The sequence below is a fragment of the Sciurus vulgaris genome (genome assembly GCF_902686455.1).
Source record: "Sciurus vulgaris genome assembly, chromosome: 1".
In the NCBI taxonomy this organism is placed as follows: Eukaryota; Metazoa; Chordata; class Mammalia; order Rodentia; family Sciuridae; genus Sciurus; species Sciurus vulgaris.
In genome coordinates, this window is record NC_136461.1 from 88,768,097 (window position 1) to 88,840,185 (window position 72,089).

General features: G+C 35.2%; 1 pseudogene across 1 annotated transcript; it reads right to left on the minus strand.

Annotated features, from left to right (window-relative positions):
* Positions 1-10,946: 10,946 nt before the first annotated feature.
* On the minus strand, positions 10,947-40,333 carry LOC306654135 (stomatin-like protein 1; annotated as a pseudogene). Its single transcript has 4 exons — positions 40,318-40,333; positions 32,252-32,838; positions 11,603-11,703; positions 10,947-11,241 (listed from the first exon to the last, which is right to left on the minus strand). The product of its transcript is annotated as a stomatin-like protein 1 (transcript).
* Between the last annotated feature and the right edge of the window lie 31,756 nt (positions 40,334-72,089).

Genomic DNA, 72,089 nt, shown 5'->3' on the forward strand with positions numbered 1-72,089 from the left:
ATGAGATAATCCTCCATTTCTAATGGTGAGAGAAGAGAAGGAGAAGGTGGAAAAGAAGGGGGAAGAGGAAAAAGGAGGAGGAGGGAGAAGAGGAAAGGAGGAGGAGACAAAATAGACAAGGAATAAAGGAAGATAGCACCTTGCCCTTGGAAATCTGCCAGGTGCTCCATTCCCTTCCAGACTCCTCCATGATTCTCATTAATGTAGTCATGTCCCCACTCAATACAATGGCAGCCCTTCCAGAATGAAGTTCAACTACCCAAGCTGTCTGCCTGAAGTTACAATTCTGCATTTTTCTCATCCCCTGCCTCCTTCATGAGCAAGTCTTCTAATCTAGTTCTGAACTTAAAAAGAAAAAAAACCCACGCTTTATACTGTTTTAAATAATTAATTTGGAGGTTATTAGGTTGAGACAGCTCTGGTACCATGGGTTCCTATGGAAGAAAAACAAATCACAACTCTGTGAAAACAGAAAAAGAAAGAAGATTATTTATTAGACACCAACAACTACCTTGCAACTAGGGACTTTCCACTTTAACCCAATATTTTGTTGTTTTTCATTAATGCCTTAAAAGCTATTTCCCTGGTGCCCATTCAGTGGAGTCCTGAATCTCTTGCCAACTGGGCTATTAACTGATGAATCGATGCTTCTGCAAATAACTATTTAAAATTTTAATGTCACCAACTTTATCCTTGATTCAAACAGCAAAAACCTCATCTTCCTATTCCTTATGTTAGCCAGCATCTTCATTTCCTCAATCTTCATTTCATACATTCCATGCAGTAAGGAAAAGAAACAAATGACCAAGAAATACTACCAGAATGGACAAGGAAGGATATGCCAGAAAGCCCACCATCTGGTGCTGTGAGAAATAGCCCTGAATATGCATAGACACATGCATGTGGTAAAACTGGCACGCACTGTTCTATAAACTTTGTCTTTGAAAGTTTCAGATTGTTAGAATGCTTGAACCTAGATTTTCTCTCCTTGGTGTATAATCAGGGAGAAAGGTTAAGAATGTAACCAAACATGCAGGAAAGATTCTTCATCTTTGCTTTTTTAAGTCATCAGATAATATTTTATACTTATTCATAGGACATGTAACAATAATTTAGTACATCTATACACATGCAATGATCAAAATCAGGGCTATTACCATTTCCATCCCCTAATAAATTCAACTTTTCAAAATACTAATTATGTCTCTTGACAACAAGATTGTGATATAATTAATAACAGATATCTATGAAATCCCCATATATTAGAAAGTTAAATAATATTCTCTTAAATAATACAAATCAAAGAAAAAAATGACAAAGAAATTGAAAAATACTTCAAATTTAATGACAATGAAAGGAATAAATACTAAAATTTGCAGCTAAAGTGGTACTTAGAGGAAAATATATAATCTCATGTCTGTATCAGAGAAGACAGTTTAAAACCAATGATCCTAATTTCTATCTAAAGAATCTAGAAAAATTCAAGCAAATTAAATCCAAAGTAAATAGGACTAAGAAATCATAAAGAATAGGAATCAATGAAATAGAGAACAGATAAACTACAAAAAAGGTCAATTTTTGGAAAAGATTAATAAAACTGATAAATACCAAGCAAGACTAATTGAGAAAAATGACAGAAAATACAAATCATCTTTTGATGATATCCATAAATTCTACAGACATTAAAAGTAAGATAATAAAGACTATAATGAACAACATTATGTCCAGAAATACAACTTAAGTGAAGTTGATAAATTTCATGAAAAATATAATTTTCCAAAACTCACAAGAAGAAACATAGAAAGACTATCCCTCTATGAAAAAAGTTACATTCATAATTTGAAAATTTGACACAAAGAAAATTCTAAATCTCAATGATTCCAGATTGAATCATTATATTTATTTAAGGAAAAAGTGATATAAGCATTCACGAATTATTTCAGAAAATAAAAGGAGAAAAAATTTCCCAACTTATTTTTTAGTTAGGTATAATCCTGATACCAAAACCAAATGGAACATGCCCAATACCAAAAGATCTGATAACAGCAAAAAAAGTGCACAATTATTTCTCATAAACGTATGCTCAAAAAATCCTCGACAGGGGCTGGGGAGATAGCTCAGTCGGTAGAGTGCATGCCTCACATGCACAAGACCCTGGGTTCGATCCCCAGCACCGCAAAAAAAAAAAAAAAAAAAAAAAAATCCTCGACAATAGCAAGTCAAATATGAGCAAGTCAAATCCAGACATATGTAACATGAAAATAATTTATCCCAACCAAGTGTTAAGTTTGTTCAACATTTGAAAATTAATGAATGTAATAAACTTCAATAACAGAACAAGGAGAATATACAAGATCAATTTTTTTAAAAAAGTGTTTGACAAAATTGAAACTCATTCCTGACTTCTTTTTCTTTCTTTCTTTTTTTTTATTGCAAACTAAATAGAAGGAAATTTTTCTCACCTGACAAAATGCATCTAAGAAGAACAAACAACTAATATGGTTAGTACTGAAATACTCAATGTTTCTCATCTAACCTCTGGAACAAGGTGAGAATATCTTCTCTCAACATGTTGACTTACAAACATGCTGGATATCTTAGTCCACAAAATAAGGAAAAATAAAGACAAGCCAAGAGGAATAAAGTGTGAAAATGAAGATGTTAAACCACTTTTATTTATCAAAATTTAAAATAAAATAAAATAAAATAAAACTATGTATGTAGAAAATCCTAAGAAATCTTCTCAAAAGTGTTGGTATTAATTTGGGATTTTTACAGGGTCATGGGATTAAAAGTTAGTGAACAAAACCCAAAAGTTTTGAAAAAGGAAGAGATAAAGCATGGAAAAAAATTGGATGACTTATCAAATAAGTTATTTTTTCTTTACATCTGCTGAGTTTCCAGTGTTAGTTGAAAAACTTCCCAATGCCAATCTTATTCAAATACTTTCTTAAATTATCTTGAAATTAATATTTGTGGGTTTTTCTTTTTACATTTTAAGCTCACACCCATTTAGAAATTTGTTTTTGAGTCTGATGAGTCAGTGCTCCAGCATTATTTCCTTCCAGATGGACATCTAATTGTGCCAGAATAGATTATTTGTTAAAAGTTATTATTTCCTCCACTGATTTGATATATCATTAGCATATTTGTTTATATGCCATTATCATCATATTTTTGAAGTTCATGAGGTAGAATTGTTTTATTCAGCTTTTGTCATGGTGACCAAAGTACCTGACAAGAACACTTAGAGGAAGGAAAGTGCCTCTGCAGCTAGATATAAATGTAATAATTTGTCATAATTTTTGCTCTCTGACTCCTTTTACTCACCATAACATTTCTGAGCTTCTTTCATGTTGTTACTAGTATCAGTAGTTTATTTTTTTATTGCTGAGGAGTATTCCATGGAAAGGATTATGATAACTCCTTTTTATGCATGCACTGTTAAAGGACGTTTTGATTGCCTCAATTTGGGAACTGCTTTGAGTACAGCAGTTCTGAAGCTCATGTAATATGTCCTTTTGTAGCTTTGCTTTGTGCCTTTCTTCTGGTGATAGCATTGAGGGGTCACCTGATAAGTGTACGTTCACCTTTATAATCAGCTACCAAACTTGTTTTCAAAGTGATTGTAACATGTATCTTGTCATCAACAGTGGATGGGGCTGCAGTTGTTCTAACTCCTTGCCAAAACTTGGATTGTCATTTGAATTTTAGACATTGTAACGGATGTGAGTTAGTCTTCATTTTCATTTTCCTGTTGACTCATGCTTTGGAGCATCTTCTCAGGTGCTCATTGATGTTTAGGTTCTCTTCTTTCAATAGTATCTGTTGAAATATTTGCTCCCTCTTTAAGTTGTTTGTCTTATTATTGTCAAGTTAGAAAATTTTATATGGTCATGAGTCTTGTCAGATACCTGAATACTATTAATCTATAAAACACAATATTATTATTAATATTGTAAATATTATATGACTTGTGTTTTCCATTTTATTGATGGAATATTTCAAGTAGCAAAAGTTTAAGATTCTCATGATATTTAGTTTATCATTTTTTTACCTTAATAGTTTGTCCTTTTGGTGTCAAATATAAGAAATCATTGGCAATATAAAATTTCAAGGCCAAAAATTTTTTCTTCAGTTTTCTTCTCCAAGATTAGAGTAACTTATGTTTAATGCAAAAAATAGGTCATTTAAAAATTGGTATAATTAAGATTCTCTTAGAGATTTGAAAAGTAATTACACTAATCCAATCAGAACAGGCTCCTAAGAAAAAGAAGGAATCAGATGTCAAATAAGGTCTTCAAACAAAAAATTCAGGGCTAGGAATGTAGCTCAGTGGTAAATTACTTGCCTAGAATGCTCAAGGCCCTGGGTTTGATCCACAGTAGTGTTTAAACAAACAAAAAGTTCAACGGAAGTACAGCATAGTCATAATACTAAGAACAGAAATATCTATTGAATACTTACTATGTTCTGTTCTTACTGCTTGAAAATGTGAATTTATTTTTTGTTTCAAAGTAATCATTTTAGAAAGGTCTTATAATCTGCATTTCACAGCTGACAAAACTGAAGCATGGAAATGCTAAATAACTTCCCTGGGTCCTTCAACCAGCAGTAGTAAGAACTGAGTGGCAAGATGGACATGACCAAATGATGAATTATCACACTGAGAGATCAAGCCTGAAGTTTTCGTCTAAATAGAGTGCAAGGGGTCACAGCTTCTATAATAAGAAGACAAAGACGTATAAAAGGGAGGCTAAGGTGAATGAGTCCCAATAAGTTCTAGAAGAAAAAAAATGGAGACAATGCAGAAGCACAGATAAGAAAAAAGTTAACATAAATATAAGAAAAAGTCCTGGTATGTCTTCAGATACAAAGGACCTACAAAACCCTAAAGGAAAGTTTAAACCATACATGCATGCATGCACACACATGGACTAAGGTATATCCCAAAGGAAATTTATCATTTTAAAATGTTCCATAAAGAGAGAGAAAAGAGAAAGTGCAGATTCTACAGAAAATAACAGGATTTCATAGCAGTAGTACATAATGAATAATAAAAAGCAAAAGGTAAGAGAGTATTATGTTGTAAAATTGATTACAAATAATATAACTGTGGATTTGATTGCAATTTTTTTTTAAATTAAGAGATTCATAAAGTAGAAGTGAAGTCTCTTACAAAAGTTTCAGTTGATGCCAACAAAAATTGCAAGATATTGAGGAAATACTATTAAAGAAATTACTCTGTAGGAAAGCTGTATTAGCCAAGGCAATTTTCACTATCCCAAAAGCAGTTCAACAGCATGTGAAAGGGAAATATTGACTAAGCAAACTGAGAGTTGCAAGGCTCTAACTCTTCTTTTCAGCGTGTCGATATTTGAAAAATCACCTACTGGCACACTTCATTGTTGCTGTTTATGTATGTTACTATTTTCATGGCTGGTCTCTAAGATCTGAGTTGGCAAGGCTTTATGTATATAGACCAACATATATATCTCTCAAATATAGATGAAAAACCAAAATATTATTTCTCTTTTCTCAGTCAATGAAGAATCACCCTCCATCACAAAATTGAGTGTGGAGATTTGTTCCACTAATAGTGAATCAGTTCTGCGATAGATACCCTCTGGGTGTCCTGTAATTCACTTCTATCCTGACACTTCCTAGAGAATTGGGTTAGATTCCACAGTTTTGAGTATGCAGTCTTATGAGGCTGCTCTCCACTTTGGATGTCAACTGCAAGCACAGGCTATGAGCTGTGCTTCTGCATGTGTGTGTGTGTGTGTATTTATATATCATATAGCTGGTAAGCTATAAATTGGGGTTCCTAATCCCCTCCTTAGGTTTGATTTGTTGCAGCAGCTCACAGAACTCAGGGAAACACTTGTGTTCCGAAAATGACAGTCCAAGGCAAAAGTAAAACCAAATCTAAGGGACATAAAAATAAATAAGCTACCCCTATGTATTCAGTAACATGAGGTTTTGTACTGAATACTGTATCCTAAAGATAATTTCCTTTGCTCTTCTATTCAATCTCTTGATAATATCAGAAATTGCTCTTTATGCAAAGAATAGTATAATCTACTTAGGAAATTTAAAAAAATAGCATTCTAAATAAACCAATTGAGAGTTACTATCAAGAGTATCTATCACTCTCTATTGATCCAACTAAAAGGAATTGTCCTTGAAGTAACCTTATTTTAGGTGGCACTCCTATAAATTGGTAATCCATTAAAGGTTTTTATCATGTTGTTGTCATTCTCATTCACTTTGGTTTCTCAAATCTTTGATGATTTGCCTTTATATTTTCATTAGTAAGTAACTTTGCTTTTCCTTAGAATCTTTGTCTATCAATTTGAATGTTTTTTTTTTTTTTTGTATACCAGAGATTGAACTCAGGGGCACTCGACCACTGAGCCACATCCCCAGCCCTATTTTGTATTTTATTTGGAGTCAGGGTCTCACTGAGTTGCCCAGTGCCTCACTTTTGCTGAGGTTGGCTTTGAACTTGTGATCCTCCTAGGCTGCCACTGAGCTTTTTACTGTTTTATAGTTTTGTTTTTCCCAGTGTTATGTCACTGGATTCATAAAGAACCGCTAGGATTACAGGTATGTGCAACCACTCTGGCTATCCATTTGAATTTTTAAAATCAGCTTGTATTATTGTAAAATTGAAGAAGTCCTGTTGATCTTTCTACTGAAATTATGGTATTTTATGGATCTATTAGGTAGTACTGAGAATTTAATAATATTGAGTCTTTCTAAGAAAAATTTAGTCAAGTCTGTTTTTGTGCATAACAGTATTTTAAATTATTCTTCCAATAGAGCTTGCACGGTTTTCTTATATTTTTCTCTATGTATTTGTGTTGTTGTTGCTATTATGAATGGATTATTTCTTCTTTCACATCTTGCAGTAGTTCTTGTATGTGTACCAGTAGTAATAATAGAAAAAATGTACCAAGTATTGACCATGGTCAGGGTAATTGTTTTAGCACGGATCTAGAACTATCCCCTAAAGAACTCCAGTGTTAGAAAAGGCAGCAATGTTCAGAGATAAAACAGTTTGATTATGAGAGCTGGATTGATCCATTTGATGAATTACCAATTTGAATGGACTACTGGTTGGTAACTATAAGCAGGTGGGACATGACTGGAGGAAGTAGGTCACTGGGGACATGACCTTGGGCTATGTATGGTCCCTTCCTCTCTCTGCTTCCCAGCTGCCATGTGCTGAGCAGTTTTCCTCCATCACACACTTCCACCATAATATTTCTGCCTTGGAGCCAGCCCATGATGGTCTGAACCTCTGAAACTGTGAACCAAAATAAATTTTTCCTCCTAAAAGTTGTTCTTGTGAGGAATCTTATTTTTATCAAAGCTAACATAGTAATGTTATGTTTTAGGTCTATTAACTCAATATTCACAAATATAGGGATCAGTCAGGTCTTGTTTGCAGAGGTAGAATTCACTCTGGTTACACTAACAATAAGGAATATATTCAAGATACTCTGGTAATTTATAAAATTTTCCAGGCAGGACAGAGATCCCCGTTTTGATGCTTGAACAGCTAAAAAAAAAAAAAAAAAAAAAAAAAAAAAATGAAGCCATGAGAAACAAAGAAGCATTCCAGTGTACAGTGCCTCTGCCTTGTGCCACTTAACTCCTTGTTGCCAGGAACCGGACTCCAGAGCTCCATCAGGACACCCACTGTGTTCACAAGAAATGCAGATTCCCTCCATGCCACTCCTACTCCTCGTCATCCATATGCACATGTAGGTTTGTCTCTCTTGGATTCACCTCTTTGCAGAATCTGTGTTGATCTGGAACCTTTATTAGAGAAGAGGTTAGAAAACATCACTCATAATCTTTCCGTTTATGCAATGTTAGAAGGCATGATAAATGGAGAAAAAGACACCTGCCATAGTAGACATTAGAATTGTTATAGATTCTCCATGGGAATTTATATATTTTTAATCTATTGTATTTGAAACATATTGATAGGTCCTTTAATAGTTATACATTATTTCATTCCTAGAATCAATATAACTTGTTTGTGGTAGTTATTTTCACAACATATTATTCATTCTGGTTGGGAGAGACAGTACAATATGGGTCTTAATAATTAAATGACACTGATATTTTGAAGCTTTTTACTTATTTTTAAGGATTTTTGAAACAATATTGATACATTATTAGCAACTATAGTCCATGGTTTACATTACAGTGTGTCCTGCAGTTCTATAGGTTTTGAGAAACATATAATAACATATTCCACCACTGTAGTACCATACTGCATACTACCATACTCTTGGGTTTCATCTATTCATCCCTACCTCCACAATCTCAAACCTCAGGCAACCACTGACCTTTTTACTGTTTTTATAGTTTTGTTTTTCCAGTGTTATGTCACTGGATTCATAAAGAACATAGCTTTTCAGATTGGCTTCTTTCACTTAGCAGCATGCATTAACGGTTCCTCCATGACTTTTGGTGACTTGCTAATTCATTTCTCTTATTACTGATCAACATTCTACTGTTTGAATATACCATCCAAATATCTATCCTTTTCCAGTTTTATGAGATTTTGATTGTCTCCAAATTTTAGCAATGACAAATATGCTATAAATATCCATGAGCAGGTTTTTGTGTAGACATGTTTTCAGCTCATTTGAGTGCAATTGCCATATCATATGGTAAGAGTATTCTTAGTGTTGTGGAAAATCCACCAAGCTGTCTTCCAAAGTGGCTGAACTATTTTTCATTCCCACCGTTTGTTTACTGGGCATCTGAACTTTATCTTTTGTGATGTGTCAATGGAAATCTTTTTCTCTTTTTTCTTCTAGATTATCTGTCTTTTTATTATTGATTTATCTGCCATTAATATCATCTCTATCAATTATAGAATTTTTGATGTAATGATCCAATAATAATACAGGAGCATATATCAGATAGAAAACAGAATTGTATTCAATGGAAAATATCATAGACACACTAGAAGATATTTTAAAAGAACATACTAGGCAGACATTTTTTACAATATCTTAAGTTGAGGGAGGCTAGGAAAAATGATATGAAACTCAAAAACCAGAATGACTTAAAATTTCTGTAAGGTGAAAGATACTATAAAAGTCTGGAACAAATTATTTGCTGACAAAATTGATTTGACACAAATAGTCTCAACAAATCAATAAATGCTGAAAACATCATGCAATAAAAGAATAGCCAGGCGTAGTGGCACATACCTGTAATTTAGTGACTTGAGAGGTTAAGACAGGAGGTTTGCAAGTTTAAGGCTAGCCTCAGATTTAGCAAGCCCTCAGCAACAAAGTGAGACCCTATTTCAAAATTAAAACAATTAAAAAGGGCTAGGATGTAGATCAGTGGTAAAGCACCCCTGAGTTCAATGCCCAGTACCAAAATGATGATGATGATGATAAAAATAATAATAAAATTTAAAAAAATAGACAAAGGATATAAGTAGGCAAATTTAGGAATAATAAACATTGGTTCTCAAATGTCAAAGGCCCGATGTTGCTAATAATCAGAGAATGCAATTTAAAACGATAAGTTATCGTCTTTTCTAATGAATTTAAATTAAGATTGTAGTATTGTGTATCTTCTATAGATGAGATTATTTAAATTTAAAATTTTGAAAACTTAAAATGTAGTTGGTCAGTGCATTATTCATATTTCTGCTGCTATGACAAAATACCTTAGGAAAACAAACTTATTATGAGGACATACTTATTTTGGTTCATGGTTTCAGTCCATGGTCATTTGACCCCTTTGCTTTGGACCTGTGGCAGTATAACACATCATGATAGGAGCATGTGACAGAAGAGGCCTATTCACATCATGGTGATTGGGAAACAGAAAGAAAGGGAGTCAGGGGGTCCCAATATTCCCTTCAGGGCATGTCCCCAATGACCTAACTTCCTTCCACTCAATTCCACCTTCTAATGGTTCCACCCTCTCGCAAGAGCATTATCGTGGGTACCAAGCCTTAAAAACATGGGCCTTTGGGGGACACTCTGAATCCAAATTTTAGCACTCAATCACTCTAGGCACATTTCTGCTGTTCACTAGCCTGTGGTGACGAGTAGCTATGGTATTGGACTATATTTCCATTTCCAACACTTCAACACCATTCTATTAACTAATTTTGCTCTGTAGGTGGTAATGTACAGAAGTGCAAGAATTTTAAAGGATGAATTCAATATGAGCTAAGAATTCTTTTTTTGATCTAACAATTTCAATTTGAGAAACCTATCAGCACAGAAATACTTTCATGGAGCAAAGAAATATGTGTGTGTGTGTGTATTTATATATACATCTTTGTGAATACATGTGCAGTTACAGTTACTAACATATACTAGACCTTCCTAAAGAATGCAAATAAAATTCAAAACACAAGTGTATCATCCATTCTTAAGGGAAATAAATAATGACTTGCCTACTATAGAATTCTATGCATCTATTAAAGAAAATGATCTAAATTAATAAAAATAACTGAAAGATATTTTAAAGAACATTACTCTATGTAATAAATGTTAATGGGAGGAAAAGCAAGTGTTGGAATGATATGAAGAGTATGTGGCTATTCCTAATATACATGTCACAATTTCTGGAACTTCATGACATTCCCTGTAATGCAGTGAGATCCAAAGTCCTAAGAGAAACTGAAAATCCTGCTCTTCTATCAGAATCCCTCTAAGTCACCTTATGACCCTGTGATTTGCTCTTTCTGTGGAAGCTCTGTCCCTCTGTCCTCTGAGGTAGGGACTTCTTACTTTCATTGCCATCCCTCACCCATTACTGAGACTACTGACATAACCAGCTATTTGCCTTTCTCGGACAATTCCTGGACTTCCCTCTTCTAACAATTCTGTATCTTAGATTCTCCCATCACAGCATAGGGACACAAAACAATCAAATCTCACTGATGCCTAGCACCCTGAGGATGCACAGCAGAAGCAGCCACCAGGCAAAATGTGCACAGGAACTGCCTCTTGCCTGGTGCACAGCTGAAGCCTCTGGAGCCTCTTTGCAGCCAGGGTTGCTTCATGGGGCTGGGCTGTGATGTGGAGCCTGCACTCCAGCACTGATTCAGTCACCTTTTCAACACTTGAGGGTCCTGATGTTCCTTCTGCTGTGGGACCCCAGTGGGACAGCCATTCAGGTGAGCAGAGCAGCCTAAGAAACTTCCGATTCTTATCCGTGTCCCAGGGTGCATAGAACCGACTAAAGGGTGAGGACACAGCCGGCCTTTAATGAGTTCTCTTGTGCTGCCCTTGTTTCGCCTTCCTTCCCCATTCCTCAAACTGCTCTCTGGTGCCTCTAGCGGCGATCCGTGGAAGTCTGACTCGCCAGGCCGGAGTTGCCTGGCAACTCCTGAGGAAGGAACAGACCAAGGAAGGACAGACTATGGGGTCAGTTCCAAGGCTGCCCACTCCCCGCGCTGGTTCTGGCCCTGCTCCTCCTTTATTATCTGGATGAGGACTTACTTTTTCACCAACTTCAATTTGACTCCTACAAAATCATCATCCCCAAGAAGCTGAGCTTCTGAGGAGAGGAGCAGAGTGTGCCCAGTTCTGTGTCCTACCTTTTGCAGTTAGAAGTAAGAAGCACGTCATCCACCTGTGGCCCAAGAAACTTCTGTTGCTGCAAAATCTGCACATTTTCTCCTTCACAGAACAGGGACAACTGTTGGAAGATCACCCTTATATACCCAAGGAATACAAAGATATGGGCCCAGTGGAAGGGTTTCAGGACTCTGAGGCCACTCTAAGTACATGCATTTGGGGGTCTCTAAGGCATACTGAGCATCAATGCCAAACAATATCAAAACGAACCCTTCAAGGCCTTGTCCTCTTTTGAACATGTCGGGTATGTCCTGAAGAAAAAGTTTAGCAATCAGACCTGTGGTTTGACTGATGATGGAACAGAAAGGCAAATGGCCTAGCAGGAGGATTTGGCTAGGATAAGGGACTATTCTGGATCCTATAAACACCAAAAGTATTTGGAATTGGTCATGGTCTTTGACCAGACTAGATTTCAGTTTGTGAAGTCCAATCTTTCTCTAGTCCTGTATGATGCCATTCTTTTGACTGGGATTATGGACACCTACTTTCAAGATGTCAATATGAGGATACATCTAATAGTCTTTTGCATTACTGTTTAGGTTATATCCTCCCAAAATTCATGTGTGAGACAGTATAAGAATGTCTAGGTGTAAAATGATCAGATTATGAGAGCCATAACCTAATCAGCGGATTAATACAACAACAGATTAACTGGGTGGTAACTGTAAGCAAGTGTGGTAGGGGAAGTAGGTCCCTGAAGGTGGGCCTTTGAGGTTTATATTTTTTTTCCAGTTAGGCAGAGCTCTCTTTCTGCTTGCTGGTTGCCATGTCTGGAGCTGTTTTCCTCTGCTACATCCTTCCACCATGGTGTTCTGCCTCATCTTGGTCCCAGGGTTATGGAGTTGGTTGATCACGAACTGAACCTCTAAGTTATTCTTGTCATGTAATTTTTCACAGCAATGAAAAACTGACTAAAACACAACATCCATCATCATTTTTTAAAGTTGGTGACTTTGTTAAGTTACTGAGACATTTTTATTTATGTAACTTGTGCTAGTGACTACTCTTAACAAATACAAGCTCATAAGTTCTAACCATGATTTTAGTTTTGAAGTTTTACTAGTTTCTATTTTACCTTATGTAATTATATAATGGTATTTTTCCATTTTGGTAAAGAATTTGCAAATTTCCTAGACCTTTTTCTTGACAATTTTACTATTGTTGTTTCTATATTTTATATTTAGTCCTATTTCTAAATATTTTTTCTGAAGAACAAAGGAGAGTCTTTGCTCATCAAATAATTACATTCCCTTGTAAATAGTATATTTCAGGTTACATTTTAAAATATTTTTTATAGAATCATTGTTTTTGACCAATATTGTGACATAAGAGATATTTGGTTGAGTTTACCTCTTTCCAATATTAGTAAATATTAGCTTAATTTATTCATGATCTCTCTCTCTCTCTCTCTCTCTCTCTCTCTCTCTCTCTCTCTCTCTCTCTCTCTCTTTCTCTCTCTCTCCAGTGCTGGGAAGTAAACTCAGAATGCCATACATGCTGGGCAAAATAATCTACCACTGAGCTACACCCCCAGCCCTTTCATTTCTTCTTTTTGATTTTGTTTCACATTTTTTTCATTTATTGTTGATTTTTTTATTGCACAAATTTAAGGGATACAACATGAAGATACACAACTTATGGTATGAAAATACAGTGGAAAGATTATTATTGATAAGTAATTTAGCATGTCTGTTATTTGCACACTTCTTTTGTGTTAAGAACACTTAATATCTACTTTCAACATTTAATTATATAGTAAAATGCTATTACAATATGAGTACAGTAATTCTATTGTCTTATAGACTATAGTCTTCCTGATGTACATTAAATCTCTAGATTTATCTGTCCTCTATAACTGACTGTTTATGCTATTTGTCTTACATCTCACTACTTCTCCCCCATCACCCATGGTAACTACCATTCCACTGTTTCTTTAGATTCCACATAAAATAAAATCATGCAGTGATTTTATTTTTCACAGTGGCTTATTTTACTTAACATAGGTTCCTCCACATTCATTCATGTTGCTGCAAATGTCAGTACCTCCTTTTTAAAGACTGAATAACATCTCATTGTGGATGTATACTGCAATTTTGTATCCATTCATCTGTTAATATTGCATTTAAGTTATTTCTGTATCTTGGCTCTTGTGAATATAATGCTGCAATAAGCATGGGAATGTGGATATCTGTGGGATTGCTAGCACCATTTATTAAAGATGCCTCCCTATAGAAGGATCATGGCACTGAAGGAAACCAGAATGTCACCTCAAAATATGCCTCTTTGACATATGTGGCTATGTAAGTCAGAGTTTTAATCCCCTGCCTTGAGTTTCCTTTCATTTTCTCCCACAAGTTGTGCACTGCATGCACTAATAAATTTACTTGTGTTCTCTTGTTTATTTATCTTTCATTGCAGAGATCTGTTCCAACTGGATTTATGAGAGTTGAGGTTGGATTGTATTTCCTCCCTAAAGGTTTCTGGTGATCCAGCCAGGAATTTGCAAACACTTCACTCCTCTAGAGCCTGCAGAAGAGAGCCTGAGAGAACTGATAGAAGCTGGTAAGAATTCTTACCAAAATCAGCTCTCTCAGATCTCCGTCTGTATTGCCTGAGTGAGAGAGGAAAGTAAACAATTTTTTCTCATTCCTTCCTTTCCAAATTCAGATTGGAGAAGAAAAACATCTGTTAAAATGTGTTATTTGAATTCGATATTCTTGTGGATTTGGTTTGGGTAACTATTGGTTCTTGTCTTTATTCTTCCAGAGATGATCTTTGTGTTCATTATTCTTTTTCTTTTGTATTATTTGTCACCAAGAGGATGATGCTAGGGCAGCCCATCAACACAGGTCCTGTAAGTCTGTGGTTGAAGACAACCTTGCTGACTGTCTGTGGTTCTCATCAGACCAACATCTATTTAGACAAATTTGGCTGTGGGTCTCTGAGATAAAAGCCAAATGAAGTTTTCCTTTGGTCTTCTAATGTCCTGCAAATTGACTCTGTAACAGGTGAGAACACTATCTATAAGTTACTATTAGTCAAGACTTGCAATTTTTGTGTTGTATCAGGCAACCAATCAAAAAGTCTGGGACTCCAAGAGACAAACTGTCAAGTAACATTCCCTTTGTCTCACCATGTCAGCTTTCAGGAGAGTTTGCCTTAGAAAGACATCCAGTTCATAGGAGGCTTGTATCATCTCAACCTTCATTGCTTAGGTATTGCAGGGAAATTCCCATCCCAGTATCACCTAGCAAGTATGTGACCAGAGGCATCCCACATACTTGGGAGGCTATGGCATCATTACACAAACACTGTCCTTAACTACCTGTGGCAATCAAAGTGCTGTCTTAGGCTGACTTTGGGAGACATTTTAAATCTTGGGAAGGACAGCATCATTTGCATCATCTCTGGTGCATAATTCTCAATGGTTAAGTCATAAACACTTTATTAGCTTTAAGTTATTCTAGAGTTGCATTAAAGTGAGTATACTTTTAAAGATTTGGGTTTCATATCTAAAAATCATTTTTCTTTTCTTAGGGAGCTCTCATCCTAAACTACTGCCCTATTGGCGCTTATGGGGGACTCAACTGAAAAGAGGACAATGAGGAGTATAGCCTAGTATAACCCTAGGCTAGCCTTAGGGTTCCCTCAACAAGACAAGTCAGATTTAGAACAAAGTTAAAGTGCATACCCACTATAAATCTTCCTTCTTCACCCAATGTACTCCTCCTCTATCCCAAACTCCCTGTCCCTGACCTTCCAGAAGATCTTTTAGATCTCTGGGCCTCTGGATTAAACCCTTCCCCTCAAAATCTGGTCCCATGGTGATTCTGATGAGAATTCAGAAGAAAGGAAGGGCTGTAGGGAAAGTAGAGATTCCTTGGAGATTACTTGATTGAGAGTTGGTGATTAAAATGCAGGTGGAAATGTGGACAATAAAGGCCATTTTGATAAGATCTCAACAGAAATGAAGAACAAAATATTGGAAACTGTAGACAAAGCCATCCTTGTTACAAAATGCCAATGACTGGATAAATTGTGTTCACATTCTAGGAGTCACATTATGGAAGTCAGAGAAGTGAACTAGGATTTTTGCCTGAAGAAAATTCTAAGCTGCAAAGCACTGAGCAAACTGCATGCTTTCTTTCTTTTCTTTTTTTAATTTGGAGTCTTGCTATGTTGCCCAGGATGGTCTTAAATTCCGGAACTCAAGGGGTCCTTCTACTCTTCAGGCTCCTGAGTAACTTGGGGCTACAGGCATGTGACACAACACCCAGCAGCATGATTTCTTTAAAATGCATATAATAAAATTCAAGAGGAAAGAAATGCTTCAAAGACAATGCATAATTTAAAAGATTGGCAGAATGGAAAGATTTGACAAATTTGCAACTTAGTCATGTAAAGATGAAAAGGAATGTTTAGGAAGCCAACCAAGTACGTGGCCAAGCAACCATTTGCTAAAGGAGATTAAGAAAGCTAGAATGTAGTCAGAAGCTCCTCATTAAGACAATGGGAGAAGGACCCCCAAAGCATTTCAGAGATCTTGGAGGCAAGCTAGAACATTGAAAGCAAGTTTTCCAAGAGAGGTCCCCAGGTGACTTCAGCATTCACTGTCCTGTGCCACCTGGAGTGTCTGCTTGTACTACCTTGCCATTCAGGCACAATTGTCCTCAACTACTTCGGTTTTGGTTCAAGTGGTCTCCGGTGTGACTGGACTTGCAGTTCCAGAAAATATAAAAGCCACAAGCCTTGATGGCATCTGTTTTAGTCAGTTTCTTTGGTATTGTGACCAAAAGACCTGAGAAGAACAATTTTAGAGGAGGAAAAGTTTACTTGGCACTTACAGTTTCAGAGGTCTCAGTTCATAGACAGCTGACTCTGTTGCTCAGTGCCCCAGATGAGGCAGAAAACCATGACTGAAGGGTATATCAGAGGGTATCAGCTCACACTCCTCTCACCAGGGACAAAATATATACCCCAAAGGCATGCCCCCAAAGATTCACTCCTCCAGCCAAATATACAGTTGCAGTTACCACCCAGTTAATCCCTATCAGCAGATTAATGCACTGATTAGGTAAAGATTCTCATCAATTATTTCATCTCTAAACTTGCTTGCATTGTTTCACACATGACCTTTTGGGTTACCTGAACTGTTACATTCCACCCCTGGCCCCTGAACACTCATTCCTATTTCACAATACACGACATATTTAATCCATTTCCAAGAGTCCCCACAGTTTCAACAGTTCCAGTTTCACCCAAAAGTCCAAGTACAAAGTCTCCTCTGAGACTCAAAACAAACTGTCCATTGAAGAAAAATAAAAGAAAATCAAAAGCAAGTTACATATGTTTGATATGTAAAGGCACAGAATAAACACTTCTATTTCAAAAGGGATAAGTAGGGGCATAAAAAGAAGGGGTGAGAAAAAGCAAGACTGAAATCCAGCTGGGCAAACGTCCAGCATCTGGGGCACATGGCATTGTGATATTCTCTCCAAAGGGCTTGTGTAGGTCTGTCCCTATTGGCTTTGTTGGTTGCAACTCACATGGCCTCTCTTTGGCTTGTCTCTACTTAATTCCTGCCACTTTCCTCAGCAGACATTTCACAGTACTGGCATCTCTTAATCTCAGGGGCCTCTACTGCAGCTTTGGCTTCCTTTCCACTTCTTCACACATCACCCTCCAAGGGGAGCCCACAGGGACTCTGACCCTGTAGTACTTTGGCCTTCAAAACCTTTCTTTGAAATCTTGATGGAGGACTCCATGACCTCCTAACTCCAGCATCGTACAATCCTGCAGAAACAGTACTACATGGTTGATACCATTGAAGTGGAAAATTTGGTTCGTTAATTAGGTCCTTCGTATTTTGTTTTAAAAGGACAAGTTTGACCCCCTTTTGCTCTAGCTTTTCCCTTATCTTCACACAGCAATAATGACACAGCAAGAAGATCTTGCCAGATGTGATCCCTCAGTTATGGACTTTCCAGACTCCAGAATTGTGAGTCAATAAATTTGCATTCATTATAAATTATATGTACAGAGAGAGAGAGAGAGAGAGAGAGAGAGAGAGAGAGAGAGAGAGAGAGAGATGATTAAGGAATTGGCTTACACATTAGTCATGGAAGTTGACAAATTAAATTCGAACTTTGTCAGGTTGGCAAACTGGAGACCTGGGGAGAGCTCATACTATAGTCCAAGTCTGAAGGCCATCCTCTTGCTCAGAGAATGTTAGTCTTTTCTTCTACTCAGACCTTTAATTGATGATATGAGACCCACCCACATTATAGAAGGCATTCTTGTTACACAAAGATTAGCATATTAATTTGAATATTGATTTATAGTTTAAATATTAATTTTATTCACAAACACTCTCATAGGGACTTTGAGAATAATACTTGACAAGGTCCCTATCCAGGCACCAGATCCAGCCAAATCGACACCTAAAATTAATCATCACAGACTTCATTGGGACTCTTCCTGCAGTGGCAAGGACTGTTAAATATGCTTAAGAGTGATAGATATTTTTAATGGCCACTTCCTGGACTACCTGTCCAAAGCACCATCCCGTGTTAATGTTATAGAGGGTTTAACCAAACACTCTTACAGTCTCTGGGGTTCCGTCCTCATATTATACAATCACAGAAGGAATTCCAAAGCAGACAGAGCAATGGACCTTGCCCGCAGTACAAAGCAATATTACCTATGTCTTCCACCTATCATATCATTCTTCAGTTGTTGGATCAGAGAATATAATAATGGGTCTTTGAAATAGGGACTACTGTGGGGTGTGTGTGTGTGTGTGTGTGTGTGTGTGTGTGTATGTATATATATATATATATATATATATATACACATTTATACTACTATGTACATATACAATATAAGTACATAGTTAGTTAGTTCCCACTCATTCAACTGTTCTTCACTTGTCTCATCCCTCCTCCCTCCCCCTTAATTCCCTTAGTCTTCTCCACTGATATTTCTTCTATTTTGATGAAAATCACCCTTTATTTCCCTTTTCTCTCTTATTTTTCTTTATTTTGGACTAGTCTTTGCATAAAAGAAAAAAACATTCAAACTTTGACTTTTGGATCTGGCTTATTTTACTTAGCATGATAGTCTCCAGTTCCATCCATTTCTCAGCAAATGTCATAATTTTATTCTTCTTTATCACTAACACTTCATTGTGAATATATACCCATTTCTTTAATCATTCATCTTTTGAAGGGCACCTAGTATGGTTCAATAGCATGATTATTGTGAATTGTGCTGCTGTGAACATTGTTGTGGCTATAACACTTTAGTATGCTAATTTTAGATCTTTTGGATATATATCAAGGGAGATGAACATTTAATAAAATGCCACAGTGAATTTCACCATCATGTATATCCACAACACAAAGTAGAAAAACTATTGCAGAAATATCAGTAGAGGAGAGAGAAGGGAATGGGGGAAGGGAGGAAGAGGAAGTACAAGGAACGGAATTAGAGCAAATTATATTCCATATCTTTAAAATTATGTCAAAATGAATCCTTATGTATGACTAAAAAGAACCAATGGAAGAAAATAAAAGAAATAGGGTCTACTGAGAGAACTAGGAAGACAATGTCGCTGCCCCTACCTTGGACAAAATACTCCCAATCATATACTCATACCCCTATGGCAGAGACGCACCATTTTTAAACACATCACAAACTAGGAGACTGCATAAAGTGACTCTGGGACCCCTGCAGGTGCACATTTCCATGAGCAGCAGAATACAATTACCTGTTTTGATGGACACAGGATCCCTAATATTGCCTCCCAGAGGAAAGGAACATGCACTTTGTACTTCCATCTTTCCTTTCTCCTTTATAGAAAATTCAGAGCCTAATGGTTTCCTCTTGACTTGGACAAGAACTTCATTTGAAGCATCCTTAGCCTACATTCCTTTTCATCCAACAAAAGTCAAACAGCTCACCGTTATGTGAAGAGAAAGACACCCTTGCTGACCACTTACATTTCTTGCGAGGCGAACACTCTACCAACTGACCTATCTCCCCAGCCCCCATTTCTTGCTTTTTAAAAGGCATTGTAGAAGAAACCAGAACCAGTTCTCCAAAACCCAAATACAATTCATCATTCCCAAATGGGCAACATGGTTTACTCAGGATAGTCAGAGCTTCTGCTCTTGACCACAGATGACCTCTGACTTTAACCTCTGTTCTTTTAATCCCTCTTCTTTTCTCCCATGTCTGCAAAGGTTCTATCCTTGCCACTGTCAAATGCACAAACACTGTGTTTGGATTGGATGGGATGTTAGTTGGATTACTCTGGTCCTATAATTTATCTGTTATTTACTAGGTAAATCAGAAAACCCAGTACTGAACAGAGCTTACAGGGAGATACACCACAAGAGCTAGACTGGGACAATGGGAATTATGCTGCTGGTTATTTGGGTTGGTCAACTCTGTTAGCACTAATATGAACATTGATATTAGGGTTAGCTCTCCTCACCCTCTATCACTAATAATACCACATCCAGCTAAGATATATTGTAGGAAGATATCTTGTAAGTCCTGTGGACTAATTTTACCTCCAATCAGACAAAGCACCCTGACACCCTGCTTTGTGAATTTAGGTACAAATATTGCTAAAATAAATTGTTACTAGCACTACCATTCCTATTCACTTATTAAGTTGAGACATGAAGAATCACTAGGTAGTAACAAGAAATATAATTCAGGGTCCAACTGGAAAAACTTAAAAAGGAGCACTATGCTGGTATTTTGACAGAATTTAATTTAGGAAATTGGTTGAACATATTTTGGAACACTGAGGGGCTATAAAAGGACAATACGTCAATGGAGGTACAGGGACTGCAGGAAGCAGGCATCACCAGGCTGAGGAAACAGTTACTAAGTTGGGATTTTCAGAAGCTTTGAAAGAGGGTCTAGTGGACCCAGGTCTGAGATCTCAGGTGAGGACATGCCTGGATGGTTCTGGTACTGTAGGAACTCAGAGATACTGACTCATATTTTAGGAGGAGCATTGAGAGACTGGTGCTGAAAGCCAAAAGGTAAGAAGCTGGAAACTGCTTCCAGCTGCTGCTGTGAGAGTTCAGGGGAGCAATGGAGACAGGAGTAGCAATAAACAGAAGGCATCAAGTCTCTTCCTCACTCACCCACCTTTCCTGTGCCTAACAGCATCTGAAGAGGAACTAAGAAGTACACTAGCAGAATGTTAATGAACCTTGCCAAGCCCCAGTTGCAGTAGCACAGAAGGGTAGATTTGGAGTTGAGCTACAATTATAAAAGGCATATTAAAGGACCAAGAAGAAGGTTGTTTTAAGCAGAGAGGCCCCTATGGGGAAGGCCTGGAAGCAGGAAGGATGGAAGAATGTTAGCGTGATGAGTTGAGAGCAGAAGGGTAAGAGTGGTGAGGGATGAGTGTGGAGTGGGTAGCCTAGGGCCAAAGTGCACAGCGGCAACTCTGTGTTTCTGGAATCTAAGCCCTGAGCTGGAATTCATGATTGTCATGTGCAGTGTATTCCACATACACTTTTTTTCTATTTGCTCCACTTTCACTTTTATGGGCTGTCATATACTATATATGAACTCATTTTTATTCTAAACCCTTTGGCAAACTCACTTCAGTATTTAAGGAATCTATCTATTTGAGAACCTGCCTTAAAATAGCAAAGGGGCAAATGGTAGAAAGATCACAAAAGCCTGCCTTTGAATCATCAGTCAATGAGCAAAAACTAATGCACACATGATTTAGACTGAGTATCTAAAATAATTGAGGCTTAATTATAAGCCATGTAATTCATTAATTTTAAGTCTTATGGAACTTTCTAGTCTGTGAGGCAAGGGGTGTCTCCTGTGAGTCCAGTGGAGGGTAAGGTCCTCATCCCAACACAGAATCTTCATTTCGAAACCTTGACAGCAACAATCCTTAAACATGTAAAGCTTCCTTGATTATTTAGTTTCTTTCTAATTTTGACTTTTCTAAATGCCATTATTTTGGTCCAAATGGTTTGTTCACTTGGGTTATGTTTTCTCTGAATTCCTTAAATTACAATGATAAATATGGGTGATTCCATGGTAGTCACAGTTCTATCACCAGGAAGTTAGTTTTTATGATGATAAAATACAAAAGGAAAGAATGTAGCTCGGTACGTATAAAACTCTACTTATGGTCAAACTGAAACCTTATATAGATATGCTTGTGTTCTTTCACCCTGACCCAGAGAGTTTATCTGCAAACTGCATGCTGTTATGTTCTAAAACATAAGTTATATTATGTCATGCAGAAGGTGCTCTCACAAATTTAAGGAATTTGAACTATTTTTTAAGCCGGATACTGTTATATTGAAGGCTTAGCTCCAGTAAGAAAAAAATTACTTTTTTTGTAATTTTTTAAATTGTAAACAAATGGGATACATGTTGCTTCTCTGTTTGTACATGGCATAAAGGCATACCATTTGTGTAACCATAAATTTACATAGGGTAATGTTGTTTGATCCATTCTGTTATTTTTTCCCTTCCCCACACCACTCCCACCCCTCTTTTCCCTCTACACAGTCCTTCCTTCCTCCATTCTTACCCCCTTCCCTAACCCTAACTCTAACCCTAACACTAACTCCTCCCTCCACCTATTATGTGTCCTCATCCACTTATTAGCAATATCATTTGACCTTTGGTTTTTTGAGATTGGCTTATCTCACTTAGCATGATATTCTCCAATTTCATCCATTTGCCTGAAAATGCCATGATTTTATCATTCTTTATGGCTGAATAATATTCCATTGTATATATATACCACATTTTCTTTATCCATTCATTAATTGAAGGACATCTAGGTTGGTTCCACAATCTGGCTATTGTGAATTGAGCAGCTATGAACACTGATGTGGCTATATCTCTGTAGTATGCTGATTTTAAGTCCTTTGGGTATAGGCCAAGGAGTGGGATAGCTGGGTCAAATGGTGGGTCCATTCCAAGTTTTCTAAGGAATCTCCACACTGCTTTCCAGAGTGGCTGCACTAATTTGCAACCCCACCAGCAATGTATGAGTGTACCTTTTTCCCCACATCCTCGCCAACACCTGTTGTTGCTTGTATTCTTGATAATTGCCATTCTAATTGGGGTGAGATGGAATCTTAGGGTGGTTTTGATTTGCATTTCTCTTATTACTAGAGATGTTGAACATTTTTCCATATGTTTGTTGATTGCTTGTAGATCTTCTTCTGTGAAGTGTCTATTCATTTCCTTAGCCCATTTGTCAATTAGATTATTTGCATTCTTAGTGTAGAGTTTTTTGAGTTCTTTATAGATTCTGGAGATTAGTGCTCTATCTGAAGTATGTGTGGCAAAGACTTTCTCCCACTCTATAGGCTCTTTCTTCGCATTGCTGATAGTTTCCTTTGCTGAGAGAAAGCTTTTTAGTTTGAATCTATCCCAGTTATTGATTCTTGCTTTTATTTCTTGTCCTATGGGAGTCCTGTTGAGGAAGTCTGGTCCTAAGCTGACATGTTGAAGATCTGGACCTACTTTTTCTTCTATAATCTGCAGGGTCTCTGGTGTGATTCCAAGGTTCTTAATCCATTTTGAGTTTAGTTTCGTGCATGGTGAGAGATATGGGTTTTGTTTCATTCTGTTGCATATGGATTTCCAATTCTCCGAGCACCATTTGTTGAAGAGGCTATCTTTTCTCCATTGCATATTTTTGGCCCCTTTGTCTAGTATGAGAAAATTGTATTTATTTGGGTTTGTGTCCATGTCCTCTATTCTGTACCATTGATCTACCTGTCTATTTTGGTACCAATACCATGTTACTATTGCTTTGTAGTAGAGTTGAAGATCTGGTATTGAGATACCCCCTGTTTCACTCTTCCTGTTAAGGACTGCTTTAGCTATTCTGGGTTTCTTATTCTTCCAGATGAATTTCATAATTGCTTGCTCTATTTCTGTAAGGTACATGATTGGGATTTTAATTGGAATTGCATTGAATCTGTATAGCACTTTAGGTAGTATGGCCAGTTTGACAATATTAATTCTTCCTATCCAAGAACATGGGAGATCTTTCCATCTTCTAAGGTTTTCTTCGATTTCTTTCTTTACTATTCTTTAGTTCTCATTGTAGAGGTCTTTCACCTCTTTTGTGAGATTGATTCCCAAGTATTTTATTTTTTTCGAGGCTATTGTGAATCAAAAGAAACAATACAAAAAATTAACAAAATAAATAGTTGGTTCTTTGAAAAAATAAACAAAATTGATAAACCTTTAGCCACACTAACAAAGAGAAGATGAGAGAAAACCCAAATCACTAAAATTCGGAATGAACAAGGAAATATCACAACAGACACGATTGAAATACAAAACATAATTAGAAGCTATTTTGAAAATCTATACTCCAACAAAACAGAAAACCTCAAAGACATCAACAGGTTTCTAGAGACATATGAATTGCCTAAACTGAACGAGGAGGACATACACAATTTAAATACACCAATTTCAAGTAATGAAATAGAAGAGGTCATCAAAAGCCTACCAACAAAGAAAAGTCCGGGACCAGATGGGTTCTCAGCCGAGTTCTACAAAACCTTTAAAGAAGAGCTCATTCCAATACTTCTCAAAGTATTCCATAAAATAGGAGGGAACCCTCCCAAACTCATTCTATGAAGCCAATATCACACTGATACCTAAACCAGACAGAGACACATCAAGGAAAGAAAATTTCAGACCAATATCCTTAATGAACATTGATGCAAAAATTCTCAAGAGAATTTTAGCAAATCGCATACAAAAACATATTAAAAAGATAGTGCACCATGATCAAGTGGGTTTCATCCCAGGGATGCAAGGTTCTTTCAATATCAGGAAATCCATAAATGGAATTCACCATATCAATAGACTTAAAGTTAAGAATCACATGATTATTTCAATAGATGCAGAAAAAGCATTTGATAAAATACAGCATCCCTTCATGCTCAAAACACTAGAAAAAATAGGGATAGTGGGAACATTCCTTAACATTGTAAAGGCCATTTATGCTAAGCCCATGGCTAATATCATTCTAAATGGTGAAAAACTGAAAGCATTCCCCCTAAAAACTGGAACAAGGCAGGGATGCCCTCTTTCACCACTTCTATTCAATATCTTCCTTGAAACTCCAGCCAGAGCAGTTAGACAGACCAAAGAAATTAAAGGGATACGAATAGGAAAAGAAGAACTCAAACTATCCCTATTTGCTGAGGATATGATTATATACTTAGAGGACACAGGAAATTCCACCAGAAAAAAAATTATTTATCTAAGGAATACAAAGTTTATCATACAAAATACATGTTGTGTAATAAAATTCAGCTAAGGAAATTAGATTATTATCTCCAAATCTCAATATTCTGGTATACAAAGTGTGATTAAAACTATCATACTTTTTAAAATGATTATAATCATATGTGAATGTTATATCAGACTTTAGTCAAGAAAATAGAAATTACTTAGATATTTACAAGATGGGCTTTCATTTCAAAAACTGGTGAAACAAGTGATTTTGATTTGAAGAAATCATAAAGGAAATGATAGGAAAGCCCAGACTTTAGTAATAGAAAAAGCCACTAACAGCCTTAGCTTGGAGGGATAAGGGGAGGTGCTACTGGAGGACAGAGGTTCTCCTAAAACTGGAAGCACAATAAATCTGTCAGATGCAATCTGAAAGCAGACAGAAACCACAGTTGAAAAACCACTCAGCAAAGATGAAGGTGAAAATACATTGGTTTCTCTCTTCCCATTGCCTTCCAAAATCCCACCAATGTCTCCATTGTGCAATGTCTTGTGAAGCCAGCTGACTACAGATCAGGAGAAATGCACTGAGAATCTGTGAACTAGTCTCAAAATGAATGGAGCAAAGGAATGGAGAAAAGCTTGAGATCAAGCCCAGTACTACCATAATCTGCCACCAAAGATCTTAAAATCATCTGTCTAGTACCGAAGATATTTAAATAAGTGTTTATCCAAAGAAGCAACTTTAGATTCCCACAGCATGGGTAATACTATCTAGGAGTATAGATGACAGAAAAGATTTTGTTGCTGGATAATCTTAAGAGATGTCAAAAATTAGCTTTAACTTAATTGCTAAGGTAAATTTTTCTAGTAGATCACTGATACTGGTTTATACTTTTTATTACTTGTATACTCTATCTATCTATCTATCTATCTATCTATCTATCTATCTATCTATCTATCTATCTCCCTATCTCATTCTATGTATCTATATCTATAGATCTCTCTATAAAGATAGATTTATCTAGATATTTATCTACTTAGAGATAGGAAGATAGATCTTTATTAGATATGAGAAAGAAAATGCATAAATGTGAATCAAGAAAGTATATTAGTAAGGAAATGTTGAAAGATAATACTGTGTAGTATTAGTTGAGTTTATTGATTTATAAAGGGGAAGAATCCATCAAACTATCTGAATTATGTAAATGGAAAACATAACCAATCTAATTCCAGATGCATAAATGAAAATTAGCAAAGCCTCTCATTGAGGTGTATGTATGTCACTTTTAGTTGTAATGACTTTTATTCATGATCAATTGGGAAATTTGTCTACAGGATCTTGAATTCACTTCTTTTGTATACAATGATATATACTTTCAAATATTAATAAAAATAATCTTACAATACAAATGTGCATCTTGGAAATATATTCTTCTAGCTAGGAATCTCTTTGCACATTGATAATGTAGCATTTTCATTTAAAAAGATGAAAATTCTAGGACTATATCTGAAATGACTAAAATTTATAGTGAGGAAATAAGTTCAGTCTTGTAGTAGTATCAGGATTGAGCTTCAGATATAAACCAGGTTAAAGAGATCAGCAAAATAGCATTTTTCTTTTTGTGTTAATATGAAGCTCAAGAGTCATATACATATTCCTAGAAATTATAAAGAAATTAGTACTGCATGTAAACTGTCAGTCAGTATAAGAATACACTGTATGTATGTCTATAAAAACATTATTGCCTTGACCCATTTTCTACCAGTAATTGGACAAGATCAGGTGGATCTCAGTGGTTTTAATTTGGTTTGAGCAATTGTGTAGATATGCCCTCCTATTATAGTTAGCAGCACTTGTTTGAACTTTACAGAGAAAAATGTGAAGGTAACACTCTAGATGAAAACTTAGGTTAAGAATTTTTTTTAAATAAATGTTTAATTAATGCAGAATAACAGCTCTGGTGGTAGGATGGAGCTCTTTATTCAAAAAGACAAAGCTTTTTAAAAATCATGAAACACACTATAAGAATCATGGTCTAGGGTTGTGGATGCTATTCAGTGGCAAAGCACTTTCCTAGCATCTGCAAAGCTAGCGATTCAATCTGCAGAATCACACACAAAAGCGTGCATTTATTAATAAATGTAATAGTTGATTTTGAAACCCAAGGTTTTTTAAACAATTTGCAAGTGAACTTTAAACTGATAAAAGGAAGGTGATAAATGTATATTATTATCATTGCTCACTTATTTTAGGCAAATGCACCCACATTCGTCACCTTCCGAAAGACAGAGAAACATAGGTAAGTACTGGAACTCTTTTAACCTTTTTTTTTTCCTTCTTGAAAAATATAAAAACAGCAACTGAATTTCTCAAGACACTTAGTATTGCCCTAATGGGAAGACATCATTCTGTGTGGTGTGGGGAAACTTCTCAAACAATGATCAGTTTACAGCCTTTAGGTAAATTTTCTAATTTTTTCCTTTTAATTCCTTCTGTTCACTTTAGAACATTGTTTATTACTAACTACCACTAATTACATGCCACCCTTAATAGATTATTTTGTTATTGCATCTTTTAGACCAAAATGTTCTCTAATGTGTTTAAAGTTAACATTCAATGAAAACTTGTTAATATTTAATTGACCTGCCAAATGTGATTGTTTCTTTAGAAAATGGATGTACATCAGGTGATTACCTTGTAATAAATGAAGGAAAAATGCAAAATTCTCACTCATTTGGTCAGATGCATTTTGCACTTTTCAGGGTTCTAGAATTTTCAGTTTACAGATATGATTGATGTGAATTTGAATTAGTTTGCAATCTTCATGTTCATTTTGAATGTGTTTTTATTGTATTTTGATTATTTTTAGAGGTTTAAAATGTCAGCCTGCATTTTTTAATAATGGAAAACTTTTTCTTACAATCTTACCAATTAAATATAAAAAACTAATGAATTTTAATGTATCTGGATAATTTATTTAATTATTAATTTTTAACACTGTCTGTATCTCATTGGAATAGTCCATGACTTTTAGTGGAAAAATTATGATTTTAGCAGGAAAATACAGGAAAGGATATATGGTTTTGTGTTGAAAAGTTCAATAATTTGATTTAGACCATTTAGGAAGTCCTAGGAGAGTGTGACAACTGTAATGAGAGGAGTGTAGTTACCTGGTTCAAAGAAGTGAAAAACAGTAAATCTCACTGGACTCTGGCTTGTTTACATTCATATTCTTTCAAATCATGCTTCATGTTTTTATTGCTGAAAATAAATTGACACTCTTTTGAGAATATAAAAAACAAATTAAAATGAGAACTTTCTTAGCTGACCTAGCACAAGGGGAAAAAGCCTATGTGTCCTTTTTCTCTTTCTTTTTTTCCCCTTTTCTTCTTATCTTTCTTTGTTCTTTCTTTTTTATCCTTCCTTCCTTCCTTCTTTCTTTCAAAGTTTGAGTACTTGATGCTTCTGATTTCTGACTACTTTAGTAATAAATGCTTTACTAATTTCTCTGTTATCTATGTAAGTAAATCAAGTATCTAAACTGAAAGAAGTTTGTGAGAATATAACTAAAATAGTTAAAATAAAAAAATCAATGAAAAAGTTCTTATTTAAAAAGCCAGATGGAAAATTTACATTTATCTCATGCAGTGGGTGATGTGAGATGGAGAATTTTGCAGAAGTTGGACAATTTTTCTTGGACTGCATAAACTACTGAGAATAGAAATATTCCTGTGATGTGCTCATTGCACTAAAAATTGGAGTGAATTCAAAATAGTTCTGTGTGATGAAAGTTCTTATGGCAAAGGCATAAGCTAGAACTGGTATGAAATCCTCCTAATGTAGATATTTTGGAGATAGACGTTTGGAGTAAAGTGGCATGTTGTTACACTTATACATTGTAAGACATTTTTTAAAATTCAGTATACTGAGAGTAGAAACACTAACTTTCTTGACTCATAAACTAAAAGCAGGTGATCCTATCCTTCAGGATATTCTTATCTGTAGCAAGAAGACAAAGAGGTTGATACTACTGCTGCTGTCTTAGTCATACATATTCCTAACATTTCTTAATCATAACCTTATGGTTTATACAAATTATACACAGGAAAATGTTTCTGAGTGATTTTCTTTCCCCCTGGATGACTGTATGGTGATTGAGTTACAGCATTATGTAGTAATCTTGTCTCATTTAAATCAAGTAAATCAGAGAACTTGTCCATGATTTAAGCAAAATCAAACCTACCATAAAGGTCTAAAATAATTTCCAGTTTAGTGCCATAGATATTTCACAATATTAACTCAGAATTTTTCTAGTCTTTCAAATAGATTCCTTTGTTCCTATGGCTCTGAGTGACTAATACATTTGTTTAGGAAACTATAATTGAACTTTCAGGATTTGAAATACTTAGGGTGTGTGTAGCAAAAATGCTACCTTTTTATAGAAACTATACGTATGTTGTAGTTCAGGGATGTTAAATATTTTTAATGTTCACTTGATATCACAAACTTGGGAATACTCAATGCCAGAGTTTATAGATTTAAAACAGGGAGGTTAGGATTGTTTAGGTTCCTTTGTGTAAATATGCATTTCTCTCTCTTTCTCTCTCTCTCTCTCTCTCTCTGAAGTTCAGAGGTTTTAAATATACCCCATTATTCATATGACATTATTATAATGACTTCTCAATATTCCAAGTAAAGCAATTAATAGCATTCAGAGGCATTTGGTCATAAGCAGATGTATTTTAGCTAACTGTTTCATGTGTTGAGAATCCTCAAGGAAGGCTAACGTTTGATTTATGTCTAGAAGTTTTCTTAAACATCTGGTAGAAATTGACATAAAGATTATCATTTATATTAAACAAGCATTTACTATTTTAAACATTACAGTTGACATCCTATTAAGAGGCAAAATAGAACAAAAGCATTTCAAATCATATTAGTTTTTTATAACTATTTGGCATTAATTGAAGATTGACTTTCTAGTGGTCTGATATTCATGCATGTCTCATTTCAAAAGATATTTGATTGTTATTTATATATGCATTATTTAAGTTAAACTATTTTAATTAATTTCTAGTCACTAACATTGGACAAAGATAGTATACATTGACTTAAATATGTATTAATAAGTCATAGTGATTCTCACATTCATTTGTATCCATTATGATTTTAAATGTTTGATATGGATTCTTCTGTTATTTATTAATATGCAAAATGATGAGCACAGAAAACAAAATTTTAAAATAGCATTGATATATTTTAGATTTTTAAACTCATTTAGGAGTTTATAATATCCCTCAAATAATGCAGTATCTTTTTAACACATCAGACTACTACACTAAGGTGAACTTGCTGGTGTGTCACCAGATTACAGACAGCTTATTGCCTCATAAAATATTCCACCTCATTATTGTATAACACTGTTAGGAATATATCCTTTATGTTAAATTGAAATTACAAATATATTTTTTATACAGAAGCCATTAGAGTATAAAAATTGTTACTGTGTTTCTTCCCCTTGATATTGTTACTCAAAATGCCAGGCACCAGATCAAACAATTGCAGAACAGTTGTAAAAAATAGAGTATGGGATTTTGACAGTTCCAATTTCTTTACTTCAGAACCTCATGTTCAACTAGGCATGTGAAATTTCTAAAAGAAGAAAATGACTTGCTGCATTTGTCAGAAATTATATCAGCAAAAGTCACTGTCAATAGATCTCTTCCACAAAATAGCAGTTTGTGAAGCATTAGATTCAGTTTCTGAATCTCCTTGCCTTAGCTCACAGAATGGGAGATGTATTAAAGTCCATTTGGCTATGGTAATGGCTGTGGGGATTGTAAGCTAGCATCAGTTCCAACTGATGAATGTCCATTTTGATTGGCTATCTTCATAGGGGAGTGTTCATTTTACTGGTTCTTCAATAGCTTGAATACTTTGCATGAATATCCTTAGTTATTATTTTGTGAAGGTGCATTGGTAATTATTTAATTAATTAATTTCTTTGTTTATTTTTATTACATCAAGCCAAAATATGTTTTTTTCCTAATAAAACTCTATTTTATGTTATTTTATTTTATTTTGTCTGAGTTGTATTAGATCAAGTACTTTATTGAGGGTTGGGGACCAAGGGGTCTGGCTCAGGTCCAGTTCTGCCCTGGACCATGACTCTGTGCGTAGGTGAGGAGGGAGGTCCTGGGAATTAAGCTACATCTCAATCTACTGAGATGTAGATGGGTGCTCCACTACCGAGCAATAGCCCTTTTTATTTTTTGGAGCAGTCTTACTAAGTTGCCCAGGCTGGCCTCAAACTTGCCATCCTCCACCCTTAGCCTCCCTGGCTGCTGGGATTATAGGTGTGTGACACCATACCAGCCAGCTGTTGTTCTTAGAGCAAATTGAGACATTTCTGAGCCGGGATTTCCACCCTCCAGTAATATTGGCCCTCTTGATGCAAAAATGTGAAGCTGAGATATTCTGGGGTAAACACAGGACTCTGTGAACCATGACTGATGGCATATGTGAGGGTTATTGTACAATCAGGAGTAATAGTCTGAGGAATTTCACCCTCTGGCTGCTTGCTGACTTCCTTGATGAGGGGATTGGAGATCTCCAGGACTGGCATTTATTCCACTCCCTCCCTGTCCTCTAACTCCAGTTCCCCTGGGGTTAGATCAGAGTGGAGGGGAAAGAGGGAAAAGTTCTCTCACCTTCCCCCATGAGGACAAGCAAAAAGGGGGTAGCACGAGCAGTGTGGCTGTGAGGGACAAGCCACTGCCCCTGCACTTACGTCTACCCTATCTTTTAGTGCAAGGGATTTAAGGTGAATTCCATGTAGATCCTTTTTCACACACATGGAGAAAAGCCAGGAAAAAGATCCAAATGTCTTCATGTTTCTTTGCTGTGTTCCAAGCAAGAAAAACCAACCCACAAAAAAGCACGTGCTGCTTCATGAGCACAGAACTCCCAGCAGAGGGCTGGACCAGAAGGGACAGGCTTCTATCAACCACCACCCACCCTGAGAGTCAGGCCCTGAACCCAGCAGGGACTAGAGGAGACTGAGGCCTCATTTTGACATCAGAGCAAAGAAAGGCCGAACCTCAGCAGTCAGAGGTAGGACCCCAGGCATTCCCATTGGGGTACTTTCCCTTCTTAGGACCATGTGTGCCCAGAATGGCTATCTCTGGGCTATCTTCTGTGCCTCAACTCATTTCACTGGCTCAGCAGAGGCAGTTATACTCTTGGCACATAAGGTACACAGGTTAGAGCAATCTGGTGTTTGCTTAAAGTGACCAGGTGCCAGCCTCTGATCTCTACCTTGTGAGGAGACGCCTACCAGGAGCTGATCGCTAATCTTGAGCTTCATCTGGATCTCCCGTAGTGACCTCCTGAGCAGGGTCTTGGTCATGGCCTTCTAGGTTGTCAGGCGCTGTAGCTGTGGCCATCTTCAGATCCTTCACAGTCATCACCAACAGCACTGGGTCCCAGATACAGAACTGGACATCGGACCCCACGGACAGCACAGCCCCATCCTGAGAGGCCAGCTTGCAAGGCTCATGTCCTCAGACCCACCCTCTGAAAGAAGTCAATGAAGGGCAGGAGCAGAACCATGCCAGGTCCCTGGGGCGTTTGGATCCGGCCGGAACACGATCATCTGCTCGTAGGTAGGCACAATCTTCAGGGCAATCCAGACGGAAATGGGGAAGGTGATCATTAGCAGCAGCAAGAACCCCAGGAACCTGATGAGGCCATGGCAGAGGCAGGAGGACCACCTTTGGGGTACATCGTCCCCTGTCCCCACGCCGCCCTGCTCCAGGGACAAGCAGCCCTTCTGCGAGCCCAGAAAGCACAAGCTTGACTGCGGGAAGCGGTCAAAATCCCCCAGTGGCAGTGCCGGGTACCCCGACCTGCAGAGCACGATTCCTAACGGGGACACGTCCTGTTAGCCCCTGCAGGCCACTGCTTCCCGTAAAACTGTTTAGAAATACATGATTGGCATGTTATAAATTCCATATTTTTATTGACAGTCTATCAATCTGAATAAGTAAACTACTAATAGATTTAGATTTTATATTAATGGGTAAATTGAAAAGAAATTTCATAATTTTTCATATTAGGTACATATTCTTTACTTCTCCATTTTAAACATAAATTGATCTCTATAACTATTAATTTCATTCACTCCAAGGTTTATTTAATATATTACATTTAACTCATATGAATTTTTCTTCAAATGCAGTTTAATTAAAAAACAAAATAAAAACAAGAAACCATATTTCTAAACAGCAAGTGGCAAATTCAAATGCATTCTTCTGTTTGTTGTGCTCAGTTGAATATGCCCCCCCTCCTCCCGCCACACAATACTTACAGCATTGCAGTTTTCTGGCAACAAATGGCTGCTGGGGGTCCCCAGATGACTCTGATTTGCTACAGTGTTTAATCTTTCACAAAAGCTGTTTACTGCTTCATATATGAAGAACCCAAGAACTTTATCCTTTAAGTCATGCCTCGCTGCTAATAAATGGATATATGAATTCTAACAGCCAAGTCTCTAAACAGAGCCATGAGGGAGTACAGCAGATATTCTGCACAGAAGTAAAATAGAGTTAAAATCCGATTTTTCTACATAGCTATTGTCATGCTGTGTATCTAACCAGATTGAAGTGCAATTAGGAAATTCAAGTGAAACTGAAAATATATTAGTGGCGCAAAAAGATTCAGCAGTGCCTTATTAGGTTATAGGGCTACAATAATGTCTTTCCAGTGTTTCTCTTGGATGTCTACATTTTGGAAACAAAACAAAGACCCACATTTCTGTATTTAATACCTAGACTTGACATTAGGTCATTGCAGGACGATTGTCACTATAATTTCTTGCATTTTTCTGAAACAAGTAGAAATTACATTCAAAATATCTTTTTATGCCCCCCCACCTTTGGATGGTTAGTCATGATTTCATATAACGATCTTATAGGATTCCTAGGCAATTTTACTGGGTTATACATTTATTGAGTATTACTCTGTGTTGGCACTAAGCTAAACACTTTAACATACATCATTTCTTACAGTTATACTAACCACATTACATTCTTTTTTTTATTTTTAAATATTTTATTGGTTCTATTTAGTTATATATGACAGTAGAATGCATTCAGATTCATTGTGTACAAATTTATTTTTTTGTTTTAGCTGTTAATGGATCTTTATTTGTTCATATGGGTGCTGAGAATCAAATTCAGTGCCGTACACATGCTAGACAATCCCTCTATAACTGAGCTATAACCCCATCCTCTGAAAAAAAAAATTGTTTATAAATAATATCAAACTTATTCAATGACTCATAAGAAAAAAAACAGCGTAAAGTTAATTTTTATATTGCTACCAACTAAGATGATAAATAGCACAATAAAAAGGTATATATGACAAGTGTCAGGACAGAAGCAAATCCATCATTTGTGCTCCCAACTGAACAAGCTGAAGTAAAGGCCTCCTATTATTACCTGACTTTCTGCACCTAGATATTTATTGCCTATCATGATATGTGTCAAAACGATTCTCTATACTGTCTTTATTTTTTTATTAAAAATCATAAATTTACATAGGGCAATGTTGTTTGATTCATTCTGTTATTTTTCCCCTTCTCCCCTACCTCTCCCACCCCTCTTTTCCCTCTATACAGTCCTTTCTTCCTCCATTCTTACCACCCTCCTTATCCCTAACCCTAAACTTAACCCTAACCCTAATGCTAACCCCTCCTACCCCCCATTATATGTCCTCATCCGCTTATCAGCGAGATTATTCATCTTTTGGTTTTTTGAGATTGGCTTATCTCACTTAGCATGATATTCTCCAATTTCATCCATTTGCCTGGAAATGCCATAATTTTATCATTCTTCATGGCGGAGTAATATTCCATTGTGTGTGTGTATATATATATATATATATATATATATATATATATATATATGCCACATTTTCTTTATCCATTCATCAACTGAAGGGCATCTAGTTTGTTTCCACAATCTGGCTATGGTGAATTGAGCAGCTATGAACATCTCTGTAGTATGCTGATTTTAAGTCATTTGGGTATAAGCCAAGGAGTGGGATAGCTGGGTCAAATGGTGGTTCCATTCCAAGCTTTCTACAAGACATATAATTAATATTGTTAGTTTCTAGAAGAGTGAAAGTACATTAGGAATTTAAAAACCTGTTATGGTTTCATGACATGCTAAGAGCAGAGAGATCGGAATGGAAATCAAACCGAAAACTGGTTGACACAAATCCTCAGCCATAAAGTACTATATTACTCTCCCATTAGTCCTGATTTTAAATGATAAATTTGTATATTAGCAATTTTTATGTCACAATGAAAAAGTTGTTGAAATATAAAGAAAAAACAAATCAAGGATAGCAGATCAAGGAGCAAAACATGAATAAACAGAAAATGGAGAATGGCAGAAGAAACAAGTGAAATGGGAGGCCTCTTTTCAGCATAGTGTCAGAAATCTTGATTGCTCTTTTATTTTAGGAATTATCTGCAAATTCAGATAGCTGCAGAAAGGTAAATTAAATCTAAAAGATTTGATATATAGAGAGCTACTCTTCACTTACTGAAACAGAAAGGAAGAACAGACTTACTGATCCTTAAACATAGATTAAACTTCAACCTCAAATATTTCTTCATTATTTTTCCTAAGGATAAGTTGACTTATTCTAAAAGTCTTAGTTTCCATTTTCTTCAAACATAACTTACAAAATTATTGTGAAAATTATATTAGCATATACCTGCTGAATATATTATATGAATTAATAGATTAAATCAAATGTCCTGATTTCAAGTTTCACAATGCCTTGCTTTATTCAAGTTACTAAAGTGGGTTTCGATTTATCTTATAAACTGCAGAAATGGTTTCATAATGATCACTTTATGGATCACTCTAAGGATGCAAAGACTCGATATTTGGAAAATAGTCCATAAAATTGGAAGATCTTTAACCATGATCATTACCAGTTCTTACCCTGTCCCTTATACAGTCCTGAGCATCTTCTTGTTATCCTAAATTACCAGACATCCTTGCCAGCTGATCTTTCACAGAATACTTTATTTTAAAAAGTTATATCTCTTTCAGACTGATATAATTATCAATCCCCTAAAATAATGAATGCAACTTCATGATCCCAGGAGATTTTGTTTTTGCCTCAAATTTATTTGTATTAGGGAAAAATGTCATCTAGGGGTGCAAATTAAAATGTAAAGGAGGACTAAGGGAAGATGGCTACAACGTACACAGGCATGTTCCAAGCAGGGGGTGAACTTACAAGCACCACTAAGTCAGTGCGAGAGAAAATTCCCCAAATCTATCCCACCCATTTCCTCTCTGCATCTCCCTATGTCTGATCAACAGAGGAAATCTGACTACGAGAATGAATCTGAAGAGGACAATAGTGATGGCACCTCTGATTTTAAGTGTGTGTGTGTGTGTGTGTGTGTGTGTGTGTGTTGTGAATCTGCACTAGGCCAGAGTGTAGTATTAACTCTATTTAAGAGTTGATTTGACTGGAGGGTCATGGTTTTTACATAAACACAAAAAATTTAGTATGCCATATTTTATTTTAAATTAACAATTATTTAATGTGAACAAGAACTTTAAAAGTTTCTGAAAATGTATATAAAAAGATTCAGTAAATGAATGAACGTTCCTGAGATCACAACGTTAGGATGGAACACACCTTAAAGATACTATGCATGTTCACTCAGGTGTGGACACATTGTTTTCTGTTTCAGGTATCCCGAAAATCTTCCAGGATGGAGAATGTGTCTTTCTAAGACATTATTTCAGCACACAAGTCCAACCTAAAATCATTTATTCTGAACCAAATTTTGCAGAAAATTTGAGTTGATTTTAGTTTTTATTTCTGAAGCAACTTCACAGTGCATCTCCTTCTTTTGGATGTATTTCAAACATTAGAGGACAGATGCCAGTCACCATTTAATCTTCTCTTGTTTCTAAGCAGTCCCTACAACATCCCTACAACAACTTATCAGGTAACTATTCCCCATGTATTTTCATTGTCTATTACTGTAGACACATTTTGAGTTTGTAAATATCCCTATATAGTGATGACACAACATAACATTTAATATCTGGACTCATCTGTGCAGCTTAAAAAGAGACTACTGTGTCCTGTGATCAGGACACCTAACTTTTACAAATGCAGACCAAAATTGCTTTAGCTCCCTTTCAAGTTAAAAACACTCTTGGGTCACATTATCCTTCTCATCAGGTAAAATCTCCAGCTGTTTTTCACATAAACTTTTTAATTTTGGTTCACTTTTCACATTTAGCTTTTTGAAACTGATTTTTTAAAACAAAAATATGATGTTAAAAATTAATCCATGTAATTTATTTCAGTATCTCAGCTTGCTGAGATAGATTTGAATTCTGTTCTGTCAACTGTTGAATAAAGTAAACATCATTTTCTGTCAACTGTTGAATAAATTAAACATCATTTGCAAATCTGAGAAAATGTCTTATTTATACGTAACAAATGACATTTAGTTGGTGTGTATGCCTTTTATTTTGTTTCGTTAGTAGTCTTTTCCTTTAGAAATGATATCCACAGAGAAATAGAATAAATTCAGTTAAATATAAAAGTAGACATTAATCCTATACTTTAGAGTATAACTAAAGATTCCATAGAGTATCCTGTATGAATACAGTTGCTGAGTCACATATGTAAAACACAGAAGATTTTAAAATATTCACAAAATTCTATGGACACATAAAACAGGTAATATTTGATTGAGCTAAAATGAGAAGTGAGTGCTTACAAAGATAATCTGGAAGAATGAGTGGACACTTGCATGGCACTAAAATGAAAGAAAATAATTTCCATGCAAAGCAAAAATGTTATGACAAAATATGGTAAGCAAAAACTTCCAAATTATCATTTCTAGACTACATGTATTTTATTACCTCATTATATATATATATATAGACATTATAAATTCCTCAGTTTCTCCCCAAGACATTAAAAAAAATGTATCTCTGGATGAGGCCAGGTAAACTAAATTCACATCAAACACTCTTGGCAATCATTATGAATGTAAATATTTTAAAAGTACTATTTCATAGTAAATACTATTATTTACTATGAGTAATACTATTCATTACTGAAGCACTGGTAAATAAGCTCATAGACTGACAGAGGGGAGTCTTATGGTTTTCTGGAAGTCTGAAATTGGCACAGGAAACTCCTGAAAATGTTGTGCAAGGCAGCAACATGTATTAATGTTTAGAAAAATAAATCTGTTGGCAGTATGAAGATGTACTTGGTGTAACAGTGCACAAGATGTGTAGGTCTTCCCAAGATGTAGATAATTGACAAAAACTTAGTCTACAGCAAGAGACTGATAAAGAAGACAGATAATGGAATTGATGAAGATTGACATGCACTTCAAAGTTTTGTTTGAGGAAAGGAGATTAAAAAGATCCAAAAATGACTTAGAAGTTTCAATATATATAATGGCAATATCTAATTTTTTTGTGTGTGTATACAAATTTAGAAGCAAGTCTAGAGCTCAAACAGAGAAAAAATAGTTGAAATTTTGAATTGGGTAGTGTTAAATGTGTAGGTTGTGTTTATAGAGGGTTATCCAACCATCAATTTGAAATATGGATCCAATTTCTAAGAGATAACTTGAAAGTGGAGACAAGATTTGAAGTCCATTATCAGATATTTGTTAAATCCATTAGACTAGAATCCTGCAGGTTGTCCTGAGATGGTTAAGACAAGTGAGAAGGAAGAGAACATTGGCTGGAACATGTTTGCTGCCAGTGCTGTGACAAAACAGGGCCAAGGAGGAGCCACCTGGGCAGAAGCCAAAGAACAAGCATTCTGGAGGCAAAAGGAGAAATACAAATAACCATGACGATGAAATCCAAAGGTGGAGAGAGTTAAGGAAAGGGAAAATTGTCAAGAAAGTCTGTTACAGACAGTAGGTTAAACGTGAAAAGAAATAATTGTGTTTGGAAAGAGGAAGATCACTGAGTATCCGATAAGAACTAAGGACAATATTTTTTAAAACAAAATTTTACATTGATTTTTCTTTTAAGTAATTTTACATGAAGAAATGAATCTTATAATTTTTAAAATGATAATAAGGCATAAAAGTCACTTATTCTCTTAAAAATAGTTCTTCTGTATTTAGTTAATTCCTTACTCTGAAATAATAGTTTTCAAAAGTTAATGTGTAAGGGATTTCAAATTTTATTTCAAGAGTAAATCAATAGTGTTATTGCTTCATAAATACATTATCAGTGGTAGATAATCAGTGTGTTCAGCTTATGTGAGGTCTTAGGGTGTTTTGCTTAATATAGTAGAGCATGGAAACCTGCCGCTTCTCTGCATCTTTAGATAATATTTAAGTTGGCTTTTAGTTCTCTAAAAACATAAATAACAAAATATGATACTTACAATTATAAACTACAATAATGTTAAGACATCTTATTAATACTCCAATTCTTTATTCAGGCATCTGGTTAAGAATGCACCTTCATTCTCCTTTTGAACTTAATGCGGTCCTGTAACTGACCTTGGCTGAAAATTGTTAATGAGTGATATGTTTTACTTGGACGCAAGTCTTTTAAAGCCAATGTGCAATTCACCATATGTAATGCCTTCCCACAGCACGCAGCATTGCTTCAGATGTTGAATATAACCGGCTAGTTTAGAAAAAATGTCCAGGAAGCCATGCTGAATGTATACAGAAAAATAACCACTATTATTTTATACAACATTAGTTTTGGAATTATTCATTACCTTAGTGTAGCATAGGCTATCCTGACTAACACAGAAATCACTACATGATGCACACTTTTGTGTAAGAGTTCCTTCATGCATATTCTCAGGGTCCCTAAATGTGGTGTTTGCTTTATTCAAACATGACATGAAAGTACGCAGTTTTGTAAAGGTATTGGGGGCATCCATGTGTCAAGTAACTAAGTAGGCTATAATTTTATTTGTGGGAATCTTTCAATTTGAAGTAGGTTTTGGGGGAAGGGACTATATTCCTGCTTATATGCATATTAGATCAATCCAAACTGCTTCATGCCAAATACTAAGGAATTTGCTTTCTTTGCTTCTCAGAATTCTATGGTATCAGAATTTAGGCCCTAAGACAAGGATACAAACATATTTAGCCCTGCATTCTGTGATGAAATCACTATGGTGTGCTGGTTACAGGTTCTGACATCTGCCCTATATGCAAGTCAGACTGTATATTCTCCATTTCCTGATTGCACACCCAAGCAAATATAGGGGTGCCTATGCATTTTAGTTACATGTAAGTCACACTGTGGGTATTTTGCATTGAGTTTTTCCTGTTGTGATGATTCATACCTGTTGAATAACCCATATTGGACTGCCTAATTTCTCTTAATCGGGTGTAAAATTGCTGAAATAATAATTTTCTAAGTCAAAGAGTCATTGCACAGAAGTGACCTCTATCCCCTTAAGATTTGGTTCGTGAATACTTCTTGGGCAGAAAGAGTATTAAAATATTATCCCATTCATTAACTCTGCTTCTGTTGTAACTTTAGAACACTGACTTTTTTGACCTCTTTCTTTCTTTTTTTTTTTTGGTGGTGCTGGGGACCTCTTTCTTTTGTGTGCTCATTGACATCTGAGACTTTCCCAACACTGAAGTACTTATTTGGTGTTAACTTGTGGTTTCCCTGTGCAACCCATATTGAGAAAATCTTTTTGAATATATTTTTGGTTCTGATCTTGCCATCCACACCAACACTCAGTTTGGGAGCGTAGCTTGATTATTCACTCAAAATATATAGTGAACCTACTTTATGCTCTGGATTAGGACCTAATGTTCAGGTATAACAAAATCCACAGTGAGAGATGGACAATGCCACAAATGGTTACATTGGGATTGTGTTATGATGTTATAATATAGTGTTATAAATTTTTACCCATTGTTCTGTGGAAGAACAGATAAAAAGATCCACTATGGCATCTAACATGAAGATGTATCCTATAAACTGTGGTGAGTACTTGACTTGTTTATCTCAAGTGTTGCTCTCAAAAAAGAAAATGTATATACAGATATATACATAAGTACTATGTACATATGTATATTTATAAAAATGAAATTGTAGCCCTAGCAAATGTTTAGGTATTAAATGTTTCATAACTGCCATGAACCACTAATAAATATACCGAAATAAAAGGAAATTTGTGTTTATGAATAAGAAAAATTAATTTCGAGAAATTAAATTAATTATCCACATATCTAGTTTTTCTTCCTCTCTCTTCTCTTCATCCTTCCAGAAATATATCAGTCACCATTTAAAAAAACCTTGATTACTGAATTTTGTTAAGGCTTTGCAAATTAAATTCTGAGGGCAGAGACTGGTTTTCAGTATATTGCAATTCCCTAGAACTGAGAATAGGTTTGGGTCTTAATGTAGAGAGAGGGCATATTTTTAAAAAATAGATTTATTTTATGAAAATGCACAAAGTGAATATATATCAAAATAGCATTGTCACTAATAATACCATTTGATATACAATCTCTAACTCTGACCTTAACAGTCAAGTTAATATTCAGGGGGGGATGAGGTAAAATTTGGGGGTGTGAGATAAAATTTGTGGATATTCGTTTTTTTCACCAGATAAATGAGATCTAACTCTTTCAGTACAAAGGACTGGACTACATACTAATAAACTTGTTAGAAAAAATAAATCTTCAGACACAGATGGTTTTAATTTGCTAAACTTACTGAATTTACTAATATTTTACAGTACAAAACCTGATGAAATTCTGTCAGTTTTCCATTTTTATTGCTCTTTCTCATAGTAAAAAAAAAGTCATTAAAGTCATTTCAGATTTTATAAACTTTAATGCTTTCTCAAGCAGTGTTCTTGTTACTTGACAAATAGTAATGTGTATTTTTTATTTCTTCATGATTAATAGGATATCAGAAAACATCATCAATCATATTCTTCCTAGTAACTGTAAGATAGAGCTAAAAATCAACATTATGGACTTTGAAATCAATATGCCTTTTTGTTCTGGTTATAATTTACTTGATGCAATTAAATCAAAGAAAATTTATTATTAAAGAAAAGTCAACATGTCAGTTGATTTCTATTTGGGTTGTACTCTCTTGTATTTTTATGTAATAATAGTACTTTATTCCCTTCGTTGTTCCTTCCTATTCTTAATAATCTTAATGTCATTAAGAATTTATTTAAATCTAACCTTTTCATAATTGATATGCTCGAAATACTTCATAGCAGAATGCATTTTTATTAAAATTTAAAGTTGATTTTTTAAAGAGAAAAAATGTATGCATTGAATAGTGCTATTTATTTATCTCACAACATTATATGCCTTTAAGCAAAGTCAAACATTCTCAGAATACTTTATTCATGTTTCTCAGAAAAGATATGTCCCCCACTCCTCTTAGTAAATAGGGAGGGTGACTATGTGATTACTTGTCCTTATGTCCACTTACAGGCAAGCTTTGTGTTTATCCAATTATTTCACACTTGTCCTCCCTTTATTTCCATTTCCTTGGATGATCTATAAAGGCAGAGCCTATGTTTTTGCATCATTGGTCTTCACTCTTACTTACTATGGGCAGTTAAGATAAATGATCAATTTTAAATAGAGGTAAGAAAAAAAACAGGATTAAAAGTGCATGTGGAATGATTGCATTTATGGTAGGGAAAATGTGGGGGGGGCACAAGGTGTGGTGGTTATTGTTTTTCATTGAGTCTAAAGAGAATGTCAGGAAATGAATTTCGAGGAGTGGACAATGATATGTGTGAAAATTCATATTTGACTTGGATGTTGTTCTTCCTAAAGTAAGCGGTAAGGTCATCTACTGAGACTGCAAGATTGTAGACTGGAAGTGGATAGAAAAGTCAAGTTGGGGGTTTGGTTTGAAGGGACATCTAGTAATGAATAAAGCTATCAGGGTATCAGAAAACTGACACTAGTTAGTAGTATTTAAGTGGATATCGTACTTTGGATATAATACAGACCGAAAAACTTGTGTTTTTATAGATAATTTTGGATTAGTCAAATTGAGATTGTTTGAACATTTGGAGGTCCTAGTCCAGAGTAAATTTGGTAGACATAAAGTGGTAAAAGAGAAAATAGAAATTTATGTTCAAAGAGATGGGCACCCCCAAAAATACTAACGATAATTCTCATGGTTTTGGAGGGTCCTCTCTGTGCCAGGCACCCATGGGCCCCTTACAAGTTTATCTCTAATCTTCTTAACAACTTTGAAATGACAATTATCTCTGTTTTACAAAGGGAGAACTCAAAGAAGCTAATAACTGTGGTAGAACTGTGAAGATTATTACCATTTAGGTCTATTTGACTCTAGATTACTTTCTACTCCAACAACAGCTAGCTGGAGAATTAGAGACACCTGTCCAGGCTGAAAACAGCAGCTGCTTAAGTCTCCATTCACTGTCACAACCATCTCTCCTAGACTCACTAAAGTAATATTAGTGTATAACAGTCTTCCTGTTAGTTCCATATATATTTGTTAAATCAAGGGTCTCAATTTTAGGTTTATAATATAACATAAATCGAGTGCTACCAAATCAATCTCTTTATTACATTCAAAATCACACAGTAATTATCTGTATGAAAACAGATAATAATGACCTAGGATCCCAGAAGACTTTGAAATGCTACTTTGATTACCAGGTATGGCAGATTAAAAGTGTCCCTGATGTCCCTCTTCCCTTGGTGAAAGAATCTCAACATTTAAGGTGATATACGATCACTCAGAAAGCATTACTTTAGGGCTGGAAGGGCCATCCTCCAACAACAGTACATAATAAGTGCCACTTGTACCTTGAGCTCTTTTAAGAGAGAGACAGGCCCCTTTTTCATTTCATATTTCTCACTGGCTGGAACACAAACATAGCCATCTGGAGTCACAATCAATGTCTTAGAAATTCCAGTACAACAAGGTCAGTATCTTATACCGTGGAAAACAGAATGCAGATGAGGTAAACAGCAAATATTTCAGAAATGTATTCAGGAGGTGGGAATGAAAGTGAACTTCTGAAGAAGTGGAAATACCTGAAGCTGAATGTATAAGGAAATTGTGAAATGGAAGTGTTGAATAGATGCAACGCCACACAGAATATTTGGTGGATTTAGAACAAAGTGTGAGCCAAATTTTAAATTGTTATAAGCAATGAGTCAAAATTTTTAATGTCAGCCATTTAGAGGAGCAGAAAACTATTTGACTGAAAATGTAAGTATCTTTTACTAAAGTCTGGATATATAATTTTGAATTAGTATCAAAGAACTTAAAATTTGACCATCCCATCTCTAATATTATCAAATGTACACTGTAGAAAACACAACCTCCCCTTAATGAGGCAAGGGCTCACATTATAAGACCAAGCCCATACATATTGTTCGGGATATGTTTTAATGCAATAGCAAAAGGAGGGATGGAAAGAAGGAACATAAGTGAGAAGTAGAAGGTTTTATTAGGTTCTCTAAAGCAAAATAACCAATCTCTCTCTCTCTCTCTCTCTCTCTCACACACACACACACACACACACACACACACATATATATATTGGAGAGAGAGAATATATATATATATATATACACACACACACACACTCTAGAGAAACACAATTTTATATATATAATACATACTATATGCATATGAAAAGAGGATTTATTACATGCACTCGCACATTCAAAAGCTGGGTAATCCCACAATGGCCCTGTGCAGGTTAAAGAGCCCGAGAAACCAGTAGCTGTTTAGCCGGAGAATTTGGAGCCTCAGAACAATGATGTATCCCAAGACTGGAATGAAAGGCCTGGAAACTCCCTGGAGAGTCAATGGTCAGAGTCCACTTTGGAAGAGTGAAAGAATTGGAGTCTGAAGTCCTCAGGTGACTGCCACAGCAATGAGAACCCATTCAAGAAGAATCAAATCTGCCATTGCTTCCTTGTTCTTCCAAGTTTTTTTATTTATTTATTTTTTTCATTCAAGCCTCCAACCTATTGAACAGTGCTGCCCATTCTTAGGGTGATCTCCACTTCAGTTCACTGTCCCACATGCCAACCATTGCTAGAAACATCCTCACTGAGACCCCCAGAAGACTCTTAATCTTAGGTATCTCTAAATCCAATCAGGTTGACAGGAAGTTGCTTAGAATTAAGGACGTATGTCCTGGTGAGCTGAAAGCAGGTGTTAATGATTACTATTATTTGGATTCGGCTTGCTCCCCAGTGGCTCATGTGTTATAAGCTTGGTTTCCAGTGTGACAATGGTGTTCAGATAGCGGAAATTTTAAGAAGTGGGACCTACTAGGAAATTCTTAAATCTCAGGGGTCACTCCTTGGAAGGAACTAGGGTAGCTCCCATGGGATCCATGAGTTAGTTCTCACGAGAGGATTGCTAGGCAAAGAACAAACCAGCCCCCATCCAGCTCTCTGGTCTCCTGTCTAGATGTGCTCTCTTCCTGCCACGTTTCTCACATATGCCATTTACCCTGAGGCCTTCCTCAGGACTGCAGCGATGCCATGCCCTAGAAGCTCTACAACTGTGAGCCAAATACATTTTTTATGAAGTTACCTACCCCCAGGTATTTTATTAAATAAAAAATGAAAAAGGGACCAATTCAGACTGTTAGGAAACAGGCACCACAATGTTCAGGATAAGAATTTATGAAAAGTTTGCTCTTTGAAGATGTTTCTGTACCTAAAAGCTAAAGAAATCAATGTATCTTTTCCTGTAGTGCACAGGTCTTCTGTAGCTTTCGGCACAAACTTTGCAGCATAAAAGCAACATGTATTTTATCTGTTTCCATGGATCTGACATCTGTGTGGTTTAACTGACTCATCTGCTCAGGTGCTCACCTGGCCAGAATTAATGTGTCTGTCAGGGATATGATGTCATCTGTGTGTTGAGTTTCTTTTCTAAGATCATTCAGGTTGTCAACAGGATTGTAGTTAAAAGACTGAAGTCTCCGCTTTCTTGATGATTATCAACCTGGAGTCACTTTTAGCCGGTAGAGGATGTCCTCAGATACTGGCCATGTGGACTCTTGTAATGGAGCCACTTACTTCTTCAAATCTTGCAAGATAAACCCTCTTCAGTCAATCTCAAGGGAATCTTACATGAGTGACTGTCAGATCACCTTTGCTTTATAATACAACCTAAGCAGGAAAGTGAGTCTGCCATCACATGCACAGGTCTGAGCCCCATCCAGGAAGAGGAATCATGGAGGGAGTATACATTAGAGGGCTGGAATTTGAGGATGATCTTAGAATTCTACCTACCACACTGATTAAGTAATGTTCTGATAAATTGTGTTCCCAAGCCTGACTGCAACCATCTCCCATCTAATTTGCTCTTTCTCAATGTGTTCTTTCCCTTGCACAGGTAAGATATATTTCTTCTGCTGCTAAATCTGAGAACAGAGACCTGACAACCACCCTAGCTGAATTCTCACCCAGCAGTCAGTCAGCACCAATGCCATCCATAAGGCAAGGTCACATACACCCTTGTCTCGTCCAGCGAGTACAATGAAGACTCGGCTCTCAAATGAAGTTTTAAGGTCTTTATTTTTATGGGAGAGCTTCTGAGCCGAGTGCCTGGTTCTTCCTCCTCCCCCACCGCCGCCGTCGTCTTCTTCTTCTTCTCTTGTCGCGCAGCTCTCTCTCTCCTTCTTCTCTTGTCGAGCAGCTCTCTCTCTCCTTCTTTTCTCTCATGCAGCTGTCACTTCTCTCTTCTTCCTCTCTCGTCCCGCCGCGGCCGCCTCTCCTCTGTTCTCGTCCTGCAGCTGCTGCCTGCCCTCTTTGCCTTGCTTGCTCCGCCTTGCTTGCTCCCTCCGCTGCACAAAATACGCAGCTTTATGGGATATAACAGCCAATCACCTTAACAGGTCAGGCGTTTGGCTCGTGGAGACTTAATGGTGGGTAATGAGGACCTGTACTGATCACGAGCTAAGCACAGAGGCGGAGGAGATCAGTCAGCCAATAGAAAGCACTTCCTTAAAGTTGTTTTTCTTTGCAGTTGGGCTTCTCTGTGCCATCTTAGGGCGAGGCCAGCCACCACTGCGGGCCCTACAGGGCAGCGGTCTCCAACACACCCTCCAGAATCTAGTGCCTCAGCCAACACCTGTAAAGCAAGGAAATTGAGGGTGACCCAGGGAAATATTTTTTTTTTAAATAACAATAGTTGATATCTTAAGCCAATGGTTTTGTTTTGTGTGCTTTGTTTGTGGGAGGAGTAACATAAACATGGGTAAAAGTAAGAAAATATTGGCTTTCCAATCAAAAAGACACAAGAAAACAATCTTTGATAAGGTAAGAAAGTAAGAACAAACACACATGAATAACTAGGGTAGCTACATAGTTTTAATTTTAAGTCAGGACATTATTGAAAGTAGAAAGAATCAAAATAAACATTGTATAGAGATGATCAGTTCAAAGGTCGCTTATGGTATGTGAAGGGAAAAAGGCAAAAGTAGTGTGGTTGATTTCATTATTTTATGGAACCAGAGAAGTTAATAAACACAATACAGCAAACTGTAGTTTATGCAGACTGAAAAAGAAGCGCACTGCTAAAGAATACAAGATTATTTCAGGGAATTTGAAGGTTATCCAAATGCTGGTTAACATTTACCAGAATATCTCAATACACCAGATAATCACTAAGACACTGGCTGCCAGAAGGTTTGGTAAATCTTTTGAGTCAGTCTAAGCAAAGTTATAACTGGAAACACAGAAAAAAACGATTTCTTTTTTTCAGTGAAACAAAGTATCTCAGATGAATCCCAGAGGACCACTATGGCAAAGCCCAGTGTGTTTCCTTTCACCATTAGATAAGCGCAGAGCAGGGCTCTGTGTTCTCAAACTCAGACTGTTTTACTTTTGTTTTTAATTTATGCCTCTTTTTAACTTGTGCAGAATAAGGTTATATACTAAAGTTAAAAGTGATGCTCTTGATTTTACCACAGTGAAATCAGATCCACATATGACATACATGAATCAGTATGTACATTAAGGATTTCAGAGTGTATAGGTAGAAAGAGAACCTCAGTGTTTTTTTAAAGATTTTTGAAAAACTTGATAAGGTTATAATAGGTGTTCTTAAATAATATATTATTTTAGCCTAAATCTTATCCTTCTAAGCTAGGCTTCATAATTATCTGAAGCTTCACAATATTTTAAAAGTTCTCAGACTCTATCAAGAGAATTGCTAATTCAGTTGCCTTGTTAAGCTTGATCATATTAGTTTGGTCAAAGAAAATATGTGTAAGATCTTCAATACAAAGTCTCAAGTCCTAGAAACAGATCTTTTATTATCATTTTTAGTTTCTATAGGCCTTTTAAAACAAAAACATACAAGTCCTATTGTTAACAAACTTTTGGTTCAAATTGACAACGAAAATCCAAAATCCAGTGGTCTTGTCAAAGTTCCTTAAATTTCTTGATTGCTTGGTTTTGGTGAGAACAATCACTGCATTTCAGTAATGTTAGCCTTAACATTAATGGGGATGGAAATATTCCACTTTGAAATTTTAAATTCTATCACCCCTTGCCTTTCCAGGATTTTAAATTCCTAACACTCTCAACATTCCCCCTTGACTTTGTTAATATTTCTTCACTCACTATGTAATCTGGGCATTTTATTTATTTGTTTTCTTCTGAGCCTAGTCTTTTTCATGTGTACTCACAGAATTCTTTTTCTCTATACTCAATTGCCTTTGCCAATTCTTTAAAACTTTAACTTTGGACCAATCTTCACTGATACACGTGACTTCAATAGTAAGCTTTCTGGAGAAATAGTAGGGCATGGTCTCATTTCCACTTAGACTTGAAAGATGATCTTAAAGTCATGAAACCTAGACCACTGAACAAATCATTTACCTCTTCAATCTGGTTTCCAGTTCCCCAGTGGCTACTCCAAAATTTGGCTTTTCTTCTTAAGGTCCCTACTTTCATATAGGAGCTGGATCACTTGAGATAAACTAGATGCTTACTTCATAAGGAAAACAGAATATATCAGGAACAAAATTTTCAGTTTTAAACACACACACATACATTTTAAAAGTACTTTTTGGAGTTGATAACAAAATCTTAATAATCCCCCTTTCTTTGGAATGCTCCTTCCATCTGTAGTGGTGGAACCTAAATGAACCTAGTTTCTTGAATTTTAAGAGGATATCTTGCTTAAACTGGAACAACTCAATCTTAACTTCTGGGAATTTGGAATCAAACAGAAGTTTAGTCTGTGAAGATGTCAAAATTAAAATAACCAAATTAAAAAGCTGTAGAGAAGCTTTAATATTTTAGTGAACTAAGGACTATAGAAAGCTGGTTTTTAATCCCATATGTAGAGAAAACTTGGGGAAGTAGAAGTAAAAAGGTAATTAGGAGTATAAATTTTCAAAATAGTTTCTAATTATCTTTTGTATTTAGTCATGTCCATTATGATATTTCCTTTCTCATCACATACTTTAGTTTTCTCTCTTTTTCTCTTCATTAGTGTGGCTAGGGATTTATCAATTTTAATGATTTTTTTCAAACAACTAATTTGTCAATTTTTTCTTTTGCTTTAATTTCATTGATTTCAGTTCTAATTTTAATTATTCCCTATCTTCTACTGTTTTTGTTGTTGATTTGTTCTTCTTTTCCTGGGGCTTTGAGATGTAAGGTTAGGTCATTTATTTGTTGACTTTTAATTCTTAAAATAAATGAGCTCCATGCAATAAACTTTCCTCTTCAAACTCTCTTCACAGTAATTCTAGAAATTTTGATATGTTGTATCATTATTCTCATTTACCTCCAAGTACTTTTTAATTTCATCTTTGATTTCTTCTACTATCCATTCATCATTCAATAGTGTATTATTTCATCTCCATGTGTTAGAGTAGCTTCTATTTGTACTTTATTATTGATTTCTAATTTAATTCCATTATGATCTGATAGAATGCAGGGTATTATCTCCAATTTTCTTTTGTGTTTACTAAGAGTTGCTTTGTTGCATTACATATGGTCTGTTTTAGAGAAGGATCCATGTGCTGTTAAGGAAAAAGTGCATTCACTCGTTGATGGATAAAATATTTCATATATGTCTGTTAAGTCTAAATTATTGATTGTATTATTTAGTTCCATAGTTTCTTTATTTAGTGTTTATTTGGAAGATCTGTCCAGTAGTGAGAGAAGTAGGTTAAAGTCACCCAGTATTATTATATTGTGGTTTATTTGATTCTCAAATTTGAGAAGGGTTTGTTTAATGGGCATAGATGCTCCATTGTTGGGGCATAAATATTTATAATTTTTATGTCTTGCTGATTCCCTTACGTAGTATGAAATGTCCTTCTTTGTCCCTTTTGATTAACTTTGGCTTGAAATCTGCTTTATCTGATATGAGGATGGAAACCCCTGCTTGTTTATGCAGTTCTTATGAGTGATATGTTTTTTTCCCATCCTTTAACCTTCAGTCTGTGAATGTCTTTGCCTATGAGGTGAGTTTCTTAGAGACAGCATATTGTTGGGTCTTGTTTTTTTTTTTTAATTCATACTTCAATAAAATAGAAAATATTGAAGACATTGACAAATTTATACAGACATACGACCTACCCAAACTGAATCAGGAGGTCATATATGATTTAAACAGAAAAATTTCAAGTAATGAAATAGAAAGTTCCATCAAAAGTCTACTGATCTAGAAAATCCCAGGGCCAGATGGATTCTCATTTGAGTTCTACCTTCAAAGAAGTATCAACACGATTACTGCTCAAAGTAGTCCATGAAATAGCAAAGGAAGGAACCCTTCCAAACTCATTGTATGAGGCTAATATCATCCTGAAACCAATACCAGACAAAGACACATCAAGGAAACAAAACTTTAGACCAATATTCCTGAAGAACATAGATGCAATAATTCTCAATAAAACTCTGGAATATCCCATACAAAGACTTATTTAAAAAGATAGTGCAGCTGGTGGTGGTGATGCATGCCTGTAATCTCAGCAGTTTGGGAGGCTGAGGCAGGAGGATCACATGTTCAAAGCCAGTCTCAACAAAAAGCAAGGCACTAAGCAACTCAGTGAGACCCTGTCGTTAATAAAATACAAAATAGGCTGGGGATGTGGCTCAGTGGTTGAGTGTCCCTGAGTTCAATTTCCAGGACTAATAATAATAATAATAATAATAATAATAATAATAATAAAAATAGTGCACCACAATCAAGTGGGGTTAATCCCAGGGATACAGGGTTGGTTCAACATATGGAAATCAATAAACATAATTTGTCATATCAATAGACTTAAAAAGAAGAATAATATAATAATATCAATAGATGCAAAAAAAGCATTTGACAAAATATAGCACCACTTCATGTTCAAACCACTAGAAAAAATAAGGATAGTAGCAACATATCTCAACATCATAAAATCCATTTATGCTACACCAAAGCCAACATAATTCTAAATGGAGAAAAATTGAAAGCTTTCCCTCTAAAAATGGGAACATGAAAAGGATGCCTTCATTCACTGCTTTTATTCAACATTGTCCTGGAAACTCCATCCAGAGCAATTAGACAGAAGAAAGAAATTAAAGGAATACAAATAGGTAAAGAAGAACTCAAAATATCACTATTTGATGATGACATGATTCTATATTTGGAATATCCAAAAATTTCACCAAAAAACTTCTAGAACTAATAAATGAATTCAACAAAGTAGCAGATATAAAATCAACACCCATAAACCAAATGCATTCCCATACTCAGTGATGAATCCACTGAAAGAGAAATTAGGAAAACTACCCAATTCATAATAACCTCAAAAAAAAATACTTGAAAATCCATCTAACAAAAGAGGTGAAATACATCTACAATAAAACGTACAGAACACTGACGAAAGAAATTGAAGAACTTAAGATGAAAAGAGTTCCGATGATCCTGGATAGGTAAAATTAATATTGTCAAAATGCTAATACTACCAAAAGCATTATACAGATTTAATGCAATTCCTATTAAAATCCTAAAGACATTCTTCATAGAACTAGAGTAAACAATCATGAAATTCCCTTGGAAAAATAAAAGACCAAGAATAGCCAAATCAATCCTTAGCAAGAAAAGTGAAGCAGGAGGCATCACAATACCAGACCTTAAATTGTACTACAGAGCTATAGTAAGAAAAACATGATATTGGCACCAAAACACACACATAACCAATGGCACAGAATAGAAAACACTGAGACAAACCCACATAAATACAGTTTTCTCATTCTACACGTGCCAAAAACATTCACTGGAGAAAAGATAGCCTAATCAACAAATGATGCAAAGAAAAATGGAAAGCCACATGTAACAAAGAATTTAAACCTCTATCTCTCACTTTGCATGAAACTCAACTCAAAGTGGGTCAAAGGCTTAGGCACTAACAGAGACCTTGTGTCTAACAGAAGAAAAAGTAGACCTAAATCTTCACCCTGTCACCCTAGGATCTGACTTCCTTAACAAGACCCCTAAAGCACAAGAAGTAAAATCAAGAATGAATAAATGGGCTGAAAGTAAAAAGCTGCTTCTCAGCAAAAGAAACCATTAATAATGTGGAAAGCCTACATATTGGGAGAAAATTTTTAGCACATGCATCTCAGGTAAAGCATTAATATCTGGGATATATAAAGAATTCAGAAAACTTAACCCGCCCCTGCAAAAAAACCAATCAATAAATGGGCTAAGGAACTGAACAGTACTTCACAGAAGATATACAATTGGTCAACAAATATATGAAAAAGTGTTCAACATCTCTAGCTATTAGAGGAATGCAAATCAAAACTACTCTAAGATTTCATCTCACTCCAGTCAGAATGGCAATTATCAAGAATACAAGCAATAATAAAAGTTAGTGAGGATATGGGGGAAAAGGAACAGTCAGACATTACTGTGGGGATGCAAATTGGTGCAACCATTATGGAAAGTGATATGGAGATTCCTCAAGAAACTTGGAATGGAACCACCATTTGATCCAGCTATCCTACTCCTCAGTTTATACCCAAAGAACTTAAAATCTGCATATGACAATGATGCAATCACATCAATGTTTATAGCAGCTCAAGTCACAATAGTTAAACTATGGAACCTAGCTATGTATACTTCAACAGATGAATGGATAAAAAAATGGTATATATGTATGTATCGTATAGATATATATCGTGGAATATTACTCAGCTTTAAAGAAGAATAAAATTATGGCATTTGCCTCTACAATGGATGGAACTGGACAATATCATGCCAAGTAAAATAAATAAACCCCAAAGAACCAAAGGCCAAATGTTTTCTCTGATATGTGGATGCTAATTCACAATAGGTTGCGGGGCCACTAGGGAAGAACAGAGTTACTTTAGATTAGGTAGAGAGGAGGGGAGGGAGTAAGGGGGTAGGAAGCATAGTAGAATGAAACACATTATTACCTTATGTACATATATGATTGCATGACTGATGTGATCCTACAATATATATAATCAGAAAAATGAGAAATTATACTCCATATATGTATGATATATCAAAATGCATAAATGCATTCTACTGCCATATGTAACTAATTAGAACAAATAAAACATTTTAAAAAGGTAACTTTGTGCTTTGTATCTTTCTAATATTTTGGCTAAGCACTTGATGAATTTATTTCTACCAGTGGACTCTTCATTTCTTAAGACATAGTCCCTACTTGACTGAGCTAGCTAAAATTAGTTTTTATTACATGAACATAAAAGTTCTTACATAAAATACATATACTTTTTAAAAAACATTTATATACGTACCATTCTGTGGACATTGGCAAATTATAATTATTTAGGTCCTTTTTTCATGTTCACATTTTTCACATTTTCTAATGATGTTCCTTCCATGTCCATTATTTTGTTTATTTGTTTGTTTGTTTTTGGTACCAGGGCTTGAACCCAGGGACACTTAACCACTGGGCCACAACCTCAGCCCTTTTCCTGTTTTGTAAATTTAGAGACAGGGTCATGCTGAGTTGCTAAGTGCCTCCCCAAGTTACTGGGGCTGGCTTTGAACTCTCCATCCTCCTGCCTCAGCCTCCTGAGTCGCTGGAATTACAGGCGTGTAGCCACCATGCCTGGGTAATCAAAATGTGTTTTCTTAACCTTATTTTGTTCACTTTGAACCTGGGTCAGAACAGAATTGTCTCAATTAATACAGAATTTTCTATATTTGGAATCTGGTAGTACCTACCAACTCTCTGATTTTTCTTATATTTTCAAAATTCTCTTGATCCTAAATGAGCATTTTATCTTAAAATAACATAACTTTGCAGTGTCTTGTTAGTTAATTTTACATGTATATTTTGAAACTATGATTTTTATATGTAAATCTTATGAATATTTACATAAACCATTTGTATTCATAATAATACTTTCTTAGATAAAGTTTATGATTTTATAATAAAAGTAATTTTATTATGGCTATTCAAGTTATTTTTCTCTATATATTTTTATCATAATATTGCTTAACTGTATTTTATCTTTTTATGACTTAGAATATCTATAGATTTTGCTCTACTAATTACTTGAGTATATTGTCTTTTATTGGCCAGGTTTTTTTCCTCATCGGCACTAATTCCTATTGATACCATTAATTTAATTTCACATGTGATACTTAGCATGAAAGTGTTTCCAGAGCAGTTTGATGTTGATTTTGCAAAGCATTCCAATGATATTTCTGGTCCTAAGGTTTTGGGCTTTGGTAATTTTTTTTTTTCTTAAGGCATTTATTGAAACTTAATATTAATAAGTTTCAGACTCTGATGTTTATAAGATAAAATGAAATATCAAGAAACTCTTCCCTTCTTTCCATCTATCCCTGATGATGGGAGACACATGTACGAATATATTATTATTTGATGCTTTAAGATAAAATGTTCCTTGTCTACCTTTCCAGGGAAAGTATATTTCTTTCAGTGTGTAACTTTATACATGAGGTCTCAATTCCAAGTCCCACATCACTATGTACAAAGCCTTTACCCCTTGTCTCCCTGTGGGGATTACATCTATTTAATCCATCAAATGCTGAGACATGCACCCTGTTTCACTCCAAGCAACTATGAATTGTCATTGTTTTTGACATTAAGATTTCTCTGTTTTTCATTACACTTATGTATATGCTTACTGGTTTTGCTTTAAAAGGGATTTAAGTTATCATGGTCTGTCATTTCTTGAATTGGAAAGATTTTATTTTTACAAAGCTTTTTTAAGTTAAAAATACACAATAAATGATATTTAAATTACCTTTTGAGTGAGTAAAGTCATCTAATCTTGTTTTTTATATCTGGAATAAAAATGTCTTATTGCTTCCATTCTATGATAAACATTCTGATTCCATAGTAAAACATTAGTTAAAATTGATTAGAAATTATTATACCTAGTAGAGCAACTATATTTTGTGGGGTTCCATTTAGAGTACCTTTTCAGTGACAACACAAACTTAATGAACAGCATAGCAATAATTAAAATTTGCTTTTTATTTAGAGCTGTACCATAGTAAACAGATATTCCATTTCTACTGCTAGACTAGTTGTCCTTTATGGAGTACACATTTGCTCAGATACCTATACAAATCTGGCAACAGTCACTTTCTAAAAGTCCTAAAAGATGTGCAGTATTGCTTCAGTAATATTGCTACTGAGATGGAATTTGTCACTCTTTAAACTGTCAAATTTAAATGCAAAAGAATAGAAACTGTAATTCCCTTCTTTTTTTTATTGTACACAAATGGGATACATGTTGTTTTTCTGTTTGTACATGGAGTAAAAGCATACCATTTGTGTAATCATAAATTTACATAGGGTAACGTTTGTAATTCCCTTCTTAGTCCTTCAAAACTTCTCCCTAATGAGGAAAAGAAAAATCTTTTAAACTGTACTGTAATAATTTTCACTTACAATCCTGCAATAGAAATAAAATATAAATAAGACAATTTAAAAATCCTTTCAAATTTTGAACACAACTTAAAAGTGAAAGTTTTATTCTGAATTTGAAATTTGCTAAGGTCTGTGGCTGAGTTTCAGATACCCACTTCCCTTCTTAGCAGTTGATAATTTGGAAATCGGAAGTCTGATATTTCCAGGCTCGAAGTATCAAAATGACATGATGGCATATGGTGAGGCAAAAGGGATTTCTCACTTTTGGGAACCCATTTCAACTTCCCAAACATAAAAATAAATAAGTGCTTTCAGATTCATAAAAGAATATTATGAGAATTTTGCCAAAATCTTATAGACATACCAAAGTTAAGCAGCAAGATGTTTGAGTCTGTCATTTCCTGCAAGCTTCTTACTATATGAAAAAGTTCAAATTTCAGGATTGTCATGTTAAATTTGGCATAAAATTGCTTTCTTCTTTGACAAGGATGATAATAATCACCCTCAAAGAAAAATTGTTTAGTCTAATTATTTAGTCTAATTAAAGTATACAATTTGATGTTTTTATAGCAATGTTTTTGTGGAAATTTTCTTCAATACTCTATTTGCTAATTTTAAGTTCAAATGGATCAGAGTAGGAAGGAGATTGACTTAGCGAAAGTAAGGTGTGTGAAGACAGTTCATTCTGTTGTGCATCTACAATAGTTATTTATCCTAACTTTCTGCTTCTTTATAAACACAGTTGACACATTCTGGATTCTTGGTATTCTAGTTATTTTATCTATTGGCCTTTTGTCCATATTTATACATGTTAATAGAAGGGATGTTAAATTTAATTGATTAACTTTCTTTTTTCTGATAAACTAATGACAAGATTACATTTTTAAGAATTTTGCTCTAAAGTAAAAATTAACATACGGATTTCCATTATTTAAGTTTTTATTATGGATTATTTTTTTCATTGATATAAATACTTAATTTTTTTTCTTAATTGCATGATAACATAACTGGCAGCAGTGCTGTGGTGATATTGAGTAATCATCTGGAGAAATCTTATAAATTGCACAAGAAAGTTTTATGAATAGGCACATATGAAATTTTGTTCACCATTTATATCTTTGGGTGACAGTTTCTTTAGAATATGAGTAGAAGGCTAAACACATTTGGAAAATGACATAAAGTTACCAAAGAAAGTAGCATATTGTAAAATCATTTTATAAAGCAGTTCTCCAAATTGTCAGATTATAGAAAGCATTTGTACATGGATAAAATGGGATATTTTTCCACATTTATTTTTAGGTAATAAGAAATGAATTGTAAACTTTTTAAATGTCTTACTTTTCTAAGCAATAAAATATAAAATGCAGTTTCCATAATGGCCTCTGATCTTGAGCCACTAATATCCTAAATTTTCTAGTGTTCACGGATTTGATTAAAGGTAAAAATCAATGTCTTTGTCACCTATCACTCAGTGTCAGAGGGAAAACATAGAAGAATAAATCAAGTCAGTCTAGGTAGTAAGTCAGCAGGTTAAGCCAAGAAAACTCCAAGTTTTATTCATAAAAATCATTTAATATAGATATAATAAAATAAATCATACTCAGGAGACACTCTTAGTTTTCTAAGAGAAGCACAGTGTCTTAGTAAAATTTTTGCTTATATAAGCTATAAATTCTTTTGGAATTAATATAGCATACAAGTTAGATAATTTTATTTGTAGGAATCACCACAAGTCACCATTTCCTTCAGTTTTTTAGAAAAAATATATCTAACTTACATTTGAGATAATAATTTGGCTCAGGAACTAGAAATAAGAGAACATAAAATTGACCTCAGTGTGTGAAACAGTAAGTTACCAAATACCCAGTACCATCCTCTCAGCTGGCATGTCCTTCTATCATGACTTTGATGCCTTGTTTAAGTTTCCACAAATAACAGATCATATAGAGGATTCTAGAAATGCATGGAACAATGGTGACATTACTAGAATGTATAAATGTATTTTAATGCTGTCATTACAATAAAGTCCACTTCAAAGTATATTTTATTTGCTTAAAAATTAACATATTATATATAGTTATATCCCATTAGGAAAAAACCTTTAAAATTCTTTAAAGTATTGATAAAAGATTAAAACAGTGCCCCAGATAACATTATATTTACCTCATGCCTATTTTGATGAGACAAGGCATAACAAATTAATGATACTTTTAATTGTTATTATAGAGCAAATTTAGCAGTTATCATTAAGGAAAGATTCACTTGGTGAATTTTGTTTTTAAACTCTAATCAGCAAAGTATACATTTAAATTTGTTTACCATTAAAAGAAAACCCCTGGGGTCTTTTGATAATGAAAATCAAAATAAATGGTGAACATTCAAAAGATGAAATATCCATTTGACTATTCACATTATGTCTCCTCAAGGGGTATGCAGTTCTCTGTGGGAGGTTTTTATTCAGCTGGGGTTTATGTGAATCTGTTAATGGGAAAGGGAGATTCCTTGAGTGTTAGGTTGTTTGCTCCATAAAAATATCTTTTAATATTAAGTAATACTGATTAAAACATGGAATATTGAATAAATTAATTATTATAATTTTAATTGGTTCCTGCATCTCGTGAGGAGTGTGTATTTGGACACAACCTCAGTGCAGCACAGCTTTGTTTTTGATCCTTAGTCCTGCACTTTCCATCAAGTGTTTATTCTGAGTAGACAGAAGACCTCCTGGATGGCTTCTCTGAGTTGAAGGATGGAGATTTTCCAATGATCTTTCCATTTATTGCATAGTTTTTCAAGGAACTGACTTTTTACGGAAGCTCACTATAAAGTTCTCACCCACAGTTTATACAATTTGCTTTCTCCAATGTGGGCCAAAGTTCATCTTTTGTTCTCATGTCCATTGAAGAGTTGGCCCTAACCACTAAATCTGCATCTGACACCTTTCCTCTTTGAGTCTCTGATGGATAGCATCTACTTGAGTTTGAGTCTCCTACCCTGATTTGGTACTTGCTGGTTTACATTTTTTGCTTTGTGTTTATTTTTTCCAACTTTGTTAAGCTATATATTTTTATCCGACATTTATATTTGATATTATAAGTGGTAGAAGTCGGATCCTCTTGGTACACTGTCAGTGGTTAAGTCCACTGTATTAAGGGAAGATGCTATACATGGTATAAACAAAATGGCAGTTCCTCTTTCTGATGGAATAATAACTCTGAAAGACAAGAGTAAGCCCTATTTATTCCAAAAGTTATCAACAAAAACCAATGCTTTTCTTGCTAGTATTCGTATGTGCCATAAGCTCTTTTACAACATAGGAAGAAGGGAAAAGTTAACCAAATGAAATCAGTAAGTACTAATTTGCTATTTTGGAAACAATTAGTTATGAAATTTTATTTAAAGGTTTAATGCACACATTATTTTCTGTGCCCAAAAAAAAAAAAAAAATCTGTCCAAGAGTTGTGCTGCATTTTAGGGTATGCAAAAACATAACATATGCACATTGAATTTGTGAAGTTTAAATCATGTCAATGAAACAGACCCATACATACTTGCTCTACTGCTAGCCATAAAATGGAAGACACTCTGAAGTGTGAAGCTGAGACTGTGAAGCTGACTATTTGGTGGTCACAAATTCTTTGGGAACATGGCTGTATTTGTCCATTGTCTCTGTAAGGAAATGCATTTTAGTGACCCTAAGGATTTTGTGTCTCCTTAGCTCTCCCTGGAGTAGTAATCACAGAAAATGATTAAAAGGAAAGTGAAATCTTTCTAGTGTAATTCCTTAAAAACGTGGGTTTGGAGAGTTTCCTGCTACAGAATACAGACATATAATCAAAATAGTTAACATTTTTGGATTTTACTATATGATAGGCAGTTCTCTAAAATTCATGTTTTTGAATTACCACTGCATTTTAAATGTGAAATCTATTTCCTGTGTTGTGTTATGGAGCAAACAAAATTGTATTTTCCTATAAATAGATATAGATTTGTATTTCCACACACATACACATTTATCCTCAATATGCTTATCAGATGCTTTACTCAAAGAAACTTTTACTGAATTTCAGTAGGTTAAAGAACCCTCAGATTCATCTAGAAATAAAGTTGTTAACTTTTTTTTTTAACATGTGGGGATGTTAAAGCAATTAAAGAATTTAAACTGGAGAAGATTATCTATTTAAAATTGGTAGAAAAAAGATGGAAATTTCTGATCCAAATAAATCCTCAACCTAATTTGAACTCAATCTTTGAAATATAAGGCAGCCTAAGTGTATGTTAAGATGTACAGAGTTTGGCAGAGTGCAACTAAATAGTTTTCCCTAACACAATAAGCCATATACTTTGGAATCCAATGTAATGGAAAAAAATTCTGTTTGGATTCAATGAAAGTACATATTTATTTAGCTTACTGTCATGTAAGATTTTTACTTTGCTTTACTCTGCTTTTAAATGAAAATTAAGTCTTTTCAATTAGGAAAACATGTTCTAAAAAAGGAAAAGAAAAAGTTAAATGTTGATGGTGTTCCACTGTGCTTTTTTTATAGTCCCTTACTTGAAAGTCAGTTGAGTAAACTGTGTAGATGTCCTAATTAACACAGAGTATGCTATTTCCACTGTTGTTGGTAAGCTTTCTCATAAAGCAGTACATTGCAATTACTTAACATGAACACTAAATATTACACTTCATGTGTTAACAAAGGTAATTGCGATTATAATTTACAAAGAAAATTCAATTGAGATTTTAAAAATCAGGATACCACGGGGATAGGGCTGATACTTAAACTCATTCAATAATAATTTTTCTATTTTATTTATCAGTAATATGAGTTCAGTCATATTTTCTTTAAGTATGATCTTTAAAGTTTTATGATTGTTGCTTATACAAGTGCATGATTGGAGCCTATTAGCAGTATATTAGGAACTCAGGCAATGGATTCACTCTGACCTTGATCTTTATTTTCCTCCCATTTTACCTGATGAACATTTATATACCAGATTGCCCATTCGGGAGAAATAAGTCAGCATTGTAAAAATAAAGGTTGTAAGTAGTCTGACTCTGACTGAATAGCTTACTATGAACAATTGGATTTTCATTCAGAAATTGCTTTTTATCTTCTTCAGAAGGTTTCTATCATTGACAATTGATATTTCCAGAACAAAGATTGAAATTTAAAAAAAAAAAAATTCATTACCCAGATGTCATTAGATTCAAAGGAATGATGACTGAAAAACACATGTTGGACACAGAGTTCCAAACATCTCTCCTCGAGGGAGTTAGACAATTGGGTTCATGTGAACATATGGAATACCCTTCTCTCTCTCTCCCTTTTTTATGTCTCCTTTCATCTGTCCATGACTGGAATGAAAGAATCATATTTTATGATTATTAACATTTGCTGTTTTTTATTTTATTTTGGTTTTGATTTTTTGTTTTTGTAAAGAGAATCTTGAGAAATTGCTTGGTCCAACTTTTTAATTCTGTGGCAGTCAAGAGCCTTTGTTTTGATGTCCAAATAACTGATTTGGTTCTGTGTCATGACTCCACATAATACCACCTTAGCAACATTAGACAATCTACTCTTACCAAATGTATTTACTCCTCAGTAGAATGAGATTAGTATCTTTCTTCCTATGTCATTGAACCATATTTCCAATTAAAGTAAATAAGGGTTAAAAATAAAACCACTCAGATCAGTCCAGGTTTATTATTTTTATTACCCTGGTTTTTAGCCATTATGTTGTAGCAGAGGCCCAGAGTTCTCAGGGAAGTTCAAGGGATGAAATTATATTTAGTAAAGGAAAATGTGCATAAATGTGCAGCCCTCTGGCCTTTGTTCTGGCTTAGTGTGAGATACCATTACTGATGGGATTTGTTATGCTTACAACCATTGACTAGGTAAGCTGGAAAAAAGGTGAAACCATTATCTTGTAAGATTGAGTCTCACAATTTTAAGGCCCTTGAAAACAGGACACAGATTGGTTCAAAATAAATATTTATTTAGCACATATATATTACAATAAAACAGCTCCATAGTCTTTTATTTGTGTAAGATTAAGGCCACTCCACAGTAAATAGGGAGTTTAATATTTAGGACTAAAATTAGTGCATTCTTACAAAGGGAAGAAATGTGGTGTGGGAATAACATATAAATAGAATGAAGACCAAGAGACTAGAGGGAGGATTCCAAGGGGAGAGAAGGGGGTTCTGAGGAACAAAACTGACCAAATTATAAAGTTCATTGTGTACATGCACAAATATTTAACAAGGAATCCCACTATTGGGTATAATTATAATGAACCACTAAACAAACTGCTCAAAAATAAACTAAAATTAGTTCATTCATAGAGTTTTCTGCTGCTTCCAAATATGTAGAAATTTTATCTGCCGAGTAACATTGTGCAATATTGTTAACTGTGCTTTGATATCCCTTGTTTTAAATAAAATCATTTTATGTATATCATTAGTTTTGAATCAGAATGGTTTTTTTAGCTGTTTCTCATTTCATTAACTATCTTCGTGTATAGCAATATGAATTCATTCTTAATTTTAAAACTATTTTTGCAGAAAGGTTAACATGCACAAAATAAAAATACAGAACTTATAGTTAAAATAAAATTAGACAACTTTGGATATAGGTCATGCACAGGAATATCATTGTTCAAGTCTAAATGAGAAAGGAGCATAAAAAAGAACTATGTATTGGCACCAAGGACGGCACCATCACTGGTCAGTCGCAGTCACAGCGCGAGCTGGAGGGTGAGTCAGGCCACCTGCATTGCAGAGGTAGCAGGCGGGCACCCAACCTGCCAGCCTTGCAGACCTAGGCAGTGGGCAGCCAACCCGCCCAACCACCAGGCCAAAGACAGATGCTATCACTGAGAGACACTGCTTGACCACCATGCTGAGGTCTGTTGCCATCGCCAAGCAAGCCAGCAGACCAGCCAGCCTGTCTGCATGGCAGAGCTAGCCAGAGGCTTCTTTATAGGCTGGTGCAGGCATTTTTGAATTATTCCTGAGGGCATGGCCATCATCATTGGAAGGGCAGCTCCCTTCCTGAGACACCCACAGGAGAGTAGAGGACCTTTGTCAAGACCAAGGAGTCAAGAAGAGGAGGTATTGAAAGACTCAGGACTAACTCGGAGCCACTGGGTGAGTCTATCCCACTGGTCAGGCTCCTCGGATGGGGCAGTAGTCCTGAAATACAAGGGAACTTCGTGGAGTAGAGTGGCCCAGTGAGACTCCCCTGCTGGATCGGAGTACCCAGTCAACCGGGAGCATTCCAGAGGAGGGCAGCACAGCAAAAGGCTTCGACACAGAGTGAGGGTCCGAGACCCAGGCGGTAGTCCCAGTCCCCAGAGAACATAGCAGAGGAGGGCCGCTCAGCAAGGGAATCCCTAGCAGGGACAGGCTTCTCAGTCCAGGTGGTAGTTCTGGACTGAAGGGAACTGCTCAGAGGAGAGCTGCTCAGAGAAACTTCCCCACCAGGTGAGTCTTCCCTGCTGGGCGAGGCTTCCCCACCAGCGCAGTAGAACCTGAGACACAGGCCCAGACCAGCCAAGCCCCAACCCTCAGTCTAGTCCCCCTTTGGCTGACCATCAGTCAAAAAGTGGAGGTGCCTCTGCCCACTGACAGGGAATATACCCCACTGATTGCCACCAACCCTAGAGGGACAGATGCCTAGTGGAGCACCACATTATCAAGTTCCTCCAAGACTTCAGGCTACTGAAGGCTAAGAGGTGAGTTATTGGAAATCTACAAAGACAATATTAGTCAATAGAGGAAACGTGCAATATCTCAGAGTTTCACTACTATATAGGTAGATACCTGAACAATATGAGAAAACAAGGGAAGAAAATGTCCCAAACAAACCTAGATGGTATAGCAATAAAATCCAATGACAGCATGGCAGAAGAAATGTCAGAAAGGGAGTTCAGAATGTACATAATTAAAACCATCAGGGAAGCAAATGAGGAGATGAAAGAGCAAATGCAGGCATTGAATGATGAGATGAAAGACCAAATGTAGGCATTGAATGATTGCACCAATCAACAGTTAAAAGAGCAAATACAGGAAGCAAAACATCATTTCAATAAAGAATTAAGGACATTGGAAAAGAAACCAAACAGAAATCCTTGAAATGAAGGAAACAATAAACCAAATTAAAAACTCCATAGAAAGCATAACCAATAGGATAGAACACCTGGAAGACAGAACCTCAAATATTGAAGACAAAATATGTAATCTTGAAAACAAAGTTGACCAAACAGAGAGGATGGTAAGAAATCATGAACAGAAACTACAAGAATTATGGGATATCATGAAAAGGCCAAATTTAAGAATTATTGGGATTGAGGAAGGCTTAGAGAAACAAATTTTAATGAACATTCTATGTTCATTCCTTAATGAACAATCTATTCAATGAAATATCAGAAAATTTCCTAAATATGAAGAATGAAATGGAAAATCAAGTACAAGAGGCTTATAGGACTCCAAATACACAAAATTACAACAGAACCACATCAAGACACATTATAATGAAAATACCTAACATACAAAATAAAGATGGAATTTTAAAGGCTGCAAGAGAAAACAATCAAATTATATTCAGGGGGAAACCAATATGGATATCACAGATTTTTCCACCTCGACCCTAAAAACTAGAAGAGCCTAGAACAACATTTTCAAGCTCTGAAAGAAAATGGATGCCAACCAAGAATCTTATACCCAGCAAAACTTACTTTCAGATTTGACAACAAAATAAAATCATTCCATGATAAACAAAAGCTAAAAGAATTTACAAAAAGAGGGCCGGCGCTACAGAACATTCTCAGCAAAATATTCCATAAGGAAGAGATGAAACACAATAATGCAAATCAGCAAAGGGAGGAACTAACCTAAAGGAATTGTCAAATAAAGGAGAAACAAATGCATGTCAAAAAAAAAAAAATATGAGCCAAATGACCAGGAATACAAATCTTATCTCAATAATAATCCTGAATGTTAATGGCCTGAACTCATCAATCAAAAGACATAGACTGGCAGATTGGATTAGAAAGAAAGATCCAACATTTGCTGCCTATAAGAGACTCATCTCACAGAAAGAGATACCCACAGACTAAAGGTGAAAGGATGGGAAAAAACATACCATGCACATGGACACAGCAAAAAAGCTGGAGTATCCATCCTCATATCAAATAATGTGGACTTCAAGCCAAAATTAGTCAGAAGGGATAAAGAAGGATAAAGAAGGACATTTCATACTGCTTAAGGGAAGCATAAATCAGCAAGACATAACAATCATAAATATCTATGCCCCAAACAGTGGCTCATCCATGTACGTCAAACAAATCGTTCTCAATTCCAGAAATCAAATAGACCACAACACAATAATACTAGATGATTTTAACACACCTCTCTCACCACTGGACAGATCCTCTAAACAAAAATTGAACAAAGAAACCATAGCTCTCAATAACACAATTAATAATTTACACTTAACTGACATATATAGAATATACCATCCAACAAACAGCAAATAAACTTTCTTCTCAGCAGCACATGGATCCTTCTCTAAAATAGACCATATTTTATGACACAAAGCTACTGTTAGCAAGTACAAGAAGATAGAGATACTACCTTGTATTCTATCAGATCATAATGGATTGAAATTAGAAATAAATGACAGAATAAAAACAGAAACTACTCCAACACCTGGAGATTAAATGATACTCTATTGTATGATGACTGGATACCAGAAGACATTAAGGAAAGAAATTAAAAATTCTTAGAGGTAATGAGAACAAAGAAACATCATATCAAAATCTCTGGGACACTATGAAAGCAGTACTTTAGAGGAAAATTTATTTCACGGAGTACATTCAATAAAAGAAGTAAAAATCAACAAATAAATGACTAACACTATAGCTCAAAGCCCTAGAAAAAGAAGAGCAGACCAACACCAAAAGTAGTAGAATACAGAAAATAGCTAAAATCAGAGCTGAAATCAACAAAATTGAAAACAAAAAAACAATACAAAAAATTGATAAAATCAATAGTTGGTTCTTAGAAAAATTTTTTAAAAAATTGATAAACCTTAGCCACACTAACAAAGAGAAGAGGAGAGAAAATCCAATTACTGAAATTCAGAATGAACAAGAAAAATCATAACAGACACGATTGAAATAAAAAACATAATTAGAAGCTATTTTGAAAATCTATACTACAACAAAACAGAAAATCTCGAAGACTTCAACAGGTTTCTAGAGACATATGAATTACTTAAACTGAACCAGGAGGACTTACACAATTTAAATAAAACTATTTCAAGTAATGAAATAGAAGAAGTCATCAAAAGCGTACCAACAAAGAAAAGTCCAGGACCACATGGGTTCTCAGCAAGTTCAAAAAACCTTTAAAGAAGAGCTCATTCCGCTATTCCTCCAAGTATTCCATGAAATAGAAGAGGACAGAAACCTTCCCAAACTCATTTTATGAAGCCTATATCACCCTGATACCTAAACCAGAAAAATGACACATTGAGGAAACAAAATTTCAGACCAATATCCTTAATGAACATGGATGCAAAAATTCTCAACAAAATTTTAGCAAATTCGCCTACAAAAATATATTAAAAAGACAGTGCACCACGATCGAGTGGGTTTTATCCAAGGAATGCATGGTTGGTTCAACATTCAGAAATCAATAAATGTAATTCACCATATCAATAGACTTAAAGTCAAGAATCACATGATTATTTCAATAGATAAAGAAAAAGCATTTGATAAAATACAGCATCCCTTCATGCTCAAAACACTAGAAAAATAAGGATAGTGGGAACATTCCTTAACATTGTAAAGGCCATCTACACTAAGTCCATGGCCAATATCATTTGAAATGGTGAAAAAATGAAAGCATTCCCCCTAAAAACTGGAACAAGGCAGGGATGCCCTCTTTCACCACTTCTATTCAACATTGTCCTTGAAACTCTAGCCAGAGCAATTACACAGACCAAGGAAATAAAGGGATACAAATAGGAAAAGAAGAACTCAAACTATCCTTATTTGCTGATGACAAGATTATGTATTTAGAGGAACCAGGAAATTCCAACAGAAAACGTTTAGAACTCATAAGCTGAATTCAGTGAAGTAGCAGGTTACAAGATCAATGCTCATAAATCCAATGCATTTTTATACATAAGTGATGAATCTTCAGAAAGAGAAGTTAGGAAAACTACCCCATTCACAATAGCCTTGAAAAAAATAAAATACTTGGGAATCAATCTCACAAAAGAGGTGAAAAGAGCCTCTACAATGAGAACTACAGAACACTAAAGAAAGAAATTAAAGAAAATCTTAAAGATGGAAAGATCTCCCATGTAATTGGATAGTCAGAATTAATATTGTCAAAATGGCCATTCTACCAAAAGTTCTATACAGATTTAATGTAATTCCAATTAAAAACCCAATGATGTACCTTACAGAAATAGAGCAAGCAATTATGAAATTCATCTGGAAGAATAAGAAACCCAGAATAGCTAAAGCAATCCTTAGCAGAAAGAGCTGAAGCAGTGGGTATCATAATACCAGATCTTTAACTCTACTACAAAGCAATAGTAACAAAAATCGGCATGGTATTGGTACCAAAATAGATAGGTAGATCAATGGTACAGAATAGAGGACATGGACACAAACCAAAATAAATACAATTTTCTCATATTAGACAAAGGGGCCAAAAATATGCAAAGGAGAAAAGATAGCCTCTTCAACAAATGGTGCTGGGAAAATTGGAAATCCATATGCAACAGAATGAAATTAAACCCCTATCTCTCACCCTGCACAAAAATCAACTCAAATGGGTCAAGGACCTTGGAATCAGACCAGGACCCTTCATTTTACAGAAGAAAAAGTAGGTCCAAATCTTCAACATGTTGGCCTAGGACAGACTTCCTTAACAGGAATCTCATAGTACAAGAAATAAAAGCTTGAATCAACAACTGGGATAGATTCAAACTAAAAAGCTTCCTCTCAGCAAAGGAAACTATCAGTAATGTGAAGAGAGAGCCTACAGAGTTGGAGAAAATCTTTGCCACTCATACCTCAGATAGAGCATTAATTTCCAGGATACATAAAGAACTCAAAAACTCTACACCAAGAATACAAATAACCCAATCAACAAATGGGCTAAGGAAATGAACAGACACTTCACAGAAGAAGATGTACAAGCAATCAACAGATACATGAAAAAATTTCAACATCTGTAGTAATAAGAGAAATGCAAATTATAACTACCCTAAGATTCCATCTCACCCCAATTAGAATGATGATTATCAAGAAAACTACTAACAATAGGTGTTGGCAAGGATGTGGGGAGAAAAGGTACACTCATACATTGCTGGTGGGGTTGCAAATCAGTGCAGCAGCTCTGGAAAGCAGTGTGGAGATTCTTTAGAAAATTGGAATGGACCCACCATTTGACACAGCTGTCCCACTCCTTGACCTATACCCAAAGTACTTAAAATCAGCATACTACAGAGATACAGCCACAACAATATTCATAGCTTGCTCAATTCACAATAGCCAGATTGTGGAACCAACCTAGATGCCCTTCAATTGATGAATGGATAAAGAAACTGATATATATATATAATATATATATATATTACTCAGCCATAAAGAATAATAAAATTAGGGCATTTGGAGCTGCAAATGGATGCAGTTGGAGAATATCATGCTAAGTGAGATAAGCCAATCTCAAAAAACCAAAGGACAAATGATCTCAATGATAAGCGGATGATGACACCTAATGGGGGGTGGAAGGGTACAAGAATGGAGGAAGGAGGGACTTTATAGAGGGAAAAGAGGGGTGGGGGAGAAGAAAATAAATAACAGAATGAATCAAAACTATTAGCCTAGGTAAATGCATGATTACACAAATGGTATGCCTCTACTTCATGTACAAACAGAGAAACAAGATGTATCCCATTTGTTTACAATCAAAATGAATTTAAAAAAAAGACAAGAAACATAAAAAAAGAACCATGTGTTGAAAGCCTGCAGCATTATCTAGAGGGTGTGTCAACATTAATAAAGATGATGATATAAATTAAAAATATTAGATAACCAAACTTCTCCACTGCTCCTATTACTCTGACATGTGGGAAGTATGAGAATAGGAATTCCCAGGTAAGTTGGTTATTACTGAGAGAGTTCAGTCCAGCAAGGGCTCTCAGGTGATAATTAGTCCTATCAGTTGGGTCAATTGAATCTGTCCCTGGAGGCAAACTCCTTTTTAGATAGCAGGAAGAAAAGCAGTGGATCAGAATGACCTATATAGAGAATCTGCAGGTCGGTGAATGCTCATCAGCCAAAACGCATGTGTTTCATGACCCTAAAGGAACTTGAATTACATCAGTCTATGTAGAAAACAAGTACTTGATACAATGAGTAAATAAAATGTGTTGTATATTAGAAGGTAAAAGATGAAACTGAACAAAGTAAATAACAGAGGTATTGTGGGCAGGGACAGGGGAAAAAAAGAAAGAGAGAGAGAGAGAGAGAGGAGAAAGAAAAAAAATAAAGAAACCACACTACCCTGTTATTATTTCAAGTTCTCCAACAATTGTTCACAGTCCAAAATGTAATAATTGCATGACAACCTCTAAAAGATATTACAAGAAAACAGAAAGAAGAAGAAAATATGACTGGCAAATAACAAATGTTTAAAATTGCATTAGTTTATTTAAAAAAAAAGATAGAAATCAATGTTCTGGAAATACCTACCGCCTTAGCAGAACGTGAACAAGCATTTCAATAAAATAAGAATTCATGCCAGGAGCTACATTAAGAGAACAGAAGATATATCTGGGCTGTGGAAACACTGAGGAAGTGAACACCATAACTGAATAAATAAATGAATTAGGAAAAGGTAGTGTTTATAAAAATAAGGTGAATTACATATACTGCCACAGAAGAAAGACATGAGAATTTTTTAATGCAGCTGGAACAAATAAGGCAATGATATATGATATAAAAGGCAAAAAGAATATATCAAAAGTATAAGTGTTATTTGTACCATGGGATATTGACCAAACAGAACTGAAAAATTATATTTACAGACATATTAGGGGAAATATTGCTATGAAATGTAGAACTGATTTTGAAGATATAAAAGGTCACACCATCCTACATGAAAAATTGATACGAAATTTTATATACTGAGACATGTTCCAGTTTAGTACTGTATTTCAAAGATAACTGAAGAAGTTTTCATGCACATAGCCTAAAGAATAAGTGAATGTTAAGAGAGGATAGTAAAGTGAAATAGAAATTATTACCTCATGTACATATATGACTGCATTACTGATACGATCTTAGAATATGTACAATCAGAAAAATGAGAGATTATACTCTATATATGATCTATCAAAATGTATAAATCCATTCTACTTGTCATGTACAACAAATTAGAACAAATTAAAAGATTTTTTAAGAAAGAGAGAAAATCAGGTTTGTTTCATACTTTTTCACAACTAGATTAAATATCTGAAGAAAATGGAATGACATCTACAAAATTCCAAGGAGGAAATATCCAAAAACAAAGGTAATTTGTGATTCATGTTTCAAAGGCAATTTGTATTTGTAAAGGTGGTGTACAATTATTACCAGATACAAAAAAAGCACAGAGAAAAAGCACATTCTTAATTTCCTCCTGAAAAACTATTCACTGTTCCAGTTCAGATAACTAGGATGTGAATAAAAATTCAAAAATCAGGAATAGAACATGAAAAAGATTTGGTAAATGAAAAATGAATGATAAATATAAATCTCTCAAGTACTAAATAATCAGGTTCAAACAATGCTTACAGAAAAGAATTCAAGTATTATAAGAAAATAATTTAAAAATAAAAGTTTAGCCACTTGAAAACAGGAAATGGTGGAAAGAAAGAAAGAAAGAAATTATAACAGTGCTAATTTTTCCATGTTTTGTAGTATGGAGTTATTCTGATGACATCGAGTTGAAATTTGGAGAAGAAAGTAATTGTTCCTGCTCTACATAGACTCTCACAATATTTTTATTAATGTTAAATCACTGTTAGGCCATACAATATTTTTTAAACAAGGAACCATGTATCTGATTCTTCAATTTGATTTCAATTGTATCTTATCCTAAAATCTCTCAAGAAATAATCAATAATTTTAAATCATGATCTGGTTTCAATAAAACAATGTTAGTCCTATATAAACAATTTAATTTTCAGTGTACATACCTGGAAACAATGGAATGATGTTGTGTCCTTTCATTGTTGATAAGAATCTATTGAGTTTTATTAACTTATTCTTTATACATGTTTTGTATACCTTGACTTACAAAAGCTCATATGATATCTGATGAAATTGTAAAATTCATCTTCAAATAAAAGGAGTCTGTTTCAGACTCATGTTTGTATAACATGGATTTAGCTCTGTTTCTAGGTGATAAAATTGGGAGGCACTGGCCTGGGCAATAGAGGACACTGTGGATTTTTCTTTCACAGAACTTTTAGGGTTCACTATCATGAAATGTGTTCTTTTACTTTAGTCCAAACCTGGTACAGAGGCCTATGAAAGAACTTCCATCAGATTTTCAGTGCAAGGCAAGATCAGTCAACCCCTGTCTTTGGAACCCTTGGCCAGGGTCCTTTTGATTCCACCAAATATCACCGTCTTTCAAATCTCATTTCTTGAAAATCTACTTCTGTATTCCTTAAAAATCCATATGATTCATCAGTACCATGGGAGTTCTTGACATATCTCTTGGCTTTATTCAACTAGTACCAGTCCTGAAAAATCCATTAACAACTCGTAGAAATCAAGAGGACAGAAGAGGAGAACAATATTAATTTTTAAAAACATATTAGCAGTCCAAAGCAGGGCATGTATTCAAATCTCCTTCATCCTAAAAAAAAAAAAAAAATCAGTGTTCACAGTGAGATGCTGTTTCCTGTCAGTTACAGCACTGAGCTCCAGACCTGACACTGACATGGAAGCAACAAGATAAGCTAATGTTGGAAATCAGACCTCACTCCTCGAGGATCTCAGTGAGTGTTGCAGTCATTTCCCCAATGGTCTTCATCTTTGAAACGCCTAGAAATTACACTCCTAAACTCCTCATAATGATTACTCCCTAAATACACTTATTTTCATTTTTACTTTTGTTT